Source organism: Lytechinus variegatus, chromosome 15 (assembly GCF_018143015.1).
Source record: "Lytechinus variegatus isolate NC3 chromosome 15, Lvar_3.0, whole genome shotgun sequence".
NCBI classification, from domain to species: domain Eukaryota; kingdom Metazoa; phylum Echinodermata; class Echinoidea; order Temnopleuroida; family Toxopneustidae; genus Lytechinus; species Lytechinus variegatus.
The window spans coordinates 18,086,322-18,158,410 of NC_054754.1; the positions used below are offsets into that span (position 1 = coordinate 18,086,322).

The following is a 72,089-nucleotide window of genomic DNA, read 5'->3' on the forward strand; positions in this document are numbered from 1 at the left end:
ATAACATTTCAAAAACTGAACCTTGGTTAACTTGAAGATTTCAACATTGACGACGTCGCCGCCGCCATCGGAAAAGCAGCGCCTATAGCCTCGCTCTGCTGTGCAGGCAAACAAAAAATTAAGATCATATTGGAAGCCAAACAAATATGAATTAATGGAAAGCTGTGAAGAATCATAAAACAGTTTTGTGCACTTTCACTGCTTACCAGCTAGGTATTTTGCTTTATAAACAATCAAATTCATTATTCCCCATAATCGGCTTTATTGGGCTTCTCAAAGACCTGAATTATATTAGGTCATCCTATGTGTCGGAGTTGAGTTTACCTGTATTTTGTGCAGACAGGATTGGTAATTTTACTGTTTTCCAAATTACAAATTGGAAATGTGAATATGCACAAAAAACAATATTTAGAGTAGTTCCTACATATATTGATGAAACTCAAGCTTTTTTGGCCAAGTTTTCCTTGCTGCTTTTTTTTCCAGCAGCTTTTCACCTGTATCTGCATTGAATTTGTATAAAACATTTAATTAGACATGGAGGCGCGATAGCTCAGTCGGTAGAGCGGGGTATTCGTATTCCGGTGACCCGGGTTTGATTCCCACTAGGTGCGCCTGTGCCCTTTGGTAAGGCATTAATCCTCAGTACCAGGTCCTTCGGAGAGGACCTTAAGCCGTCGGTCCTCTGGTGGCTTGCTTACAAGCATTCATGCTTTCTTAGCAATCAGGTAAAAAATCACCACCACTCAAAAACCAATCAATATTCTGAAAGATCAAAAAAAGAAAAGAAATGAAAATATGGTGTTAAGCTGTTGTTAACATTGGTTTAAGCACTACTTGATTCCAAAGACACTTTTCTTTGCCAATCTTCTCAAAATATTTGAATTTGTGAGGTGGAAAACAAGCAAATAATCCAACTTATCTACATGTAAATGCGTGTAATCCCAACTCTGTCCACATAACATGATGACATAGCATTCTTGCTGGTGAATAGCACAATGACACTCATTATCCAGTGTGCAAATCGGAATGTTTCTATAAGAATATTCATCTGGTAAGCTGTAAAAATGCATGAAACTGGCTTACTTGTATTGAAGCTTTAAAGCTTTCCATTAGTGTACGATTTATCAAATGAATTATTTACTTCCAATGAGGTTTCTAAGAGTGAAGAAAAGGATGAATTCTCGATTGCACACAGTCAAAATATATACCTCCATCATTGCTGGACCAGAAATATATTACACACCTAACTTCTATACGTCAAATAATGGCCTATGTGACCTTTGACCTCATAAGCAAAAAATGTAAAAATCTAATTATAATCATTCTTATATGCATACATGAGCAAAGTACAAAATTGTTCTTTGGTAGTTTTTAGTCATCAGAAGGACATGGAAAATTTACCAAATATGCATTACCAAATCTGAAATAAAACAAAACATTGATAAATAAATTGTTTAGTTATTGCAAAAAACTAGATATTGATAAAAAAAATCAGAACACAATTGGATTATAAAGTGTGTGGTGTGCTTTGCACGTTGCTTTCTCTCTCTCTCTTGAGCCTTTCCTGTATTAAATTTAGATTTTTTTTCATCGAACTTCATAATTCGTATGTCCCCTAGCTCTTCCCCTTGACCATGTCTATATCTATTTTATTTTTTTAAACCTAAAAATCCTTAATGCTTTATCAATGCTCAACTTTTAATCCTTTGGAGGAATGTGGCCCAGTGGATTAGTCTCCAGACTTTGAAACAGAGGGTCGTGGGTTCGAATCCCAGCCATGGCTTAATTTCCTTCGGCAAGGAATTTATCCATATTGTGCTGCACTCAACCCAGGTGAGGTGAATGGGTACCTGGCAGGAATGTAATCCTAGTAATCACTGCTGCCGAGCAACAGCTGGGGTAATAATATCTAAGTCCTTGGGAAGTGCATAGAGATATCATTTATAATTTTGATATGCGCTATACAAGAACTGTGTATTATCATTATAATCTAGGCACATGCAGCAGCTATAGGGAAGCAATTATGTCTAATGCAGAAGACTACAAACCATGGCTACAAATCAGCCACAGTCTATATCTACAACATGTATACACTAAAGTCTTGCTCTAGTAGTTCCCTTTTATCGACCAGTGCCCCGTTGCATAAAAGTTACCATTATGGTATGTAGCCAATGGTAATTTCCCTGAAATTACTGATTTTGATTGGCCATTGATCAGCGTTACCATGGTAGTTACCATTGGATGACAAAGTTACCACTATAGTAAATTTTATGCAACGGGGCTCAGGATTCTGAGCATGTTTTTTGTATGAAAACCTGACATCCCTCATAAAAAATACACTAAAAGATACCAGAGTGTATAGGCGATGGCTGCTTTGCAGTGAAGCCACTGTTAGTGGTGTCCTGTATCAGACGTGTCTCGTGTGCTTCGCCTTCACAGCATCAGACTCATAAAAGCAGAGACAATAACTAGATTATAGGCTAGATGCCATGAAATTTGAACAATAACTTTAGATCATTTAAATGTGAGGGGGGGGCAATGGTGCTACCAAAGATACTACAAGGGGAAGATCGGACACTTTGGTGATTTTTTCGAAACGCTCGATAAATGCTCCTGAGGCAGGGCGCCCAACAGCGTTGAGTAAGTAAACCATCCCACATCGGCACGCAGCTGGGAATAAAACATATGGAGAAAATGAGAGAGGGGATTTTGGAGAGGTTTCAAGGGCCGCGCATGGGAACAATTCCACCTTTAATTACCCACGAACCTCTAAAATATATTCATCTTTAATTTCATAGAAAAAAAATGAAAAAAAAATTATGTTAAAAACATCTATTCCTTCACCCCTTCACCATTTCTCTCATATGTTTTGTACACAACCATCTCGCGACACTCAAAGGTAAAAAAGGTCGTTACTTACTCAATGCTGTACGGCGCTCTTCCCGAGCATTTCATTACGCGGTCTATGTACTGTCCGATCTTCCCCTTGTAGTATCTTTAGTGCTACATACAACGAATGTGTTCTCATAATCGTGCAGTTACTTTGAAGGAAACCTCAGAGGGTACACCATACAAGGCTTATTGCAAAGACTGTACGGGAAACCTATATGGAAGCGCTGTGGTGAAGCGGTTCTGACTCTCGCCTTGTAATCAGAGGGTCGTGTGTTCGAATCCCACCACGGCCTAGTGTCCTTTGCCAAGGCGTTAATTCACACTCTGCCTCTCTCCACCCAGGTGTTAAATGGGTAACCAGTGGTATGTGAAAGCTAATATGCCTAGCCATTGAGTCTTGGAACTCTTGTTGGAATGCTCCCAAGGGAGTGGAGAAGGTGCATACATTGTATTCGGGCATGCAAGGATCCGATGACCGGGGTAATGATATGTCTGTAAATGCTTACAGAAGTCGTATTAAGTGCTATATAAATGCGGAATATTATTATCATTACAATATCTACAACATGCCATCATCTGGTACAAATCTGCTTGGCTGAAATAAACAAAATGGCAGAACGGCAGGAAGATTCGACATGTCAAATGTCTGTGATATGATCTGCGATTCTCCTGCAACAAATCAAATTGCACTTACAGCTTGTTGCTAGTTGGCACACACACTCTGCGATTTCGTTGGAATTGGATCTCAGTCCATTCAATTTGCTTTTATTCTTATAAGAATTGTAGTGTTCATAGATGTGAGTATTCATAAGATGATTTAGAATTTTAAACAGTAAGGTATTCCATGTCGCACTATTTGAATAAAATTTACTAAGTTTCATTCCAAAATCGGGTCGCAGACCAACCGTAAGGTGTGCAGTGATCTTAAGGTATTGCTATTCCCTCAGTCACATTTGACCTGCAAGGCCAACACAGAAACTGTGTGCAGTACCACTTAGTCTCAGTTAAATGTGACTGAGCCTACAATCCTAATAATGAAAAAGGAATTTGAATATCCAATCTTAATCGAGACATGGGACGCGTACCATTGGCTATGATCTGAAACCAATTAGCCTTTACTCCAAAATACAGGCTTGCCATCATAAAAAATTGTTAGAGTAATATTCTTACAATCGATTTGCAATTTCAAATAAACGGATACTTTTCATTCACATTTTGCATAAATAAGTGTATTGTTGCCTTGCATAGAGCCTGAATGAATGAAAGAAAGTTATGTGACATACTAACAGGTGCAAGCATAAATCTTGGGCATAGAGCCTGAAGTGAATGATAGAAAGTTACAGGTCAGACTGTATTGTATGCCTGCACCAGGCAAGGTGCTTAAAGAATAGAAATTTTTCTTGTTTTTAAGGTGTGTCCTGAACAGGACCATTGGTACATGTATGTATTGAGTAGAAAACATGTACCATGCTAAGCAACCTGGCAGTTGACTCTTCATGCTCTTCAATCTTGTAAGTGTAGTTGTATGTGAACTCGGTTTTTGTTAAGTCTGAAGACTATTGGATCTAAAAGCTGAATAAAGTGAATATCAAAATGATTTTCTGACATCTATATCTGCGTCGTTATCTTGTACCCCGTATATTTCAACAGCGAAATGCGAAAAGTTCTAAAATTGGATTTTGGGCCAGTTGTAAGGTGTGCATTGGCCTTTATGGTACATTAGCTAACCACCTTCATCATCCTCCTCCTCTTCCTCCTCAACTGTTCCTTCATCCATCTCCCTGTTCACCTCCTCTTCTTTACTCTGTGTCTCCTTTTTCTCGGCGACAGCCATTGCTGCAGCCCCGGATGCAAACAGCGCCCCCTCAGACGAGAACACGCAAGTCTGAAGCTGCTCCAGATCACTCTGTAAAGAGAAATAGGAATAATCTTTAGCTTTATCACTGGATACTTACAAAATTTGTTTCCTTCATGAGACAACAGAAAATGTGTAAAAATATCAAGCCATGTACGGTTTTGTCTCAAAATTATTTTTGGATGGAAGACACTTTGTTCGAAGATCACTGTCAAACTTTGTAAACTGATTATAAAATAAAAATAACCTATTATAATAATAATAATAATATAGGGTATTTATATTGCGTACATATCCACCTTGTTAGGTGCTCAAGGCGCTCCTATATTAACTGGCTAAGCTAGGCATTCATAGCACACACAGCTTTTTTTAAGGATTTACTTCCTACCGGTACCCATTTACCTAACCTGGGTTGAGTGCAGCACATTGTGGATCCGTATCTTGCTGAAGGAAATTACGCCATGGCTGGGATTTGAACCCACGACCCTTTGTTTCAAAGTCCGAAGACTAATCCACTGGGCCACAACGGTCCACATAATTGATCTTTAAATGTGTATTTGACAACAAAATCTTTGGATAAAAGGCCTTGAAGTCTTACCTCAAGCGTCTTGGCACATTCACCAGTTCTCACATCCCATACCTTGACCTGAAAACAGATATCAATAATAGAGAATTACAAGATTATTTCAGGAGTATATAGCCTTAATAAGGGTGTACAATCATCTCTGTTATCATCATCATCATCATCACCATGACTAGTCATCATCACCATCAATCATGACCATCATGACCAAGATTATTTCAGGAGTATATAGCCTTAATAAGGGTGTACAATCATCTCTGTTATCATCATCATCATCATCACCAAGACCATCATCATCACCATCATCATCGTCATCATCATCATCATGACCATCATCATCACCATCATCATCGCCATCATCATCACCACTACCATCATCACCATCATCATAATCATCATCACTACCATCATCACATCATCATCATCATCATCATGAATCATCATCACCATCAATCATGACCATCATCATCACCATCATCATCATGATCATCATCACCATCGTCATCATCATCACCGCTACCATCATCACCATTATCATAATCATCATCACCACTACCATCATCTCATCATCATCATCATCATGAATCATCATCACCATCAATCATGACCATCATCATCACCATCATCATCACCATCATCATCACCATCATCATCATGACCATCATCATCACCATCATCACATCATCATCATCATCATCATGAATCATCATCACCATCAATCATCACCATCATCATCACCATCATCACATCATCATCACCACTACCATCATCACATCATCATCACCACTACCATCATCACATCATCATCACCACTACCATCATCACATCATCATCACCACTACCATCATCACATCATCATCACCACTACCATCATCACATCATCATCACCACTACCATCATCACATCATCATCACCACTACCATCATCACATCATCATCACCACTACCATCATCACATCATCATCATCATCATGAATCATCATCACCATCAATCATCACCATCATCATCACCATCATCATCATAATAGTCAACATCCACATCATCATCATGACCATCATCATCACCATCATCATCGTCATCACCACTACCATCATCACATCATCATCACCACTACCATCATCATAATCATCATCATCACCACTACCATCATCACATAATCATGAATCATCGTCACCATCAATCATCGACATCATCATCACCATCATCATCATAATAGTCAACATCCACATTATCAATGACCATCACCATCACAACCAGTACCCATATCATCCTCTTTCATCTGAAGGAGACATCAATTTTCCCTACCGTCTCATCATCACTTGCACTGGCAACCATACTGCTATCATTAGTGAACGCCAGCGCCCTCACCCAACCGGTGTGTTCCGAGAGCACAAGAAGGCAGCGAGCATCTCGTGAACTCCACAGACGAACAGTCTTGTCCCATGAACCCGTTGCCTACGAAGAAATAAATCAGGAGACAGAATCATATACTCCGATGTTACAGTGTAATAGGGCAATTCCATTAAAAAAAACAACCTTTTTGTACATCTGACCCCCTTTTTTTCTCAATTCTTATTTCACTTCATGAACCGACCAAGTCATGATAATAATAATAATAATATGTCCATTTATATACTTAATATGTGCATATACTCAACTGGCTTTGATACTTAGAATCATATTAGTACCCCAGCTGTAGCTAAGCCGCCATATTAATAGGCGCTAAAGCGTTCAATAAATAAATCCTACCGGGTACCCATTCACCTCACCTGGGTTGAGTGCAGCACAATGTGGATAAATTTCTTGTTGAAGGAAATTACGCCACGGCTGGGATTCGAACCAACGAACATTAGTTTCATTTTATAAAGGGGTCATGTGAAGTGGTGCAGATGTGGGTGCACGTGCAGGTGAAGACGGACAGTCAACCTGTCCGAAACGTCGAGTCTCTCTACTACTCATCATTTCTACTCGCCGACTCAAGCCAGCATCTCCTCATCAGCTCTACTACTCAAGTTGTTCTCACTCAACATTCCTTCTGGTTTACAGTCCTTTTCAGGACTACTTTCAAGAAAGAATACTCTACTCTCAAATCTCCACTTTCTTGCCTATGCATTTCTTCTCTTCTTCTATCCACTGTTTTCTATAACACTCCACATGGTATACCGAAAACCACATCAGCAATTGGAAATGCATTTGTTAAAAAAAAGGGGAAAAATCCTTGTTAAAGTGTAAGTACTCACCAGCATGCCAAGTTTAGAGAAGGCCACTGCGTGGACGTTTCCTGTATGACCTTTAAGAACCCTAACCTGGTCAATACCCGCCTGACGACACAGCGCCCAGAGACGTACGGAATGGTCCCATGAACCTGTAGCCTGGATTTAAGGTTGGTGGACATATCACGGGGTGTATTCAGGTTTCAGAAGTGCTAAAACTTCTTGTCTCATATTTATTTTACTTTGTTACTTCATTAATTCAACTACAACAGACGCAGGACCAATATTACTAATCTTTTTTTTTTCAGCACTCCAAATGCATTTTATTCAGTCAAATAATATAAAAATATACACATAATTTTTTTTACACAATCAATAAATTAACTCAAACAAATAACAATACTTCACATTTCTCTCAAGTAAATGAAGAAAGAAGTGACATTCATCTAGTATCGGATTTGTTAAACAAACCCGATATAGAAAAAAATAAATCTCCTCTCCATTATACTGAACATTTATTTTCTTTGCATACACATACAGGAATTTTGCTGTTTAACGTTTGTAGAATAAATGTTGCTTAATTATACTTAACAAAATATTTAATGCATCATTTCTCCTCATTGAAACCAAAGATTTTTTTTAAACTAAACTTGACATGCACCTGAGCACCTTCATTTATGAAAATTTCTGTTTTCCAATTTAAAAAAAAAATTTACATTTCAAAATGTATATCTTCCAACTCCCTATTACAAAATAAAACTTTTTTTCATTTATACCACTCTTCATCTTTGACAATCTCCATCATTATTAATTTTTTTCTAAAAATCTTATAGGTACATACATTTAAGGGGGAAGTTGGTTGTAATCAAAGCAGAACATCACAGAAATATTGGCATCATAATCCACAGTTTTTTTAATTCTGAAATCTATGAATACCTTTATTATGGCATACTCAACACTAGAGCATGTATTTTAATATATGTTAGATATTATTATTTCTCTGAGAGCAGAAATGGGGGTGGGGTCATTGTAGATTAATAATTTGTGCCATCTAGATACTTACTAGCAAACGATCATTAGCGCTAAAGGCACAGCACTGCACCAAATTCTTGTGTCCAGTTAGTATGTTTCGGGGGGTTCCAGTCTAGTTCAGAAAAAAATGAATTGAATCATTTTTTTAAATAAGAAACATGCACATATAATGATGCGTGGGACTTGCTCCATGAATGTCCATGGTGCCATCCGATCGCCAAAGGAAGTGACTGAAGCAACTGATTCTTTTCAAAATTGACCTTTTCTCTTAATTTAGGAATACTGTCTGTATGCTCAGCATGATGCTAAAGGAATTAGAGTCAAATGGCCCCCAATATCTAAAATATAGAACTTTCAAATTAAAGTAACTCTATGAATTTCTATCTAGAACAAGACACATTTTTTTTTCTAATTTACTGAAAAACTCCTTCCACAGAGTTACTTGCTTTTTTATAAAGGGTGGGGGTGCAGCGTAGACAATGCGTGCACTAAATAAGTGAACATTACTCTTTTTAAGCATCGGGGGGGGGGGGGGCAGAATACATACTTTTTATAGGACAAGTCGATGCAAACAAAAAGTTGATTTGAATATAAAGAGAAAAATCCAACACGCATAACACTGAAAACATCATCAAAATCGGATGAAAAATAAGAAAGTTATGACATTTTAAAATTTCGCTTAATTTCACAAAACAGTTATATGAACATTCTGGCTGGTATGCAAATTGGCAGACTGATCACGTCACCCACTCACTATTTATTTTGTATTTTATTATATGAAATATTCAAATTTTCTCCTCAATGTTCTGTGAAGTAAAGTTTTATTCCTCTCTGAACATGCGGAATTACCATTGTTTTAACATTTTATGGTTCAGTCAAGTTGGTCCCTATTGTCAAATCTGTAAAAACTGAAATATTGTATATGGAAATAAAGAACAAAAGAAACAGTGAGTGAGGGACATCATTGACTCTCTGATTTGCATGTCACTATAAAGTTGTACATGCAACTGTTTTGTGAAAAATAAGCGAAACTTTGAAATGTCATAACTTTCTTATTTTACATCTGATTTTAATGAAATGTTCAGTGTTATGCTTGCTTGGTTTTTCTTTATTGATTCAAATCAACATTTTGATGGGGTGGACTTGACCTTTAAGTAACTTGGATTTCTATAACTACTATTAATGCAAAGGTCCAGTGGACAGATCTATCATATCTGGCAGGACATGAAGTGGGCATCACTAGTACTCTTTTTATAAAATAGTGTATGTTTTTATGGACAAGATGTAAAAAGAATGAATGTATGTAAAAGAGATATGTAAAATAATTCAATAATAAATAATAATCATATGGAGCTTTTATATAGCGCTTATTACAAAACAGTTTCTAAGCACTCTACAATTTAAACAGAATGCGAATAAAACAAATACAATACAATCAATTTAATAGAAACAAATTATGAATAAAATAGAAAGAAAATAACATACAACTGGATAAAATAAAATAGAAAGAAAATAACATACAACTGGTATTCAATAAGTGTAAAACATAAAGAGGTAATGAAATATCAATCATATAACAACAAATCAATAGAGAGATAACAGATAACGGGTCATTGCAACAGCTTACTTGTTTTGTTGATTAAAAAGATGGGTTTGAGTCAATTTTTTAATTCATCGACAATAGGAGAATTTAATTTGTTATTGTTTTGTTTACATTATGAAACAAAGGTTCTTTTTTGTTCTCTGGAATAAAAATGAAAGAAAGAAAAAATATATGACAGGACATACCTCTAAATTCCAAACAATAGCAGTGCAATCCCATGATCCTGAGCAGAGTAGCCGACCGTCACTTGAAAACCCTACCGTCTCAACGCATCTTGAGTGACCTGTAGAATCATAGATTAAAAGAAATATATATAATGCAGACAACGTAGGTACTAATGATGCATCTAAGGCTAAACAAGTCATTCCAAAGCACTACTTCAGCGCTATAAGCACCAGGCACTGAGAACCGATGGACTAAAGAATGAGCGAATTGGTGCAGTGCACTAAAAACTGGGCCTAAATTCATCGAGAATATCATCGCATGGTGAAAGACCACTTGTTGAGTGCATGCAAATGCTTAACAATCATGAATAGATAATTTGCATTCGGTTCAACTTACCCTGAAGTTTGTAAATGATATCCGAGTTTCTTGTCCTCCACACAATCACTGTTCGGTCGTAGGAAGCGCTGGCGATGTAGCGACTATCTGGAGATACAGCTACCCCTTTGACTGCACCTGTGCATTATTTTGACCAAACAAATATGACGATAATCATCTTATCAATACATTGATTGTTGATGGTCATGATGATGAGGAAGGTAGGTAGGTAGGTAGGGTAAGGTTAGGTAGGTAGGTAGGTAGGTAGGTAGGTTAGGTTAGGTTAGGTTAGGTTAGGTTAGGTTAGGTTAGGTTAGGTTAGGTTAGGTTAGGTTAGGTTAGGTTAGGTTAGGTAGGTAGGTAGGTAGGTAGAGAGAGAGAGAGAGAGAGAGATAGAGATAGATAGATAGATAGACCAAAAAAATATGACGATAATCATCTTATCAACACATTGATTGTTGATGGCCATGATGATGAGGATGACAGATAGACAGATAGATAGAGAGAGAGAGAGAGAGAGATAGATAGAGATAGATAGATAAAATGGATTTTATTAAAAAAACGTCACGTCTCGCAGTACAAAGTGAAATGAACATGAATTACAGATAAAAAGAATTACAAGACAATAAACAATATACAGTAAATAGGAAATTAAATTAAAGGATGAGGAGCAGGAGGAAGAGGAAAAGGAGGATAATGATGGTGGTTATCACAATCATCATAATTATCATCATCATCTTCATCATCATCATTACAGAAAGAAAAATAAAATCAAGAATGGCATATAAGAGGAATAGCATTCAATAATACACAACTGATTATTGAAATTCAATTGATATCAATCAGGAGAAAGAAATATAAAATACACAATATTACTGCAATAAATATAATACAAACACTAAAAGAAATTATTAATTATGTAGTATTTTGTAAGAAGTGATGTGAAGCTAGGCTTCTTCAACAAATTCACATAGTAAATAAATAGCGATAAAATGGTGATAAAATAGAGATACATTTATCTAAAACTTTAATTTGTGGAAATGGAAAGTAAACTATTCCTTATAATTTAATTATTGAATCTTCTGCACTCTAAATTCATTTTTGCAAGTTGAACCGTGCCTGCCCTCTGATTACTCATTATAGTTATAGAAATTCAGTTTCAAATGCTTTTCAAATGACATATCAGAAATTGTTATTTGAAAATGGAAATTGTAAAACAATATTCTTAAAGTACTACCACTTACACAAAAAATACTCAATGATACAAAGTTTTTTTTTGATAGCCTTATCCACTTCCAGAATTATTATTTTTCTGAAGCTACTACTTGTGGACAATCAAACAACTTTTTCTCTGTTTTCCCATTTTTCTTTTCACAGGGGAATATCGCAAATATTTATAATAGTACTTGCATATTTCTCTGTTTCAAACACGAGTTGTACTTCATTTCAACAGCAACATGAAAGACTTTATGATGTTGTTTGAAGGTTTGCATAGTGGCATGTACAATTGCTAATGTGGTTTACGGTACACCATGTGGAGTGTCATAGAAAACAGTGGATAGAAGAGAAGAAATGGATAGGCGAGAGAGACTCCTCTACTACTCATCATCTCTCCTCGCCGACTCAAGCCAGCTTCTCCTCATGAGCTCTACTACTCAAGCTGTTCTTACTCAACATTCCTTCTGGTTTACAGTCCTTTTCAGGACTACTTTCAAGAAAGAATACTCTACTCTCAAATCTCCTCTTTCTCGCCTATGCATTTCTTCTCTTCTTCTATCCACTGTTTTCTATTACACTCCACATGGTGTACCGTAAACCACATCAGACTTTATGATGTCAGAAATTAACTCTGGACTATTCCTCTTTATTTTTTTACCTGTGTGTCCAAAAAATCTGCACACCAGGATGTTTTTCGGTCTGTTCCAAACACGCACCCTGCCATCATCTGACCCAGTGACCATCATCTCCAGATCCCTGGAGAAAGCCACGCAATTGATCTAAAATAATGAAACATTTTAATGATGATAATCATAGCTCTGGATGTATTACACGCTTTTTGCCTGATTATACAAAGCGCTGCTATTATTACCCTGGCTTTAGCTGTGCTGCCATTCAGGCGATGAAGCATTCAAAATTTCTTCCTACAGGGTACCCATTCACCTCACAATGTGGGTACACTTCTTGCTCAAGGAAAACACGCTATGGCTGGGAATTGAACCCACATCCCTAAGATTGGAAGATGCGAGTCTATAACAACTAGATCATGATGCCCCCACAATATTGTACAAAAATAAATTTACAGAAACAAAATCGTGAAAGTCTGTTAAGACAATAACTTTGTTAGTTGAAAGTAACACCTGACAATGTTTACAATCTATCATATAGAAATTAACTAATATGTAAATTGACCTCTGTAGCCTTTGCTGCTGGTAAACATTTACATCATGTACCAATAAATGTATGCAAATGAAAATAAATGAAACATAGTCTGTACACTTGAACAATTGCTGTATGGCTTAAAATTTATAATTATTATTGCAACAACAGCTGTATGGAGATTTTTGTTTACATTATTATTAAGTCCTGAAATTACCCCCCCCCCCTTCAAAAAAAGAAGATTAATTACACTACAGCTACTACTTTTACATGGTAATAAAAACAACAATAATAATGATAATAATAATAAAAGTAAAAATATTAAAGAGTAGATTTCAAAATGATATTTCTACATTCAAAAAAATGAAAAAAATTCTGGATAACAGTTTCCTTGAAGAAAAAATTGCAGAAATATCTGTCTTCTTCCCATTTTGATGTCACCTTGTAAAATGAAACTGTGACAAATGGATGTATAATCTTTTCTCAAAATATCATTTCTCTTTGGGGAGGGGGGATATATTTAACTGCCATATTGAATAGCATAATTTGACCTGTAAGCCATGACAATCAAGGATATCAGAGGAATCAAATGCTCATTTAATGTAATAAATATTATAAGGTTTGATCCATTATTACTCAAAGTGTATGTAACATGTGAAATGGGTGTTATTTTTAATGTGATAGAAAATAATTTTCAAATGAAGAAAAATTAAAACAAAAACCCACCTCATCTTTGTGTTTTTCATATCTTGTCTTCTTCTTTGCACCAAAAGTACCATCAAGCTCTAACCGAGCTGCCAGCATGGTTTGATCTATGGCAAAGAATTAAAAAAAGAATCCAGCCTTGGTCAAAAAAATGTTGTGTTGGAAGAAAAAAAAATCAAACAGAATGGTGAAAATTTGAAAGAAATCAGACAAGAAATAAAGAAATTAAAAATAGAGCTCCCTGAAGACTATATTTTGAATTTGCAACTGAGTAAGTAAATTATGAAAAGGGGCAAAGACAACTTTTCATAGGCCATGTAAACAATTATCAGGGATTTGTGGTTTTCTCCTAAGTACCCATTCCCCTAGGGAAGTTAATCCAGGTAGTATATTGTTTTATGTCCTCATAAAAGAAAAATATAATTTGAAATAAAACTGTTGAAAGAAATTATATTTTAGCCACTTTATGTATTGGAGTATTAGGAAGAGTAGTTTTTGCCTTACATGACTATGACATCAAACATGCAGCCAATTTGAAGTCTCCATTGATATACATGTAGTGACCACCAAGTTTGCCAACTTTTGAAAATTTTTAACTTTTTTTCATTGTTTATCCCAATATTCTTTCAAATTTTACCTATCAACTTGTCTGATTTTCCTTTTTCCTCTAAAAACAAGCTTTTATTTGGGTTTGATTCCCCTTTAATAAACAAATGTATTCAGACTTTGGTAAATGGATTGGTTAGCCATGTATCCTAGCAATATAGGTACGGGAGGGGGGTGTTTCACAAAGATTTTAGAATGACTTAGAGTCGCACTTAAATGTCTAGTTGCGTGCAGTTTAAAAGGCATGACCCCATCAGTCAGATCAAGGAAAGAGGAAACGCACTACAGCGTATTGATCAATAAGATTGCATGTTGCATATCATGTCGGCATTTATGTGCGACTCAAAAGTCATACTTAAATCTCTGTGAACCCCCCCCCCCAGGTGTGGTGCCCCATGTTATGTCCTTGCAGTCACACCTGTGCAATTCTAATCAGAGAAGAAATGCAACCACAATGCACATCTGGGCTAGTCTTGAGGACGCAATGATGATTATTTTTGACAAACTGACATATACTTCTTCATCATTGACATCTTGACACTGTTGTAATAGACTCTTAAGCGAAGCACCATAATAAAGATGGATTCCCCTTGGAAATCCATCTTTTTTATTAACAAGTGGAATGCCTCTGGCCGTCTCACCTGCATCACGCGGTTTAATATAGCAGCAGTGCTGACTTTGAATACTACTCTAACTCGCACAAGATGTTCAGTGATACATGGTTACTCTTATGTCCACTTTTTATGAACTAGACCAATAAACTTACAGAGATATGATGGTTATTCAACAAAAAACCCCAACATGGCCAAAGTTCATTGACCTTACATGACCTTTGACCTTGATCATGTGACCTGAAACTCGCACAGGATGTTCAGTGATACTTGATTACTCTTATGTACAAGTTTCATGAATCAGATCCATAAACTTTCAAAGTTTTGATGGTAATTCAACTGATACACCCACTTCGGCCAAAGTTCATTGACCTTTGACCTTGGTCATGTGACCTGAAACGCGCACAGGATGTTCAGTGATATTTGATTACTCATATGTCCAAGTTTAATGAACTAGACTAATAAACTTTCAAAGTTATGATGGTAATTCAACAGATACCCCCGATTTGGCCAAAGTTCATTGACCCTAAATGACCTTTGACCTTAATCATGAGACCTGAAACTTGTACAAAATATTCAGTGATGCTTGATTACTATTATGTCCAAGTTTCATGAATCAGATCCATAAACTTTCAAAGTTATGATGGGAATTCAACAGATATCCCCAATTCGGCCAAAGTTCATTGACCCTAAATGACCTTTGACCTTGGTCATGTGACGTGAAACTCATGCAGGATGTTCAGTGATACTTGATTAACCTTATGTCCAAGTTTCATGAACTAGGTCCATATATTTTCTAAGTTATGATGACATTTCAAAAACTTAACCTCAGGTTAAGATTTCAATGTTGATTCCTCCAACATGGTCTAAGTTCATTGACTCTATGACCTTTGACCTTGGTCATGTGACATGAAACTTTAATAGGATGTTCAGTAATACTTGATTAACCTTATGGCCAAGTTTCATGAACTAGGTCCATATACTTTCTAAGTTATGATGTCATTTCAAAAACTTAACCTCAGGTTAAGATTTGATGTTGACGCCGCCGCCGCCGTCGGAAAAGCGGCGCCTATAGTCTCACTCTGCTTCGCAGGTGAGACAAAAATCACGTAATTGGTCGTGATTTTATTTAACTTTACATCTTCCTACACCTAATGCGTAGGAAGGTTTAAAAAACAGGGGGAAAAATAAAGGATTTTTACCAGACCGATATCGCGTAGTCCCCTCGATCCACATGTAATACCGATGTAAACAATGCAAATAGAATGGCTTGTGTGTGTTTTGAGTTTTTGACAGACGTGTATCAATCAGGTATGATTATTTACGTCTGGGACCGACCTTTAACGTCACCATCCGAAAGACGTGATCAGGGCTCAAACCTCGAACCTCTGCATCAATTTGTAACTTCCCCACAGCATGGATTACAGGCACACGCCACAACGCCCAACGCGTCGACCCTTGAACCGCTTATGTATTACTATTACATACTTCCGGTTAGCGATGCCATTCTAAAGATCAATTTATAGATAAAAATTATTATTTTACAAATAATAAAATATATTACGTGACTATAAATTATTAATAGTATCATATTAATTATTTATAATTATGTAAGAAATTTTAATATTTGTAAAATAATAATTTTTATCTATAAATTGTTCTTCAAAGAGTTACGCAAGTACGTAATACATAAGCGGTTCAAGGATCGACGCCATTGTATTTGCGTTGTTCACATCGTATATTAAGAGTCTATTACAACAGTGTCAAGACGTCAATGATGAAGAAGCTAGTATATGCCAGAAGAAGAAGTGAAAGACTAATAGAAATCTGACTGGCCATGATTTTTTGCAAATCAATTATTAGGCCTAGCCCTAGGCCCTAGACAAATTAGAATCATATGATAAAAAGACACAAACTTTGTTCAATTTTAATGAGAATTTTGGCACACATAAAATTTAAAAATAGGGCCTATAAGGAACAATATATACTGATCTTGTTTACTTGTTTAACCTCCTTAAGTTCATTTTTAAAATTAAGACAATTGCAAGACACTCCTTATACACTAACATGAAATTCATTATGTGGGAAAATCAAAACACAAGATTCGTATGATCCGAACACCCGCGAGTCGATGCCTCGAGGAATTACATTACACAAATCAAGTTCATGAATTTTTGAATCCATACCATTCCCCATTCACTCCAATGCCCTCTAAGCTAACATATAAGACAATAAAAACATTGATATCTGCATTAAAACAAATAGAAAATCATACCATGTTCGTCTTGTTGTGAATAACAACGGAACGCTGTCAGTTATTATTCTAAGTAAGGCACCTCTAAAGGGAAAGCAAAGTAGAAAATATATAGGCCGCGCCTATCGGCCATTTAAAAAAAAATAATATGTTTTTACTGTTCAAAGTAAAACATTTCCGGACTGTGTGCATATGAATTGCAGGTACCACACATGCATTTTATCATAAGATATTTCAAATCTATGATTTTCCTAGATTTGAGTAAGATCTCGATTTTCATTTGATTCCCCCGAAAATTTGATGGGGGCCAATTTATGTGTTACTTATGGGCAAAAAATAAAAATAAATAGATAAAAGAAATTTGAAAATTCTTCCTTCAGAAAATCCAATGTATTCTAATCAAGTTCACCGATTCGTGAAAATGTATAGTTCCTATCATTTCAATTGCAAACTTTGCAATAATTTTACATTTTATACCCCGTGTATAATTCTCTGCCGTTATATCTTGTTTGACTTTCCATACTTTCAAAAATAATTAGCTAATAAGCTAGAGCTAAAGGCCCCTCAAACATTGGGATGCTGAATCAAATAACAAATATAAAAAGACAACCTCGTTTGGGCAGGAGATCTCCTAGCTGCCCCCTTAATTCCCCCCCCCCCTCCGTTTGGGCAGGAGATCTCCTAGCTGCCCCCTTCCCCCCCCCCCTCCGACACGGTGATCGAAGAGAATGCGGCAGGGAGGAAAGGGGTAGTGTGTGTGTATTTGAGTTTTGTCAGACGTGTATCAATCAGATATGAGATACGTCTGGGACCAACCTTTAACGTCACCATCCGAAAGACGTGACCAGGGCTCGAACCTCGAACCTCTACATCAATTTGTAACTTCCCCACAGCTTGGATTACAGGCGCACGCCACAACGCCCAGTAGGAAAATGCGTCGCAGAATATGATACCTCTATTTTTTGTCCATTTAAAAGTGTACCCCAGAGAAATAACGAAGTGGCCATACATTGCCTTCTTCCCCTTGGGGTTGAATTGAATTGAATTTATTTTCATACTTCACAAGATAGCAAAATAATAACATAGTACAAGTACTACATTTGATTACATACAGTAATGGCAGTAAATACAGTGAAATATGAAGGAACCTGCATGCATAAAAAGCAGAGCTTGTAATGTCTGCAGGGTTGATACCCCCGCCATTAATACGCCTGTGGTGTACCCTGTGCCATATTAGTCTGCATGCACAGACCCTCATTGGAACTTTGATCAACAAGTGTGCCTCTACGCAAAGACTATAGCACATATTCCAATACAGGAGCGAGAGAGCCTTCAGTACACAAGGCATAAGTAGGCTGCACATTCAGACCCTTATTTCGAGTGAAGGGTTTGCCCAGCAGACTAGTGCCATATCACTATTAAAGTTTTTTTTAAATAATTCAAAGTTATCAATGATAACATGTCCAGTTTACGATTATCGAAAAAAATCAAAATTTCCTTCATTTCACTTCTTCATAATTATTATCACATATAACGCTGTAATTTATACTATAGATGATAGCGTCCGCCGACGAGTATGCCATGCACATGCCCCCGTGAAAAGTTTGCTTCACCAATTCATTTTCCTCTTCTTCTAAGTTTACAATATAAGAAATATTTTTCATTTTACTCGCACTCAAATGAATATTTTCACGTGTTATGATTGAAATCCTTTGCAATAAATTTTTACCGTGTTTAATTCCCAGGAAATCTATCTTTAATAAGCCAGTTCGTAATTCCTTCCATCTACGCATGATCAGAAGAAGGTCATTTGTACTAAAGTGACATGGTGGTTTGAAATCTAATGAGATAAGCACCAACTTTGATGTCTTGATTATTCATATATTCTTTTGAATTGTCCTTTTCATTTACATCCACAAAAAACAACGACGCTTCCACGAACGACTGGTATTTCACAGTTTGTCAAGTACATTGTGCAACATGCTAAGATATGCATTCAAAGTAGGAATGCAACAAATACCTTCATTAAGTGTTCATTGGTTTGCTATTCTAGTCACCTGGTCTATTCAATTTCTTCATCCTGCTATGTAAGGCAAGCTTACGTAATATCTTGCTTTGAAATCTGCTCATCGTGATGAAAGAAATGAACATTTGACCAAAATTGCCCATGAAGTAACTACGAACTGGTTTATTGCTTCAATCGCGACTTTCCATTTTTACAATGACCATACCTTGGGATATATAGGGATGAAGCCCAACCCATAAAAGATAAGAGGAGGAATAAAAGTGAATGTAATAATGTGAGGTGTTAATTGGAAAGAAGGAAAACTTTCAGGTGTCATCGTATCTTTCACTCGCAATTTTGCAAGTTGAGAGAGATGGGTCCTTATTTTGTTCAGGGGGGTAATAAAGGTATTAAAATAATGATACCTTTTTTAAAACAACATAGCTCGCACTTCACGCTCGCTTGGTGATATATGTATTTTCTTCATGAATCACTAAAAACAATTCTTTAAAAAATGAGTAAATTAAAATAAAATGAAAATCAGCTTGCGCTTCTTACTCGCGTCATTATTGTTTAGTTAAATACAGTACTCATCTTGTTCATGATTACAAACATGCAACTCTGCTCAGATTGTTTAATATTCAATTCGGGTGTAAATACATGAAAATTTAAATTTGTCCAAGAACTTGAGCTTGATTTTTTTTTCAGGCGTTATTATCCCACCCCCACCACCATCACCACCGTCATCATCATCATCATCATCGTCATCATCGTCATCATCATCATCATCACCATCATCCATCATCATCATCATCACCACCACCACCATCATTTCATTTCATTTCATTTATTTCATTTTCAACAAAATATAAATCAAATAAATACAATCATAACAAGTGAGCATCATAAAAATATATATCAATGTCATAAAATCAACTTGAGAAAGACATGCTATAAAACAGTTACATATAAAATAATCATGTGTAAAGAAATTGTGATCTATAATTTGTGAAAATGGAGGATCCCACTAAAAAGCTAGGCTTGTATGTTGTGGGCTCCTCAAAATCTGACAAACGAGAAATTAATTTTATATATTCAAATCAAATCAGAAACTATGAGAGCCAACAGGAGACATCATTAAAAGAAAATATCAAATAATCAAATGTGAAAATTACGCAAAAAACTCAGGAATGAGAAAATATAGAAAGAAAGCGAATGAATGAAAAAAAGAGAGAGGGAGAGAAGAATGGGGGGGGGGGGTGAGGAATGAATGTGAGAACTGCATATGAACTAGGCCTAAAGAGAGAGGAGTGAAGACAAGAAGCAAAGTAGCGCATGACTGAAAAGGAAATGTGAATAAAGATAAAATCTGTGATGATGTATTTTTCAGACTTGATTATAAGATTTCAGTAAGAAATCATTCAATACCTTCCTCCAGAGTCCTCTTCCTCATCCTCATCGTCGTCGTCGTCACCTAATATCTGCACTTATCATTGTTGCTTAGATGAATTAATGGGGGTACGGTACCGGTACTGTTTTAGTAATCAACTTTGCACGATATAATAAGTTTTAATTTATTTTCTCCGACCGTCAGCTCTTGTCTTGTTTCTTTCATAGCGCCCTCATACCGAGGACGATGTCGATCCGGCGCGCGTCGATCGTACGTACTGCGTACGCGTGCTGCGCTGATGTACTGTATTATATTTCTAGCTGTCGGATTTGTGACCGGACTCTGCTTCGTTGTGCTTCTGGAAAAGTGTGTTCTAATGTCCTTAGACTCGGCTATTCTCATTCTGTATTACCGGTAAGTAGTTCTTTTGGATCTTTCAAGCTGTATGGGTACCGATATGTTGACAATTTTGTGTTAAAATTCACAATTTGACATAAATAATGGAATGGGGAGACTGGCAACCAACCCAGCACACTGACGTGACAGGGTCGGCCAACGTTGCACAGCCCGGTGCTCAGGCGTGGCCGACTGGCGTAGGCCGTAGCGTAGCAGCACAGCTCAGTATATACGTATACCCAGCTCAGTTGTTGTGTATCCGGACGGGTTGTGTGTCCGGACGATCAATTTTAGAATGTCATTTGGAAAAAATTGCAAGCGAAGTTTTATTAATTATTAGTACCGGTATGATGGTGGGCCCCAAGTCTGCGCACCTAACAATTTGAGTTAAGATTTAACATGAATTTCTTCTTATTTCACAAAATCTTTCAGTTGATAATGTTCCTTACATCATAATGAGTTAGTGTACCAAATATCTCATAAAAATGTGAAAGAAATATATGATTTTCTTGGAAAAAACCTCGGGCAGTCATTTTCAAATTGAAAAAAAAATGGTACCCCATGTCTGCGCACTCATTCACTTTGCACACGATTCGGGGATTTTGATGAGAAAGGCTGCATTTTGAGGCTGTCACATGAAATGCCCTGAATTCATTACTTTTCCACCATTTTGAGTCGGATTTTTTAATGAATACCTGTCTATGTATTGCATGTGTAAAGTTCGTGTTCGTTGCGTATCTTCTTTTACTAGAATATCGCAGATACGCGGGTGCGCAGACTTGGGAGACCGCGCAGACATGGGGGAACTGACCATACAAAATGTTAGGAAATATTATAAAGAACAAAATAGAAAATTATTACAAGTAATGAATTCATATTTAGTGTAATCCACAGACCAAAAAGAAGGCTACAAAAAGATAAAGTGTCCGGACACCCGACCCCCCATCCTACGGTATGGTAGTGGATCGTATTACCGAACACTTTTCATGAATTTGATCATATCAAACACATTATTCCAATGAAATTCACCAAACTTTCACCATGAATACACAAATACCTACAAAATATAAATATGCAGAAATTTTGTCAAAATTGTTTTTCATTTTTACGACATGAGCTTCCAATCGGATCTCTCTTCGCAACTGAAATTTTTGGTCACTTGAAAAAGGTACCGTATTACTGAACGTGTGTTTTCTATGGAAAAGTTGGGAAAACGACAAAGTCACTGAAGAGCTATTTTGACCATATTTTATTGTTTTGAGGATATAAAGACTTTGAAATTGTGTTTTTGATCATTTTTCATCTTTTTTCTTTTCAAGTGCCCTTAGGAAGGATGTTGCAAAGGTTTGATCGTGTTTGATTATTTTCTGACGCATTTGATGCGCGCGTTCGGTAATACAAGGCCGGCAGGTAATACAATCACTCACTATACTACTACTAGGGCTAGGAGCCTAGGCTAGGATAGGATTAAATGTGCACAGCTCTGAACTGGGATGTCTGTCGTTCCACAAAGCTCATTCTCCAGATTATGCCTTAGGTCAAATCATTGTTACTGTTTTTTTATTAATTTTTTAAGATATGAACATTTTGATGTCAAATAGGGACTTGTAATTTTGCCATTTTCGGGGATTTGACATTTAGATTCTTCAATTTCCTGTGTCTTGTTTTTCATGACTGTTAGAGTTTGTTATGTCTGTTGTCATTGTTGAGGAAGTTGAGATTGAGTCTGAGAGCGTGAAAATTCAAGAGAGGACAAGACAATTGTTATAGTGCCTGATGAGTGATGATATTACCGAATGGCCTTGTAATTACCGAACACGCGCATCGTACGCATCAGAAAATAATTTTATACGCTCAAAACTTTGCAGCATCCTTCCAAAGGGAACTTGAATAGAAAGATGATGAAAATGGTCAAAGACACATTTTCAAAGTATCAATATTCTAAATATTATAAAACATGGTCAAAATAGCTTATCAGTGATTTTGTTGGTTTCTCAATTTCTCATAGAAAACACACGTCCGCTAATGCGATACCTTTTCCAATATTTCACATGCGAAGAGGGGTGTGATTGGAAGCTAATAATATAAAGAGGAAAAAGATTTTGGCAAAATTTTTATATATTTATACTTTGTAGGTAATTGTGTATTTATGGTGAAAGTTTGATGAATTTTATGAGAATAATGTGTTTGATATGATTGAATTCATGAAAAGTGTTCGGTAAGACAATCCACTACCATACTGTAGATCCTAATAGTACACAGCTGAAATTATGTTGTTTCAGTCTACAGTTTTTAAAAAATATTTTCAGATTTTTCTCAGTTCTATTACGGCAGATTGAAGTTTCCAATATCTCGTACTAGTGTTGGTTCACTGGGTTGGGGTCACTTCCATTGCTTGGGCAGTGGACAGCAACTGCAACAAAGAAAAGGCAGAAAAAGGCAGTCCTTCACGTTTATAATTTCGTGGAGCTCAATAAATCCCTCTCCTTATTTTTTTGAGGAGCTCAATTGAGCTGCTCAGAATCGCTCTCCGTGAGGAGCTCATATCAATTCATTACAATACATAGGGCTGGGACTAAAACCCGGGTACCCGGGTCCCGCCCGGAAGCGTCGGGTACCCGGGTAGAAAAATCAATACCCGATACCCGAAAATTGCACCAGTATAACGTACATTTGATTTGTATTGCGTAGTGTAAGACATGATTGTAAACTCATCAGAAAAGTACACAGGTCTCATTTTGAATCTACCCAATTACCCAAGTGATGATGATGTGACTGAGATCGTTCACGTCGTTCAATCGTCGCCATGTTTCTTTTGCAGCGCAGTGACGTCATCCAGCCACTGCGACGCAAGCCAATTTATGAATGAAAATATAGTAAGCATGCGCATTGCAAGCCTCAGCCCCACGCAGTATTCCGTCAAAACGAGTCTGCAATACTCTGTCACCTCGTACCAAAATCGACCTGAAATCCACTTTTCTATATTTTATTTGAATTATAAAAGGTATTCTCAGAGGATCAATTTTCCCACCGATACCGCACTGGTAAGCAAATTTGTATTACTTCTTGCTTTTCTGTCAAAATCTTACGAAGTAGCGTCGATATTACATCGTGTTCGTGAGTTTGTAGAATCTATCGCTACGTGAACAAAGTCAATTGATTTCCGGGTTTCGGAGCATACGAGGCGCCAGCCAATCACGTTCTTGATACCATTTTCAGTTCATCATAAACCGAAAATGGTAACACGATCGTGATTGGCTGGCGCATTTGACGCTCCGAAACCCGGAAATCAATTGACTTTGTTCACGTAGCGATAGATTCTACAAACTCACGAACACGATGTAATATCGACGCTACTTCGTAAGATTTTGACAGAAAAGCAAGAAGTAATACAAATTTGCTTACCAGTGCGGTATCGGTGGGAAAATTGATCCTCTGAGAATACCTTTTATAATTCAAATAAAATATAGAAAAGTGGATTTCAGGTCGATTTTGGTACGAGGTGACAGAGTATTGCAGACTCGTTTTGACGGAATACTGCGTGGGGCTGAGGCTTGCAATGCGCATGCTTACTATATTTTCATTCATAAATTGGCTTGCATCGCATTGGCTTGATGATGACGTCACCTATGGGGTTTTTCCACCAGTCATATTTCGAGCGAAATGATTTTCGGGTACCCGCCCGAAAATTACCACGGGTACCCGAAAAGAAAAAAACCCGAAAGTCCCAGGCCTAACAATACATGTAGGTATGATAAATAGCAGATTTTTCTTAACATTGTATATATGCAATAGTTGTGTTAGCTTTATATCAATCTGGTGAAACTAGGCCTGGGTCACGTCAATACATTAACAAGATGTCGTAAGCGCTCCTGCTGAAAAAAAAAAATTAAGAATGTTCACCTCTTTCTTGACTCTGATTTGAACTTACCTCGGTAAATATTGTAGTCCCACATGTGTCCCACTTCCATGGTGTTGCCATGAAAATCTACATATGGGACTACATGGGACTGCAATATTTACTGAGTTTCAATTAAAATCAGAGTCGGGAAAAAGATGAATATTCTTCATTTTTCTGATAGTTTTCAACTAAATCAAAGTAATTTCAAGGAATTATGGAAAAAAGAAGGCCATTTCATGGATTTAAAGATGTGAAATGTGAAATTTTAGCAATTTTTTTTTAGGAACTCGATTTTTTGGGACTACATGGGACTGCAATATTTACTGAGTTTCAATTAAAATCAGAGTCGGGAAAGAGATGAATATTCTTCATTTTTCTGATAGTTTTCAACTAAATCAAAGTAATTTCAAGGAATTATGGAAAAAAGAAGGCCATTTCATGGATTTAAAGATGTGAAATGTGAAATTTTAGCAATTTTTTTTTTTTTTTAGGAACTCGATTTTTTGCTCTCCTTATTTTTTTTAAGGAGCGCGGTAGGAGCGCTGGCGCTATCGCGCTCCTCAAAAATGAGGGTCTGAAAAGGGGCATATTTTGCAGTTAGGAGCGAGCGGAACGTGATGAGAGTGTCACAAGCGCCCAAAATGAGAAAAAAGCCGTGTAAATCGTGATGGCCCAAACATGAATAGAGTCGCTCATTCAATGAACAAGGGGATGATATAACCTTGTTGTCTGTTACTATTCCCTGTGTGGTGAAATAAGGTTGGCAATATTTGGCTTATTTTTTCTTGCTCTTGGGACAAATGCTTGATTTTTTGACACTGTCAGCTACCATTAGCATTTCAGCTATTGGTTATATAACTTTGCTCTTTAAATTTTCTTGCAATTTTACTTTCCACCAATTGAGGGCATACAATAAAATGTCCCCAAAATTCAAGGTTTTGAGCGCTTTGGTGAATACAAAAATGATTCATAAGTTACTATTGAAAATTAAATTGCAAATGTATGGAAATAAGTTTCTATGGTCACAAAAGTGATATTTTAATGAATTTTTTAGTGAGTGCTGTGTACTGCATTGGTATACCTACCTGTAGATTCCCCACAGGACATGGCACAGTGGTTGCAGTGAGCAATTGGAATAGAGTGTGTAATTTGCATCGACTGCAATGGGAATCTCATCCGGCTCAAATTCCCCAATATCAACTGCAAAACACTAGAAAATATTAAAACACATTAGTGCTTGCAGCAGTTTCCCCTCAGTTGTTACTCCTAGAAACATTTTATCTAACAAATATTTTGAATCCAGTTTATGTAGCACTGGATTGCATGTTGATTCCTGTATAGACTGTATTTTTGCTGTGTTTGTTTTTGGTAGACGTTGAACACGAATAATGTCAAAAGCACCCAAAATCATTAAAGAGTGCAAATTTGGGACATCTGACAAATTCTGCATTTACCGGTGGACTTAAGAGTGTCCTAGTGGGCTGTCCTTGAATCCTAGTTCAGAGTACTTTTGTCAGGAATATTTTCGCAAATGCTGCCCTCTCTTCGATGGCCATGCCCCCCTCCCCAGTGATGAACTGAAGACAGCTTTGGTTGTTCTGCTTTGAATAGTGGGGGCGTCTTGGTCTAGTGGTTTTATGACCCTCGTCTATCAATCTGAGGGACGTGGGTTCGATTCCCAGCCATGTTGTGTTTTCCTTCTGCAAGAAAAGAAGCACTCTGAAAATCCAGCTAAATGTGACTAGTGTGTGATAGTCGACTGGTCCAATATTTGAAACCAGTTTGGATGGATTCGAAATTTCCCTCAGATTCTTTCCCAAATTTTTCTTTTTATTCATTCCAGCTGAGTGGGCTTGAAATCTGCTGATTCCAAACAATTGTAATGGAAATCTGGGTACGCTGGTCACGCCCGGAAGCCTCAGGTCCCCGGATAAAGAAATTGTACCCGAGCCGATACCCAAAATTGCCTACCAGTATTACATACATGTATTTGATTTGTATTGTGTACATGTAGTGTGAGACACGTTACCCCTTCCATCTGGACATGGACGTTACTCTTTGATAGTGACATCGAAATTAGGCAATTGTTTCCAAAATGATAAATATCCCCATATTTGATCAAAATACCAGTTCATAAAAGACAGAAACATCAAATTTTGTGAAGCAATCCTTCGCAATGGTCGAAGACAATTAGCGTGTCCGCGGCTGAGAGTTTGAGACATTCTAGGCCAATCATGGGGTGTTCCACCAGTCATATGATCCACCAGTGACAAGATGCACTGAGGACTTTTTAGCTAATGAATTTAATCACCGCCTTGAAATCAATCTTTATAACTGATGCAAACGTAAAAGATGCCATTATGGTTTGCCATCCAATGGTATCTTGTGTTGAATCCTTGATTTTGATTGGTTGTTATCAACGTTATTATGGTAGAATACCATTGGATGGCAAAGTTACCATAATACATGTATACATACATGTACATGTAGGAACTTTTATGCAACAGGCCCAAATATGCAATCAAAAAGTTGCAGTATGTGTACTGCATTGTACATGTAAGTAGGGGCTGTGTTAATAGCATAAAGATGCCTCAGTTTACACATGTACAGTAGGTAGATGATTTTATATTTGTATAATTTTCTGAGAAAACTCCAACATACTGTATGTAATAATTAAGAGTACAAAAACCTTGAATGTACAATGTCATTGTACATTCACGGTTTTTGTGATACTTTAAATTCATTTTGTGATGTATTTTTCTCGAACTAATCTTGAGGTTCTTACTTTGTGGGTTCTTACTGACTCTGCCTCACGTGCATGTACCGTGATCAGTATAGGGTTTCCTAAACGTACGTCCATGTTGGATTTGAAGCTGATGGGCGCCAAAACCAATTGGTTAAACCGGTACGGCCGAAAAATAACCTGCTGGTTCCTGTCCCTAGGTATTAGCCCTTGGAGACCCTGCTGTTACCCCTTGCTGGCTGCCAATGCATCTCAAATTGTTTGAGTGCATGCTGCTGACCCACTCGATCTACATGTAGACCATCTTCTCGCTCTTTTCATTTCCCCCATCTCCGCATGTTATTCGGACGTTCCAATTTCAAGGCCGTGTTTGTTGCGGTTGTATGGGAAATTGAACCTGCTGTGAAAATTTTGGCAGGATAGGTCTTACCGATTATTGAAATGCAATGTTCCATAATATTGTTGTAATTTCTTAACAGCGATGTCGGTGTTGTGTTACAAACATTTCAAGTCAAGTTTGCTCTGATGTACATGTACAATGTATCCATTCTACATGTACATGTATGGGATCTTCAAAATCCTGTGTACTGTATTGATACTGAAGACAAAAAATAGTGTATTTTGTAACCAATTTAAAAGTCTCATACACAACTTAAGTCTACATTAATATCTTTTACATTTCACATTAATGATAGAGAGAATTCAAATTGGAACATATGAATTTCAATTTCTATTTTTAAATTTCTGTATCTCTAATTACTTTTTTCTATAAATTTGTGTAATTATTATTTTCTATTATTACTATTTTTCAGAGGAGGGGGTGGGAGAGAAAAGGATATGTGTAAATGTTCATTCTTTATCATCATAATACTACAGCTATAAATGTGACTAAAACTGTTGTAATACATGTAGGATCCTTTTTATGGAATTTCATGTTCTAGTAAAAGTAATGTGTAACTTAATTTTGTCTAGACTGCTTTATGAATCAGCCTCTTGGGCGATGTTTTTATGAACAACTGGCAACAATATATTTTTCACTCTAAAATTATTGATTTCCTTTCAGCTCAAATTGAAAGGCCGTATCTAGATGCTAAGTTTATAACTTGTCAAAATTCACTCCCAAATTTAATAGGGTATCTGGTTTTATAGTTCAGGAATATGTCACTGGCTTTATCAACACAAACCTGCAATATATCATTCTGAAAATCATTACATTTTCTGATTAATTCTCACTAAATGATTATAACTAACTAGTGAAATACTTTTTCATGTTTTCCATTCTTTTTTATGGCACTGCAGTTTCCAATTATGCTATTATATGAAAGAAATAATCTTTGAATGACAGCTCATTGATTTTCCCTGATCTTGTTTTATTTTCTCTCATCCAATACAGGCATTATTCTGATCTTCACAAATCTCATCGGAATTAAATCTTAGAAGGCGCTCGCTCATCAATTCAATTTACATGTAGAGTGACTTCAGTTCTCTCTCTCTCTCCTTTAAAGTGGTGCTATCACAGATTGTAATCAAGAATATTCTACAAGTGAATCTATCCTGTGTGGGATGGAAGTTTTCCAGTGAAAATGTTGCTGTATTGCCCATTTTGAAAATCAGCTTTTCATGAATATTACCAGTCTTTTACGATGGAGCCATGCTGATTTTATGGAGGAGAGTCGCCTTGCAGTAACATCTCAGGAAAATTAGTAAAGGATGTAGACCTCTTGGATGTACATGTACCAGTTTAGTAGGAATTTCATATTGTCAAAATACACTGGAAGCGGTGCGAATTCAGCCTCCGAAATAACCTACATGTGGATGTAGTTTATTTGTTGTTGCTCATGTTTTGCTGGAATTGCATATTGAAACTTGGATAATAACTCCAATGTGTTGTATAATTTGTTGTGACATTTAAACTGAAATAGAGGATGCTATAAAATGAAAATGGAGTGGACACCAGAGATTTGGGGACTTATAATCTACTGCTTGTCATATAGCCAAGGTAAGTTTGAAATTATTTATTAATAGTGTATTGATGTTGCTTTTTTATTCACCATTTTCCAATGATATTGTAAATTTTTACTTTTTTGTATAGGTCTGCATTAAAACATCTAAAAGCTTTTTTTCAATTTTTTTCAGACTTTCCTGACATACATGTAATACCAATACTTGAATGTTATGGTAGGTCTTAAGTGTATTGAAATAGAATCAACTGTATCAAGGGCCTACTTATATGCTGCGTGGATATACATGTACAGTACTGTCCTCATATTCGTTTATTATAGTAATGTTATATAAATTGCCGAATTGTTTTCAAATCCCTAATGTTTTCTTACATAGTGTGGAGCGTTGTGGCCCAGTGGATTAGTCTTCTGACTTTGAAACGGGTGGTGGGTTCGAATCCCAGCCATGGCGTTATTTCTTTCAGCAAGAAATTCATCCACATTGTGCTGCACTCAACCCAGATGAGGTGAATAGGTAGCCAGCAGAATTAATTCCTTGAGTGCATCCGACTGTGCATGAGCGCTGAAAGGCAGCTGGAGCTAAAGCTGGGGTAGGCCTACATGTAACAATAAAAATAATGTGCGTCGGAATAGAATATTTCAAGATAGTTTTAAAGGTCCCTGTATTCTGTAATTAGCATGTGAAAATGATGTGCAATATTTACAATTGATAGTAATTTCTATAAATGTACACTAGTTTCCTTAGGGGGTGTTGCAAAAAAATATTTGCAATTAATCACAAATACTCTAATGCAATTTTACAATTGATATCAATTCCAGGTGTAAATCAGATTTCACTCATAGTTGAATTTAAAGAAGCAAATTTAAACAGTCAGTTGCAAATTTACAAGACATACATGTGCGATTGTTTTGAGAGACTGAAAATGAGACTTGCAATTGATCGCTAGTTTCTTGCAAAACCCCCCAACAGACTGACAACCGGAATCATTCGTACATGTGTACATGTATGGTGTACCATCATTCATCATGTCAGTCACATGACCTGATAGAGGTGGAGAATATTTCATGTGTACATGTACTGTACATGTGTATGTTGTATGCTAGGTACTACCAGACTGCATCTTGCTCGCCTCTTGTAATTAGTGTTCATGTACTTGGAGTGGATTTCGAGTGTGGATGTGTACACCACCATTCTCTGGGTACATCCCGGTCTGCACGATGTGTTTGCGTGGGTGTAAAAATGTGTATTACTGAACATGAGTAGAAGCAAGCATGGATTGGCTGCTTCTGACAGATGTGCAGTGTAGCCCACATCCATCCTAGCAATGAGTGTCACCATATTCATAAACACAGTAAACATCAGAAAACAACAAAAACAACACATAACGAGCGGTTCTTAACCGTTGCTTATCCGTGCTTTTTCCATGGCCGCAACGCGCCGAGGTGTCGTACCAATTGGATTGTTCGTGTAAAGAGAAACAGGTGGAGAGAAAGCCTGAATGGCGATCAATAATGATCAGCACAAAATATTGTCATTTCTTGCATCTACAGTCTCTTTCCGATTATTACACTGTAGACATGTGTGCAATACAAATATAGGACTACATGTACATGTAATTTTATTGAAATAATTGTTGGTTGGTAACTGATTACTTTACCTACATTTTTGGCAAAATGTAAGCCCACATGAACACTACGTTTACATGTATTCTGAAAATCTAATTTGTGATTCTTTTGATTGACACGTTAGGCCTACAGGTATACAGTACTGTATGATAATAAAATTTAATTCACATGTACATGTATGTACTGTACGTGTACTGTACAGGAAAGACAATAGGCCTAATAGCTAAAATATAATCTATAAGAAATATGTATTATAATGTACCAAGTCCATATTTTTAGAGGGGTTCATACATGTACATGTACCGTTCATTACATCATTTACATGTATGACAAAAATTGGTTTACATTGATAAAAACTACATGTAGGAGATAATTTTCCTACTCCAATTTTTTTTTATAAACCCCAGAAATGGTCAACAATACCCTCAAAACTTTGAAAGGAAAAAATATGAGAAACTATCGATTGTGATGACTATATTTTTCTTCAGATTTTTACATTTTCAAGTACAATATGTAATTGTCTCTAAATTAAAAATCAACTGATTTGACATCATGGACTTGACCTTCATTTTCCAAGTGATGTATCTGCATATTTATGAAACTATTCTTCAAGCAAGTATTGTGTAATGGCATTAAGAAATTATATTGTTCTTGTGATATCAAACCCTGGTATTTTGTGATGTGTTTGGTGAAAGTCTATTCCACTTTAATACATTGTAATTCAATTTCCTCTGTATATTTCCCCAAGCAGTACTTATCATCTGGTAGATCTGTCTAGCCTGGGATTTAGGTGCAAACATGCTGATTTTCCTTCGGGGAATGTTTTGAAAATGATTTTTTTGCCAAAAATATCAGAATCAAAATGTAAATATTTTCACTGTTAATACAGGTAGCTTTATTTACATGTATATTGGGTTTTTGTCTCACCTTCACTAGCAGAGTGGGACTATAACAGGCCCTGCTTTTCCGACGGCAGCAGCGTCGTCACCAAATCTTAACCAAAGATTAAGTTTTTGAAACGACAGCATAAGTTAGAAAGTAAGTACATGGACCTAGTTCGTGAAACTTGGCCATAACGGTTTTCGGGTATTACTGAACATCCTGCCTGAGTTTCAGGTCACATGTCCAAGGTCAAAGTTCATTTGGGGTCAATGAACTTAGACCATGTTGGGGGAATCAACATCAAAATCTTAACCTAAGGTTAAGTTTTTAAAATATCATAACTTAGAAAATATATATATATCTAATATATAACTTAGACATAACTTAAGGTTAATCAAGTATTACTGAACATCCTGCCTGATCAAATCACATGACCAAGGTCAAAGGTCATTTAGGGTCAATGCACTTTTGCCAAGTTGGGGTATCTGTTGAATTACCATCATAACTTCGAAAATTTATAGATCTGATTCATGAAATTTGAACATAAGAACAATCAAGTACATGTACAGGTATCACTGAACATCCTTTGCAATTTTCAGGTCACATGACCTCTGTATGACCAAGGTCATTTAAGGTCAATGAACTTTGGCCAAGTTGGGGGTATTTGTTGAATTACCATCATAACTTTGAAAGTTTATTGGTTTACTTCATAAAACTCTGACATAAGAGTAATCAAGTATCTCTGCACATCTCATGCGAGTTTCAGGTCACATGACCGAAGTCAAAGGTCATTGAACTTTGACCATTTTGGAGGTAATTATTAAATTGCTGTCATAACTTTCAAAGTTTTAAATAGTATCTATAGGCTACATGTAAACTGTGGATATAGGGGTAATCGAGTATCACTGACAAAATAGGTTGCATGATCAAGGTCAAATGTCATTTATTGTCAATAAATATAGTATTGTATCATTACATGTACATGTATATGAATGGTGCTTTTGTGAATAATTATTTTATGATAGTTTTCAAAGTCAGCACTGCTGCTATATTGAAATTGCGTAATACAGGTGAGACTGCCAGAGGTGCTGCACTTGTTTGTTGGTTATAAGTGATTAATTTTTTAGTGGTAAATGTTGACATGAGGCATCATGTCAAAGAAATTGTTGACCTCTGTTTAATTTTGTTTTTAATAAACATCTACCATCTTCGATTTCTTTTGCCCTCTTCCTTCTCCTCCCCTCTTTTCTTCCCTCTTATTCCTCCTTCACTGTCGCTGAACTATGGTCACCATCGTTTTCCTCTTCTCTTCTTCCTCCTTTCCTTCATCTTAAAATTCTTAAATTACATGTATAATCCTTTCTTCATCCTCCTCCCTCCACCTGACCTCTGCCCTCCTACTTTTCCTCCTGACCTCCTTTTCCATCTTTATCTCCTTCACATTCGTCTTTGTCACCTTCTTTTTCTTCTTCATCTCCTCTTCTGCAACCTTCCTCCATCCTCCATAGCCTCTCAAGTATTCAAACATACATGTATCACAACCTTTTTGTATGTGTCACGGTTGGAAGCTAACCATCGGCATAACATACAGACACTGTCGTCGGCACCTGCTGCAAGGCGGATGTCGTGCGAGGAAAGAAAATGATTAATCATGTCTCAAAATCAGACATATATTATTTCAACGTCATGTTCACTGGCGTGCTGATAAAAGGTAGATCCCGGTGTTAGTCATAGTCACAGTCTCAGGCATCAGAAAATTCATTTTTAAAGGGATGCGTCGATGAAATATTCATGACACGTGTGGTTTTCAGTGCATTCATGATTTTTGGTTTATATACTGGCATTTTATCTGATATTAATTGAAAATTGATAACTACATGTACTTCTTCATGGTACATGTATGCCCAAGATGAATAGCATTTGTACCTCCATGATTTTAAAATGTTGGCAACATACATTAATATTAATTACCCAATTATTTTTCCATTTGCAAGGGGGCTCCACATTGCTTGGAGTGGACCCCTACATGTACAGTACATGTAGATACATGTACATGTATACTTTAATTTATACTGCTGTTCTTTAAAATGTCAGTCAGTCATGTGTCTGATTAATTTACTTTGTATTATGGTTCAATGGAAATGAAATTAAGAATTGAATTGTATTTGATTATACATGTACATGTAGCAAAGATACTACAAGGGAAGATCGGACACTTCGGCAATTTTTTGAAACGCTCATAAATGCTCATGGGGAAGGGCGCCCAACAGCGTTGAGTAAGTAAACCTTCGCATATCGGCACGCGACTGTGTATAAAACATATGGGGGAAATGAGAGAGTAGAGTTTGGAGAGGGCTCAAGGGTGGCTAGTGAAAATATTTCCACATTTTATTACCAAGAAACATCTGAAATATATTCATCTCAAATGTAAGGGGGAAAAATTGAAGAAAAAAAAATTTGAAATGTAAAAAAAGTTTATCCCTTCAACCCTTCACCATTTCTCTCATATGTTTTGTACACAACCATCTCGTGATACGCAAAGGTCAAAAAAGGTTGTTACTTACTCAACGCTGTGGGGCGCTCTTCCCAAGCGTTTCATTACGCGGTGTATGTACTGTCGGATCTTCCCCTTGTAGTATCTTTGATTATAGTGAATGTCACATTAGGTCTACATTTTCATCTGAATAATAGGCCAATGTGTTGTCACCCTGTGTGTCATGCTGTTACATGCAGAATTCATTTTTAATAGACATCACTTGAAAGGCTTTCAAGAATAAAACATTTAGCTACAAAATGTGCATGCATGAAGTAGACTCCAATGGGTGGTCCTTTTCAGGTCCAACACTTGCCCAAGAAAGATTCATGGTGTACCGTGAAACCTACTACATTGTACACTATTCTTTTTCGCCATGGAAACCTTCAGAAGTTTAGACTTCAATGGTAATTGATATTAAGGCTATTGATTTATTTGGATAATTTCAAATGTTTTTTCTTACAGTTCTCGCGACCATCCCACGGTCTTGCAACACCCAGTTAGCGTACACCTCCCCCTTCGTCCAGGCCTTCACGTCGGACGAGGCAGCGATATTCGGCTGCTCCGCCCAGGTGGACGAAACCTCGCGGGAGGTTCACGTCATCAACCTGAAGTCCAGCGAAGAGGATCTTTTGCACACGAACCATGTGATGACCCTGAACATCGGACCAAGAACGTTGCACATGAGGACTACCATAGTGGTTCTGAATTCGGTGCATCCCGTGACGTGGAAGTTAGTGACGCAGCATGACGTTGGCCCTCTACTGTTTCAATTTGTGGTGAGTTTGATAGCAAAAGACAATGACGATCAATGAATAAAAAAATCTCTACTTATCACATTTTATCTTATCTGTAAATGCTTTTCTACACATTAATTTCTCTGAAGGAATTCTAGCCCATCTTTTAATAACAAAGTTATTTTTAAGTGAAGGCTCATCATTATTATACACATTCTGTATGGATTAGAATTTTACACATAAGAGGCTTGCATTGTTTAGGCCTTTTACATTGAGAAGCAAATTTGAAACCAGAGTAGCAATATTAAGTTGCAAGTTACAAAGAACCTTGGCGCAAGTAGGATGCAGGTAGGCATGTGTGTGTTGTTTATGTGTAATAATACTTGCATGTATTTTTACATAGACAGTTACATAAAGACAAAGTTAAGATATTGATTGATAAAAAGTAAGACTACATATACTTGATTATTTGGGGTGGAGGCCATCAGCACAGGGAGGATGATATGCTTCTAATTCATGGCACCTACATTGTATGTGTACATGTACACCCTTTAATAGGCTATAGGCCTAAATGTACAGAATTTTCCCATTAAACTATGCACATTTATCACACATTCAAATATAACAACAATTCAGCCAAGTGCTTTTACATTCTATCATCATAACCTTGCCGAGCCCACGGCACCATGTATACATGTATATTGGGAGGTTTGGGGGCTGCATTTGTTATTCTTCCACACATTTCCAACAAAGCCAGGCCGGCAATACTAACCATTCATTCACTCCTTTCTCATCCCCTCCATTGCCTATTTCTGCACATGAATGAGTTCTATACAGGGGGGCCATTTCAATACCCCCTTTGTGACTCGATTAAATTAATGGCTTCGATATGGGCTGCTCCGCTCAATAGGCAATCAGTGGCAGACAACAGCCTTCTGATACCTCTGTGTTAAAGGGTCGTGTTCAGGCTATTCCTTCGAATCATATTTTTCAGAGGTGTTCAGTTTCATTCAAAATAAGGTTGTGATCAAGCAATTTAACGGCCGTCTGTAAAAATGCAAGCATGCTATGCTGAAAATGCATTACTCTGTACTCTGATAAGGGAGTATTTTATGAATGATCTTGTTTGATTTTTATCAGTCAAGTCCCATTTCATGAGCCAACATTTACCACAGTAATATTGCCTCTCAGCCAATTGAAGTTGAGGAAAGTTGTCAGATCTGATGACTTGTTGGACGAAAATTTTGATGAAATATTCCCCTGGGGAGCGTTTCATGAAAGGACTTGTCGGACGTTTTATCCGACAAGTCCCATTTTATCCGACAGTTTAAATAGTAACAGTACCTCTCAGCCAATCAACATCAGAGAAAGATGTCAGATCTGACAACTTGTCGGACAAGAATGTTGATGAAACACTTCCCTGAACTGCCAGTCTTTAGTCCTTTACATGATTTCAGGCCCTGATAATTTCAAGCTTTTTCGGGTGTTTGTAGTATACAGCTCACATGGAGCTCGAATACATGTCTTAATCTATGCCAGTTTGTCAGTTTTGCTACAGTAAAACGAAGCGGTATCCATGCCATTAAAGATCCACTGAGGCTAAAAAAATTCCCCTCCGTAGATCGAGATCGCATTCATTACCCATCATTCTTTGGTGTCGTACATGGACATCTAGTGGATACTGTAGTAAACGGTTCGGATATATGCATCATGTCGGTCTTCTTCTACATATGTATCTTAAAGTTGACTATATAGTTAAACACAAAGCTGTACATGTACATGTAGCAATTGATTATAGGATTGATTTTTTGTGATTAATTACATGTACATTGATCATGATGAGCAATCTAATCTACCTCGCAAATCAAAATATGTGACATAATTTCACAGACCCCTGTATTGGCATGTAACTGCACTGTATAGCTTTCAAATTCGTGTGAACACGTTCTGTATGATATATTATAGGATCTTGACAACTGGACTGACCTTGCAAGACAACTATTTCCTCAGCTCTTTTTGGAGGCTGAATAGAAGCCTAAATTGGCTGTTGGAAGAGGTATAATGAAAAAAAGGGAGTGCAGAGCACAGTCCAAAGCATTTTTCCTCTTCTTTGTCAGCGTGGTTTGTGTTGCTTCTGCTCGATTTCATTGTGATGAATAGGGCAAGAAGCCGATGACGACCTTAGCCTACCTTACAGTGATACACGCTGTGCTTTCCTGGGCCCTGTTGCACAAAAGTACCCCTATAATGGTAACTTCATGCCATCCAATGCTAAACTACCATGGTAATGCTGATCAACAGCCAATCAAAATCAAGGATTCCATACTACAGTAGTTACCATTTTTGGATAGCGAAGTTTACCATAAAATATGCAACTGGGCCCAGGTCATTCTTATTGTTGCTGGGAATGCTGGGTTTGGTTTAATAAGAACTTGTTATAATAGTAACAAAATCAAAAGCTAATGGGGCCTGTTTCTTAAACAACTATCGTAACATTGCCATACAGTACCATTTATTTTAATACCGTGTTTACTTGCTGCATCGGCTTACAGTTCAGAACCGCGAGGCCGATGCAGAATCTGCTTTTTTGTTGCATGTAAATGCGATTAACTTGCATCAGCTCTCGGTGCAAGATAAACCAAAAGCTGATGCACGTGTAAACACGGTAATTGTAACTACCATTAGGTCATGAAAACCTTGATTGCAATTGGTTGCTGGGCTTTGTTACCATGGTAGTTGACATAATAGTACAGTTACCAAATTAACTTGTAATTCTTCATGACACAGGCCCGGGCCCTTGACGTTGTGGTAAATTTGATTGGGTTACAGACTGATTCTGAGCTGATCACAGATTTGTTTCAGAAATTGGTAACAATTTCTTAGGACAAAGGGGTGAAACAGACATACCTAATGTAATGAATATTCATGAAGACATGCCTAAATTGTGTCACCAGAATAACGCAAATCTTTAAAATTCAATAACTTCGTTATTGGTTATCCAATTTTGATCAAATTTTCAGAATTTTGCTTTGTGAATTTTACTCTTATATATTAAGATAAAATTAAACGAAGCATCCGTTTAACAATATTACATATATGTATGTATCTACCTGCTTTGATATTGATGTGTACATGTGTAGGCGTGCATGTACATTTTACATCCTGGCATAAAGTGCAATCATGTACATGTACTTAACCTTTTTATGATTCTTTGAACACATCACAAAAAAAATTACACATCTAAAAGATTGCACAACCACTCACTCTATGCAGTGCATACTGGTATTAAAGCCTGTACACACACTGTACACACTCTTTGAGATGAGTGGAGGAGTTATCTCAGGTAGAATTAGAAGCCATGCTTTGTTGATAATGTGCATGATCAATCCCTTCAATCTCCTTTCAAGGAAGAACAGTAACCCTTCTTGGCATTTCCATTGTGCAGCCACGGAAGAAAAGCTCATCACTCTCTACTGGCCATGTAGGCACACCTATTGTATTATTCAGGAATCTTGAAAAATCTGAAGGAGTAATAGGGAAGAAGAAAAGAAAAGAGACACTTCATCCAATGTCATCTCATGCATGAATAGATTTTGTAGTAGAGTAGTGGATGAAGGGAAGTGTAAAAAGGCTGTATTATGATAGTACTTACTTTAAGAGGTTGTGTATATTACATGTAGGCCTATATGTTATATAAAAAAATGAAGCCCATAAAGAATCACACATGAAAATCATATTTACATGTAGTGATGAAAAAAAGGGAAATGTGGCAAGAAACACCATCTTCATTTCATCCCTTGTGCACACAACATGATTTTTCAGCCCTTTCCTGCCCTTTAAAATGCTCTTTTATATATCTAGCAATGAATTCAAACTTTTAAGAAATGAATGATCTTTTCCTGGATGAACGGGCATTGCTTCTTCGTTTCATCCCATGCACTATGAAGCAACATGTTTATCAGTGATATTTCAGTCAGATATCTTGAAAGCATCTGCACGAATTTGATTTTTTTTTCAGTCTTCCTGGGAGTTTTCTTATCCATATGAACACACATTAAACTTCTGGATTTTTAAAAATTGAAACTTTTTGTTATTATTCATAGGCATCTTTAAAAGGGGAATTCAACCTAGTGAACTGAACCTTGTGGGAAAGCAGACAAATAAGAAAAAGTGGGATGCTGAAATGTTGAAAGAAATAATTTTTGTGTTACATTTTATACAAAGGAATAAGAAATTCATTGCTCTATGAAAATTAGATCACTAATTCCCTGGTTCACATGTACATTGTATTCTCGATTGTCGAAGGGTCTATAAAAAACAGTCAAAAACATTTGAAAGATCATAACATATTTTGTTTAGGAATACACCGTGTATGATGAACCTGGCAGCGAATCTGGACTTTCCAGGGCTTCTTTTTGTAGTTTCCAGTGCTCTTTTGAGCATTGGGGGAAGGGGGGAGAAGGCGAAATCACCCCGAGCCCCCATGTAATTCTTTCCTGCCCTGTACTGTGCTATTTCATTTTATCTAGCAATGAATATAAACTTTCTTATCTTTCATGGATGAACACTCGACAGGCATTATTATCTTTTTAAGGAAAACCCAAACTTCTCATGTTGGTTGAACCATCATGGGCTATTAGAAGCAATATTAATAAAAGCTGTGATTGATAGGCCTTTTTTTTTAATACTAAACCATTACAGACCATATACAGGTGTACCTCAATTGTTCTTGAATAGCTCTATTCACCTTGAACGAGACTACAGGTCAAGTTATAGGTTGAGTAGTTTCACACAAGATGTCCTCAATAATAACTGTACATATTCTGTTGGCCTAGGGGGGGGGTGATACAATATTTCCAGCCACATGTACATCATCATAGGCTGTTGCAGATGGGTTTCAGCATGGGATTCTTTGGTCACTAAAGTGAATGTCCAAGAGTATGCAACACAGTAAAATTACTGTCTTGTTTTTATATGTTCTATAGGATGTAACTATCATGAAAAGAAATCAACAGAAAATATGCCCCATAAAAATTGAATATCATTTTTTGATACATACATGTACATGTAGTCATGTACGTGTACATGTTGGTTCCAAGAACAGAGATTTTGGGCCATGTTGTTGCAATGGAGTCATACATGTAGACACAGGTCTGCGAAACTCTGTTACATGTACATGTAGGCCCATAATGGAATATTGTTTTGATCAAGAGGCTCAAAGATGAACATTTTTGGACCCGCTTCCCTACCTACCATACATGTAGGCCTAGCTCAGTAGATATAAAAGAGTGAACAAAGAATTAAGGACTGCTTTGGACCTTTGGTGACCTTTCATCATGAAACAACTCCAGTTTATAGTAGATTTCATACAGTTTATAACGTTGAATATTTTAACAGATATTATAAAATGACAGAGCCGTGTGAACATAACTGTGACTAAGGAGTCCATGGCACATCTGCATAGCATTGTACAGTGTCAAACTCTAAGGGGGGTCGCAAGTCAAAGTACAACTACTGTTATTATAACCACTTCCTTTTTGTACCTGTTATATCCAGGTAAAGAGGGGCAATTTAGGATTTTGTCAATAGGTGGTTTCAGACCGCCTCGAAGTTCGCCAGTTCCAGGTATTCTCTGATCGGGAAATTTACCCCGATCAGAAAATACCAGGTATTTTGGTAATGTGAAAGCAAACTACGCGTAATTTCCCCGAAAGAAAATACCCGCTAAATAGTAGGTACTTGGCGAAATTACGAGAACTTTCGTGGGGATTTTTCCAAGGTCGCAGGTATTTTGGCGATGTGAAAGCAAATTACGGGAACTTTTATCCCAGCGTGTCGTTGGGCGCGGCGGCGTGGGTGGCTGCTGGGCTAGTGATTTTGAATCTCCCGCCTTGCCTGCTTATCAGACCACACTGCGCATGCTCGTAACTTCGGGAACTTATCCCGAAGGATGTGTTTCGGGGCGGTGTGAATGCAGGAATAATTAATGGGTATTTTTTAGCCTTAAAAAGTTCTCGTAATTTAACGGGGATTCTTGTGATCGAGGCGGTTTGAAACCACCTAATGAAAGGGGTTGAAATTGGTTTTTGTCATTTTTGTATGTGACCGTGATTGCCTCTGAGCCGAAGAGTGGTTGGTTCACACCAATGCATAGGCTAGCATTGCAGACTAATGTTATTCTAGAAGACAACATTTAATTACGTTGTCTTGTGCGTATGATACGCATTGGCGGCGGAAGCCAAAAAAAATTAGGAGGGGTCCACCTGAGATTTTGGGATGGACACACGGAAAAAAAAAGGTTATCAACCAAAATTTTAGGAGAGGATCGCCAAAATTTTTGAACAAGCTGAAGCAAAAAAAAAAAGTTCATCAACCGAAAATTTAGGGTGGACCATCCCCCCACCTCAAATTCAAGGGGGGACAGGTCTCCCCGCTTCCGCCGCCTATGATGACTCAATATTCTTATTTCTCATTAAAAAAATGCTTGGACATTACATTAGATTCTACTACATTTACTGTAGGCCCTCGCAATTAGTTTTACAAGTGCAACCGGTTACGATGTAGCTTGTTTTGTGTAAGTTGCAACAGATGCAAATAGCCACACCGCAAGGAGGTTGTGTTCAATTTCGATTCTAAAATTTTAACATAAATATGAGTGAAACATACAAAACGCAAATTTTACAGAACACAAACCTGATCAGCGTTGCACTGTTCATAGTCCAAAATTTATTAGGTCATACAGTAATCAGACAATGGGCTACGATTGGAATCCAATGTGGCCTTTTATACAAAATAAAGCCTTGCAATTCAAAATTGTTTATATTAGCATATAATTTTAATATGAACCTCAAATAAAAATATGGAAAATAAGATTTGTTCCAAAATCGATCATAGACCAGTCATTCGGTGAGGAGGCCTTAATATCTCTGTCCCTCCTTTTCTCCTCCCATCTATCTCATTACATTTCATATTTCATTATGTTATCTCTTTTTATTGAGGTTTGCTTCTCTTTTGAACCGCTTTCTTTTTTCTCCAGAAGAGCAGGGTATTGTGGGTCCCATTTAGAGCAGAAATGATTCATAAGTGTCAAGATTATTATTGATCACTTGAGCGGAATTCTTTTGGTTAGTGACCCTAACCGTGATTGAAAGAAACTCCATAAATCCACAAGATCCACGGTCCGATGGAGCCATTTTGATTTTTTCAATTTATTATGATTTGCCTCCAATCTAATATCTTTTCTTCAATTATACATGTATTCTCTCTCTTTCTCTCTCTACTTTTAATATAGGCTGCACTCCTAGGCAGTTTTAGCTTTGCAATACAACTTTGTTTTTTCCCCTTGGTTACACAGTATAAGATTTGCATCATTAAATAATCTTGAAACTTGAAATGCTTTTTCAGTAATTTAGAAGCTATGTACATGTACATATATATATTTAAAAAATTTGATTTCTGAAATTGTCTTTCTGTAATGGTGAAACATAAAATATCCGACAATGCAGGAATCCCACTATAATACTAATTGAAAACTGAGTGCATGTACTTTGTATTGATTTGGAATTTTAGGGTTGTAATTATTGCTTAATGAGTGATGTGATGTAATTCCCTCGTTTAACAGAAATATTGACTTTCTTAATGACTTCAAACACACATGATAATCCAGCATTGGAGGGGATTAACGATTCAATATCAGCAATTTATACATGTAGAATGTGTAAGCCTACAATGTATGTGCTGGTCATACGCACTCTTCATTGTCTTACTTTGGGAATTTATTAAACTGCATATAATTTATTTTCATTTACATGTATCTATCTATATCTAGACATATACATGTACATGTATACATTTTCATTCAATTGTTTTATATATTTTTTGTTTGTTCATGGATGTATATATTTATTTGTTTTTAAAAAATATTTTCATGCCAATTCAGTCATTTATTTATCTACTATTTATCTCTATATTATATCCATTTATTCACTCATTCATCCATCCTTTCGTCCATCTCTTCATCCATTTATTATTTCATTCATTTGTTCATTCATTCACTCCATATTGTACATGTACATTCAATTCATTCATGCATCCATCCATCCATCCATTTATCCTTCTTTCCTTCCATCCATCCATCAATCCAATGTAAACTGCATTTACATCTTGAATACGTACATGTAAAGAAAAGGTAGAGGACTGCTCTTGGTGATTTTGATGATCTAAAGCATTTACATTGTGCCATATTTCTGTTAAAAACATTCATAGGTGCAGGCTCATCCAATAAAGTTAATTACTACTCATCTGCTGAAATAAGTGATTTTTGAGAGACAATTTTGAAGAGTTCAAAGTTGTCAATTTCACAGAGTGAAAAAGGGAGGGAGTTCTTCATAGGCCTATTTAAAAAAAAATTTGATTGATATGAAGGACTAGAAGAAGAAAAGCCATCAAAATATTTGTCTTTCTGACTTAAATTTCCTGCTACTGTGAAGACCATAGGATGTGTTTATTTGGACAGTGGTACTGATAGCCCCATTCTTGTAATGCATTTGTGTAGTCAGTATATACCTTTGTTTCCAGTCACTTATCAAGAACAGGGGCCCCATTTCATATATAAAGTTACACCTAAGACCAGGGGGCGTTTCATCATTATTTTTGTCCGACAAGTTGTCAGATCTGACAACTTTCCTGGATTCTGATTGGTTGAGAAGCACTGTTACTCTAGTAACTGTCGGATAAAACAGGACTTGTCGGATAAAACGTCTGACAAGTCCTTTCATGAAACGCTCCCCTGTTCTCATTACTGTCCTAAAACTAGACTGGAAAACTAGTTTAGTGGAAACAAGTTTAACGTGTAATGAGAACGGTCGAGGTGGTCTTGGATAGGCTAATCTTGGAAGTGATCCTCTGAACCGGTTCGGAAAACCACTTCGTAATGTAGCTTTCAAGATCGCTTTACCTCATTTAACTGGGTTTTAAGTGAGGACACAACCATTCCTTTGGAAGTGATCTTCATAGAATGTCTATGGTGTGGTTTTGTATTTCACGCGAAACACGTGACCCCACTGAGAGTGTTCCCGTAGCAACAAGACCGCTTTACGTAAAGTGGTTTTGAAAACCACTTTTGGGTGATCAAATGAGAACTACAGGCAAGCGATCACCCACAGAGCATGATCGGTTAAGGGTTCGCATTGAGGTGAAAAAATTTTTTTTAGGTACTTCTATCAAATTTGCTTTTAAAATAATCTTTGATATCTCAGGATTCAGAAAACTTAGTTTCATGAAGATTGATGATTCCGAAAGTACCGGAATAGTCCATTTTATTCATGGGGGTGCTGCTACCTCTCATCACGGACGGACATTTCTACTCAAATTAAATTCACTCTAGTTTTATTGTTTTTAAAGTTACTCTAATTTGGTTTGGATGTGCTCACACTCTGAACATTACTCTATTATCAGACATAATATAATAGAAAAAAAATATTGGGAAGTAATTTTTTTTGGTAGGTGTTAACATTTCCATTTTGAAATTTCCGTCCGTGATGGAAAAAAAGATGAAAAGTTTTTTTATTCTTTATCAGAATAGAAATAAAAAATAAAAAGGTGTAGAGGTATCTCTCTAAACTCTGTACATCATTTTATTTGAACATAGCTGAAATCCATACATTTTATCCATATCATAAACTCAATCAAAAATGATCACGGACGGACATTAATTTCATCACGGACGGACAAAATTAATTCACTCAAATTCAATTCACTCTAGTTTTATTGTTTTCAAAGTTACTCCAATTTTTTTCAATGGTCTTGCACTCTGAACATTAATCTATCATCAAACATAAATTAATAGGAAGAAAAAATGGGAAGTAAACTTTCCTTGTAGATGTTAACATTTCTGTCCGTCCGTGATGAAATTAATGTCCGTCCGTGACCATTTTTATTAGGATAATGTCTATGGATTCAGCTTTTTATTCTTTATCAGAATAGAAACAGAAACAAAATTGTGTAGAAGTATTTCACTGGACACTGTATATCATTTTATTTGAACATAGCTAAAATCCATACATTTTATGCATACAATAAATCAATAAAAAATGATCACGGATGGACATTAATTTCATCACAGACAGACAAGTGAAATACTTGTGGAAAGATTCATATATGCAAATGAGAAACTTTGCTGAGCAGATTATGAATTTAATTTTAGCTTCTTATTGCAGTGAGAAGTGGCTCTGAGAATTATTCAGAACTCAAATGGAGTAACTACCTACAACTCGTCACATTTTTTTGTGATATCTTTGTTTGGCCGTTATTGGGGCTATATTTTTGTCAGGAAAAATTGTTACACATTATTGGAATCAGATAGGGTTGGAAAGCTGCATGTACATGTATACGCCAAAAAAGCAGGTAATAAAATATGGCAAGAACAAGTCCAAAGCTGTAGATTTCATCAATTCAAGCTTCCAGAAAGTGATGGAGAAGAAAGTAGAATGCAATGCATAATCTGATATTAGCAGAAAAATCAATTTTTCCATGTACAAACCTATGGATTCACAATGCTTCTAACAGAACATGACATCACAGTCTTGAGGCTTGTGAAAATTACATGAATACCTTTTTTTTGCAGTCCATTATGGAGCTAATTTTAAGCAAATCGCTTAATATCTGGTAAACTGTGAAAATGCATAAAGCTTGCACTGCAGTGTTAAAAAGTTTTAATAAGCTTTGGATTGGTATATAAATTCAATTTTGGATTCGGTCAGTGCCTAAATACATGAGGGCTGTTGATATTATGGGGTGTCTCCACTTTGATATGTGCAAAAGATGGATTTAAAGAGAGCCCCGGCAAGTGTTGATCCAACAAACAAGCATAAGGATCAGCGACCTGTTGAACTTTTCAATTTAGATTTTTGACCTTAAAAAAACCCCTCTTTGCTCTTGGAAAATTAATGCCTAAAAATCATCAAGATCATAAAAATACTTGTATCAACATGATCATTGATCAACTAGCTGTTGATTTGGAACCTAGTATTCTACAATTTAAAAAGACAATATTCTTAATTTGACAAGAACTGTGTTTAGAGCAATCATATGTCTAGATTATACTGTGCGTCTAGCATAGAAAACAAGTTGCTATACATCTTACATGTAAATCAAGTTGCAGCAACTTGATTGAAGTTGTAGCAACTTGATTGTGCAACTAATAATGTTTGGTAATATTAAGATATGTACAAATCATCAATACAATAGTATTTGTTCCCCCAAGAAAGTATTAAGAACTTCTTACAGGGTACTTCCAATGTATTTTGATTGTGTCCGTCCGTGATGTCCGTCCGAGATGTCCGTCCGTGATGGAAAATATTTGCAATTCTCTCAGAACTTTGATATTGGTTAAGAATTCAATATGCTGAACATAGAAGCTAACATACCCGAGTGTTAGTTGCATTAACAATTATTGGTCCATGTTAAGCTGTTTAGATAGAAACAATAAAAATGTACAAAAATTCTAAAAACCACATTTCTATCATGTCCGTCCGTGATATGGCACATTTAGTGGATACCTATCTTTGTAGGTAACCATGGCAACAAAATTTTTTCATCATTCAGCATACTTTGTCCTACCCTTCACTACAAAAAACAAAGGAACCTTGTTCATCTTATTCCTAATTTTTTACAAGCCTTCAAAACTTTCAAAATCTATCAAATGTCCGTCCGTGATGAACCGATCACGCTCCACACTGGTTTATACTATAGCTGAGCCGGTTTCCAGCTATAGTGATAACTGGGTCTCTGTGCTACAAGCACCTTCAATAAAATGAAATGAAATTGAACCTCCATGAAAATAAATCAAGGAATAAAAATAAATAAGGCATAAATGTATTGATATAGGTATTTAAATAAATAAAATTGATATAGGAATTTAATAGATAATGTACATGTTCAATAACAAAACTAAAGGATGAGATTTTTAGCACTACTGTCAAAAGAAGATTCAGATGCACAGTTGAAACAAATCATGGACCTACTATCCATGAACAAATTGAATCCCATCGTTTTGACAGTGGTTCACACAAACCCCCTCTATGTAGTGTGAACGTGATTCATGGCATTTATGATGGAAAATGACCATGTCATAACACACCATGATCAACAGTTTATGTGTCTGGCTTTTTGTTTAGGGTTTAATATAAACACGTAGACCAAGCATGGCTTTTTGTCAGATACCTGGAGCAGGGAATTGTTAAACCATTACCTAGAAAAATTGAAATCTTAAAGGGAAAGTTCTCCCTGATGTGCAGCTGGTGTTAAGAAAATCTTTAAAAATTCAAAAGAAACATAGTGCTGGTTAAGATTTGGCAAAAATCCAAATATTTAGGCCTACAGCATAAAACAGATTTTGAAACTTTTGATTTTGTCTATAGTATGTCACATGTGAATTCCATGAAATCAATCGTTCTCAGAAAATTCAAAAGGATGTTACTTCTGAAGTTGTTTTATAATGAGAGCCATCTTTTCGTATCAATAGTAAGAAATATTAAAGAAGAATTATTTTTGCAGTCCTTATGAACCATGGGAATTTGTAGGCCTACACGTTGTTGCCATATACATGTAGTCTATACAGTACATGTGTAGCAGCTGTGTCACAAATTGAAATTATATATAAATCATAATTCTTTATATTCTTTGATCGATTTACTTCAAATCCTCTCGTACATTTTGTCTAAAACATGTTCTGCTTTTATCAAAACTCTGTCCATGGATGAAGTTAATAATTTCTGATGAACCAATTTTTTATGAAGTGCCATCAGTGGATGTTTTTTGCAGATATTTGATTGTTATTCCCCCCCCCCCCATCCTCTCTCTCAGCAATCTGTAGTGAAGCAGATTTTCAATGACAAACATGTATGGGCCCAGATGGATGATGGACAATTATGACAAAATATACTTCACTATGGATGCACATCAAGGTTTCTTCCATCATGACTAATAATTATGGCAATTATATCTGAAGAAGACAGAAAAATGTATATACACTGTATTGTATGATTTAGGCCTACAAAAACCTATAAACAGTATTTTATGAAAGACTCTCAGGCAGGAGGTGAATTGTAAAATTTTGGAATCCTGTGTGTTTGGTGTTAATAATGGATCTGGGGAGCGTTTCATCAATATTTTCATCCGACAAGTTGTCAGATCTGACATCTTTCCCTGATTTTGATTGGCTTAGAGTTACTGTTCCTATGGTAACTGTCAGATAAACTGGGACTTGTCGGATAAAACGTCCCGACAAGTCCTTTCATGAAATGCCCCCCTGCACAGCAGTAATGACATCGTAAAAAAAGGATATTTTCTGTTGGACAAGACATATTGTTGGCCTACATGTACTTTGACTTTGACCCTCTGATAAAATACAAGGATGAGGTTTCAGTCATCAAACTGCTTGAAACTCATTTAAATGCCAAAAGCCCCCCCCCCCCTCCCATCTCTTGCCCTTCCTCCCGCATCACTCTTACCTGGGGCCCGTTGCAGAAAGAGTTGCGATAAAACGCAAGTAAAAAAATCAATCGCAAGTCAAAAGATGCGCGCTGTTACTTGGTTGAAAATGAAGTTGCGCATGATTTTTTAGAGATGCGTTTGATTGCAACTCTTTCTGCAAAGGACCCCTGGCCTCCTAGCCTTTTATCAAGAACTCTCGATGTATGGTGTAGGCCTATTGGGTCTGATCACTCTGATGCATAAAGGCTATGCTTACAAGGTGCATAGCAGCTGCATTGTCATGGTCTTTTGCTTTTTGGTTGTATTATAATCGTCTCCCAATTATTCTAGTAGTCAATCAGGAGCCATCTTTCAGTGAGTCCTCCTGCAAGACTAGCACATATAAAACGTGGTGTTTTGAGAGGGCCTTCCATATACAAGCCATTGTAGGCTACGTATTCAGACCACTGAAGGGATTTGCACAGCAGACTATCTAACACATCACCTTAAAGGGGAAGTTCACCCTGACAAAAAGTTTATTGTAAAAATAGCAGAAAAAATAATAAAAAATATTGCCGAAGGTTTGAGAAAAATTCATCCAATAATTAAAAAGTTATTAGAATTTCAATTATTTGATTTGTGACGTCATATGCGAGCAGCATTCCTACATAGCGAATGGTAAAAAAATCAATGAAATGTCATTTTCTCAGAAAATTGAAAATGGTTTTCACTGTAACTTTTGTATATCAATAGACAAATTATTTCATGCCCGATCATGAAAAGAAAAAAAAATTAAGGCATCAGGAACCATACAAAATTTGAAATTCATACATTTTATATTACATAACACATGGGGCAGCTGCTCGTTTGTGACGTCACAAATCCAATATTTTGAACTCTAATAACTTTCTTACTCTTTACTGATTTTCCTCAAACCTTCACCAATATTTCTTACTATTTTTTCTGCTATTTTCACGACAAAGTTTTCTTCAGGGTGAACTTCCCCTTTAATCTGCAGGCTGAGACCCTGATTGAAACTTTGATCAACAAGTGGGTCTCCACGCAAAGACTAGCGCATGCAAAACTTGCTGCTTCAATGAATAGGCTGCCCATTCAGACCCTTATCACTCGATTAAAGTCCTCTACCTCACCTTGCTTGCCCCACCCTCACCTATAGCCTTAGGTATCGGACCTTGCTCAGACAGGGTAGCCTCTGTTTGGCTGTCTCCTGCGACCCATCGCCCATCTGGTTTTCATCTCATCAAGTGTCGACTGTTGACATTGAACGTGAGCCCAAGTTGCTTCATCATAATCCCTTTCAATGTTTTTTTGTTTTGTTAATAGTAGAGCTACCTTTCTGTAGCTCCCCAGGAGTATTTCTTGGCCATGTCCTTCCTTGTCTGACTCTCGTGCTCTCTCTCTCTCTCTTTTCTTCCCTCCATTGTTTGTTCTTTAATGAAATAATCAAATAAATCACAAAACTTTCAAATGTTTAGGAATCCTGATTATGCTCATAAATTTATTAAGCAAAAATGTGACAAGGACTCCATAATCCATATAGTTATTTCCATTTTTTTCTTATCTCAATTTGCTCTCTAGGTCTATTCCTTTTGTTTCCTTCCGAAGTATCATGTATTTCACCTCCCCCCTTCTGTTGTATTTTTTTAAATTGTAAAATGCTTCACTTTGATTGGCCACTGAGTAGGCATACAGAATACCATCCAAGTAACCATTGGATGAGTAAGTTACTGTTGGCCTACGCCATTAACAACTAAAACTCCCTCTCACATTCTTTCCTCTCTGATTCTCTTTGAATCTTTCACATCATTCCTCCCCCCTCCTCTTGTCTCTGAGAGGCCGTTCTCATTACACTTTCTAAAACTAGTTTACCGGAAACCAATTCAGGAAACCAGTTCGGAAGATCGCGTTGCTAGCGTTCCCATTTGAACACACGAAAGTGGTTTTCAAAATCATTTCATGTAAAGCGATCTTGTTGCTATGGAAACGCTCTCACTATTCGCACGAAAGTTGAAACCGCAGCGTATGCATTCTACATGTACACATGTCGTGTGAAGTAGCGTGCTCAAAATGTAAGAAGATGGCTTCCCGAAGAACGGTTGTGTCCTCACGCTAGCTAAAACCAGTTTAACGAGGCAAAGCAATCTTCCAAACTACATCACGAGATGGTTTTCTGAACCGGTTTGGAATATCACTTCAAAGATCGCTTCAACCATTCTTACTGCATGTTAAACTAGTTTTAGGAAGATAGTGAGAACGGTGTCTGAGTCTCTCTTTCTAAACTTTCCTCAAGTCCAAGGTGGGTACCCACTACCCAAACAGGATAAGGTTGTCTAGCCTTGGTAGGATGTATGGATGTTTCCCAAAGGTGTGCTACATTATCTCACTGTCTACATGGGATCATGAGCCTACTTAAAATGATTTAAATATTATTAAGTCAAACCATACATGTATCACAAACCAACCATGATGATGGTGATAATATTTTCTGAACTTTTATCAAACCTGCCAAACAGGCATTTTTTTGTGCCACCCAAACCTTCTTTTCAATGTTTTTGCCTACCTGGGTACTTCTTTTTTCTTTTAACTGTTGAAATCGTGGTAGAACATCTTTGATTAAAATGAGATCCTTGGCTCTCTTCAAATCAAAAGTATCTCTTCAGTTAAGAAAATATTATATGTAGACATAAGTAAAAAGAGCTCTGGACAAGCGCAGCTGAATATATCCATATAAAAACTGCACTATATAAATTAATGTTTATTGTTATTATTATTAGGGGAAAAATAATGAACTCACCTTCTTTACCTCTATTTCCGTAAAACAAACATTATTTTAATAGTAAAATTGATTAAAGCACTTTGCCACCCTTTCCATAGAGTAATTCAGTTTAATCCTGAATTGTCTTTAATAGGACGTCACACATACGTGTAGATAATTGCAGGTAGAGTGTACTATTGTACGATGGAGGATAGTTATTCTGTAGAGTACAGCTATGTCGTGACTGGATGTAGACAGAACATTACAGGGTGCATTGCAGAGGCATTCTAAACTTTGCTCCTCCGATCTGACAACACCAATCAATTGTTCAGGCCATCCACCCCTATCAGTTTTGCCTTCCATATGGAACCAATAACCTGTAATAGAGCTGTAACAGCAGCAGTCCATGTTTGTTATGGAGGATGAACAATGTTGAACACTGACTCCTGTATTAATGCTATATGTGGGTCTGTATTAAATAATGAACATGAATTTGTTATTGGTATGTCTTATTTCAGCCCTATGGTTGATACTAGGGCTGCGTTCATGCGACCTCAAGCCAGAATCATGATTTGGATCATGATTCAACACACAAACGTGAATCACAATACCACAGAATCAGGGTTAAGACGACCTTTTATTCATGAGTCCACCCTTCAAACAGCGGACTCAAAAATAAAATAGCATACTTAACCATGGCAACAGATGTCAATTTAGTGCACTGTGACAAAAGCGTGCATCAGTATTGGACATTATTTAATATATGCAGTAAATGGGCATAATTCATGCAAAAAAAATCTGCATAAACCATGGGTTCAACTGATGATTGAAAAAAAAACACCTTTGTGAATTCAGGCCATTCAGTTTTAAGGCCTATTTGTTAGGAACATGAGATTTATATTTGTTTTCACATTTCCAGCATCTTTTTTTTTCAACTGAATAGTAAAAAGCATTACTTGACACAGTCAGATGTCAAGCTATAGGCTTACCTACTATATAGGCCCTATTAAAGAAAAATGTTGAGATTTCTTTCAAAAACCGATCATACCTGTGCAGAAGCCAAAATGTAAAGTCCCTTCCCAGATCTTCATTCCATCAAATATTTACCAACGAAAGATGATCAACAGAACTCCTCATTGAGATGATGTATGACCTGACAGCCGACCCGCTTACTTCAGAACTAAGCACACACCATGACACCAAGCCCCTATGTTGTCAGCTACTTCTTTTGTTTGCATTGGGCGACATGATTACCCTCCTTCCTATAATTATCTCCTGCTTTTTTCATTTGAGGGGACTGAAAACAGTCTGGTAATAAGAGTTGTTCGGCGACTATCCGTATGGACATAGGCTACAGTACCAGTGCTAAAAAGTTAGCGAACCCCAACAGAAAATGCACTCCTTCATGCTGAGTGTTGAATGTAGACAGTCTACAGTGTCCCAGGAGCCTTGAGACACAAACTTTATTTTTGATGTTTTATCATGACTTACCTGACTTCACAATTCAATATCTGAAGGCGGTGCTGCACCATCCCGAGTTTGCTCAATCTCAAGATTTTAGCCCGATCGGCCCTATTCGCGATTTATCTTGAGATTCAAGAAACCAGTCTCCACCATCGTAAGAAGAGCGATTCCTGTGCGAGCAAGGCATCTATGCATTTTGGTCTGATGCCATGAATAAATAATCCTGAGTGCATCTGCACCTGCGAATTAGTGGGATAATTCGTAAAATAGCGTGCTATTTTGCAAATAATCCCAAGTTGACTCTGGATTGCAATCTCGAGATTAATGCTACAAACTAGTGCGATAATTGCGTTTCCATTACAAATAATCTCAAGATTGTTCAGATCGGGATAATTTGCCAGATCAGAAATAGCGCGCTAATTTTAAAACTGGTGATGGTGCAGATGGCCCAAGTGAGGTGTCAGTACCTGAAAACTTTTTAATTTGAACATTTTCTGGTGGGGTTCACTAGCTTTTTAGCACCAATGTTTGTCTTTATCATCATCTCTCTGTAAAACTGTGGACCTCCAGAGGTGGTAGGCCTGCATGTTGTTCCTTCTTGAGACCAACTGGAGACAGCGGTTTTCTCTTATTTTTAAACCTGCAATCTGTTTCAAACTTGATCTAAAATAAAAATTCTGTTTTGCAGTCATTAATTAAATGATTTTTAATACGGAAATGCAAAGAATCAAATTGCACTTTCCGTTTTAATTTACTGGTATTTGAAAAATCAGTATCCATACGCATGGCATAATGAAATGCGCTGTACCTTGGCCAAAAGCGAAGACTATGGTCTAATATTAAATGCAGGCAATGAAAACAGCCCTTCTTTGTGTTACACTTATCATTCCTTTGGAATTTTGATATAGCATAATTGGTCATAAAAAGTTTCCTAGCAATAATTCATTTTTTTTCCAGGACCAGCTCTAGTTTTGATAGTATCTTTATGGCCATGATAGCATGTGACCTTGTGACCTTTTATACAAATTGGCAGCTGAAGACTGATCAGGTTCAAAGGTCAACATTCTTGTAGCTTATTTGGCAATCCAGTTCAGATTTGTTGACAAGGCCCCCCTTCCCCAAGGCATCATTAAAGTGGTTCCAACAACATATTTTTCCTCAATCAAAATAATTTGTTTAAATCTTAGAAGTTAATAGATTAGAAGTCAAAGAAATTCATAGAAAATAAAAGAAATTAAGAGTAAATTATTATATTATGTCTAACACTAAAGACCTATGTGAGACATTGGCTTATATCTCAGAACTTTTCCTGTATATTTTGAGAGAAAGTCTTATTTCTAATGAGGATTGCAGATATAACAAAGTGTAATTGTCAGAGTATCTTTTTATCGAAAGCTGTAAAGTCTAGGGTATTTGAATTTTTGAACACTTAAGATGAATCATAAGTTCAAACATTCATGTTGTATCGATGTCTACTATTAATACTGATGCAAATCAAACATTACTCGGGTAGAATACTAGCAGAGCTACCAAGTCTCACGCATTGTGCGTGAGACTCACGCATTCAGGGTCCGTCTCACGATCTCACGCATGGCACCCATTTTTCTCACGCATATCGGTACCCAACAGAAAAAAAGAGGAAAAGTAGCATTATTCGCCAGATTATACGACTGGCTGACCGCCTTCGCGTCTAGCCCGGCACACGAGACGAATCAAAAGTGCAGTCAGCGCACAGCTAGTACGTGATACGATGACTAGCGTGCGTGCATCGCATAGTTTTGAAGCCCATATCTCATGAGCGCGCGCGTTGCGCGCGCACCTTTTCGCAACGTACGAGTGTAAGTACTGGCCGCGCGCGCTCAGAGACGTCGAGTCATGAAAATCTCACGCATTACATTTTTTTGAACTTGGCATCTCTGTACTAGCAACTTCCTCTGAGGATAGAGACAGACAATCCAACATTAGACAAAATTATCTTAATGTGTTACTTTGTCTACACAGGTTTTTTGCAGCAAGATAGCTTTAATAAGTCACAATTTTACTTAATTTTATCGAGGGAGGAGTGGGGTAGTAAATGGAGAATTTTAAACAAATAGACCCCTTTTTTTCTTTTTTACCTTGAACTTGTTTTATGGTATGATATTAACATCTAGGCCATTAAAAACAAATCATTTTATTACATGTAGGCTTACATGTTTTCAGAAGATTATGTAACCTGTATTTGATTTTTTTTTAAATTCCATGCGATTACAAAGATTTGGCTGTATTGTTCCCATACATGTACATGTAGGCCTAAGATCCCGTTCTCACCTACTTTCTGAACAGTTTAGGAAACCAGTTTAGTTTGGTCTTGTTGCTATGGGAATGCTCTCATTGGGGTTACATGATTCTTACAAAATGTTGTACGAAGATTGTTTCGCGAAGGACGGTTATATCCTCATCTCTGCTTAAACCAGTTTAACGATGCAAAGGAGTCTTTAAAACCACATTGTAAAATGGCTTACCACTTTTATCCTTCTATTGTCACATTCTTTTCTTATTACATTGAAATGTGAGTAAGCAGCATGCGGCAATTGGTTGTGTGGTGATTTTAAGAAAAAAAACACTATCTCAAATTTATTGAGATGAAGAGTTGTGTTTAAATGCCAGAGTAAAGTAACTATATATCGTTGTGGTTTTAGTGGTTCTCTGAATGATATATATTTCATTTGCTGTCTCCATGGAGAATTAAAAGGAAAGGACTGAAAAGGCTGGATAAGATTGAATTCTTAAATTTCGAATTGGCATTAAAGGTAAAAGACAGTAGTTGCAGCAAACAATTATTTCATGAGAAAGTCTTTTAAATCAAGGATTATTGTCATAATATTATCATACATCTAGATCTGGTACATTAATGTCAACTATCTTTGTAAAATCATGAAATCTTAGCTCAAAATCAATAATTCTGATGATCACTAAACACAGAAAAGCATATGTGGGACAGTGAGTGTATTGATATTGTGTCAAAATATACTGGACATTTGATGGAATTCTGTGCTTATTTTGCTCATTTTTCAGCAATTACGCATTTTCTTCCAGAGCACTTGGGTCTTGGCACATACTTTTTATTAATAGGCCTACATACAAACACTTTTGTGGTTATTTCATCAGATTCTGTTCTGTTTTTAATCAGAGTTCATTTTTGTACTATTCGTATTCCAGTAAGCTAAAAGATTTTGCCAGCAATTGTACCTGAGCAAGTTACAGGCGCCCCCCCACAAAAAAATAATTGGTGACAATTTTTGCCTGCCAGAAAACCAAACACAATCACCGACATGTGCATGACCGTAAGCCATAGCCCAACCAAAACTTTTACCATTATCCACTAGAGTTAGGTTGGTCTTGACCGAACCCGAATCATCTCTTTACCCAGCCAAAATGCTTTCTCGTTACTTACGGTTAGAATTCGGTCTGCATCTGCACTGTAGATATGGAAAGGGGAAAACAGTTCTATGTGAAGGCATAGTATATACAGTCCGACCTCTCTTATCCGGCCTCCCCTTATCCGGATCTCTCTATTATCCGGACGCACACTTGCCGAGATTTTTTTTTTTTTTTTTTAATTTAGTACAGGTACGTGAGGAAATGAGAATTCAATCTAAACTCAATCCTATACATAAACCCACTCTGATTACATATATTTCCCAACATAGTCACCCTACACCAAACATATTTTTCATGAAAATATCTCACCCAAATCACCAAAAGAACTTTAGGAATGATAATTTCCAGTAAATCAGGGTGCAACGCAAGCATTTCATCACGTTTCTCTTTTTGATTCGCGGGAAAAACAACACATGTCTTGCTAGCTAACTTTAGGCCTCAATACGGACAGCGCCATCTATCACGTTTGAGCCTACATCAGTGGAACAATGGCTGACATTGCGAAGCTGCGATACCCGCCGCGATGATCTAATTTTAAAACTTGGTTTCATCGAGTCATTCACTTTCTTTCGAAGTATGCTCGATTTATACCTCAGTCATTTTAGCAGGTAAATTATCCAAGTGTTTTGGCCATCGATCGTTTTCATTTCAATAAAAAACACTGCCTATAATTTGCACTGACTCTGCAGTGAATATTGTCTTTACCGTACGCTCACTGCAATAGTGCAGTGTAGCTACCGCCGGTGGCCTGGGGAGGCAGCCGGCAGCGCAGCTACGTGTATTTAATATTGGGTCTCCCAGATCCGGATAAATCCCTTATCCGGATTGGTGCTGGTCCCAACGTGTCCGGATAAGAGAGGTCGGACTGTATACATGGCAGTGGCAGGCAGTGTAGTGTACTGACATTATATTCTAGCTCGCCCTACATGTATCTCGATCTTTCTAATGTGTATACTCCCCAACCCCCCCCCCCCCCAGTACTTTATTACATGAAAAAAATCAATACTCCAACCTCGACAGCAAAATATTAGTGTATCACTTTGCAGAAGACTGGTACTCTAATCTGGGAGTGACCTTGGTGGGTTAATTGAATGATTTATAGAGCAGTACTGTGTTTTGACACCAATCAAGGCAGGAATCCAGTTGTGATAGTCTTGTGTCAATGATTTGTCATTTTTAATGAAATAGACTTCCATCTAGGTTTCCATATGGCCATAGGGATGGCTTATTGACAACTACACATTTTAATACTAGGCCTACAAAGCTGTTCTTAAGATACGAATGACTTTACGAATGACTGGTGATCCTTTCTTGTGCAATGTGATATCCCTATATAATTGAGTTATGACCTAAGAAATTGTTCCAGTCGTGCGTAAAGTCGTTCGAAACTTTACGAACAGCTTTATGAAACACCCACCAGGTCACACCGCCAGAGCGTTGTTGGAGCGGAGAGAAAAAATCATCACCGCTCGCTACAGTTCACCATTTTCGATTTCGATTGTATTTTTTTTTTTTTTTTCTCGATTTTTTCCCCGATTTTGTGAATGAAATTCGACCCTCTCTCCTTACTGCTCCACGACCGCTCCAACAATGCTCGGGTGGTGTGACCAGGCCTTTATCCAAGGCTCCACATTAACTTTTTTTGGTGGTGGCCCGTTCGGGCCACCAAAACCTTCAAATAATTTTTTTTGGTGGCCCATTAGTAAAGTTTGGTGGCCCGAAAAATATAAAGAAAAACATTAATTAAAAATGAATAAAACAAACTGAAATATTCTGCAGTCACTACCACGTACCACTATTCTTTGTACACCTTGTATGTAAATCGTGCTTGCTGTTATTTTACTTTGCTTATTTTGTGGTAATATATAAATTGTTCTATCATTGTGAATATGAAATGATTGAAAGAGAATAAAAGAATTGTATTGTTCCCAGGTTGTGTGGACTTTTAATCTCCATATAGACACACACTCATAATGGTAAAGTAAATATAAATAAATAGTGCATATAGCAAACTCAGATTGATTTACAAAACAATGATTTTTCCTTTCTTCCTTTTTGATCGTAAAACCTATATTATGCAGGCCCCAAATCCAGTTTATTTTCCAGCATATTATACATGTAGCAGGAGAAAATCACAGAAAATATGCTGCAGAATTGAACAATGTATAAAAGGGGGAAATAAACAAAAATAATTTTCAGAATAGTATATTGAAAAAAGAAACAAAAATTGTAAAAATGAATAAGTAAAATAAGACAAATAAAAAATGAAGTATGAAAAAACAAAGTTAAAATTGAGAAAAAAACAAAAGAAAATGTAAGAAAAATGAATAAGACAAAATTATCAGAAAAAATGGGGAAAATTATTATTATTATTCAGTAGAAACATGTTCTTTAATCAGGCATATTCAATGGGAAGGGGTATAAATGGTTTAATCACTGTAAAAAAAAAATGACAGAAAAAAATAAGAAAACAGCAAAAGTTATCTGGAAAAAAACAGTGAGAAAATTCCTTCCCTATATTTGACAAAATGGTGGAAAAAATTCACATTTCACATCAATAAAATGTCTTCCCAAAGTATTTACTTCCTTAAGAGTGGTTTAAGAAGTCATTTATAAACAAGAAAGAAAGAAGCTGTCTATTCAAGACAGCTTCGAAAATAAACCAAATATCAACATACATACAAATGCACATGTGGGACTGTGATGTACTCACCTATGTGTTTTAATGCATTTGGAAATCGGTCTTTTTGAGTCAAAATAGAGGTCATAATTCCTCCTTTTAATGCTTGCGAATTATCAGGTTTCAGTAATATGGACTGTAGAAGGGCATTTCATTGGTGTAAAATGTGACTTTGACGTAGATTTTCAAAGTTCTGGGGAAGATTTCTGAGCAGTAACATTTCGCATCGCAGCTCCCTGAGTCTGAATAGTCTGCTAGCGCACAGCCAGCTGCAGTGGTTTCACGCATGCAAAGCTCAGCCAGACAGCCGGCACGGCCGGCAGAATAATAGTTACTGTATGCTAGCGGTAGGCCTACATACTGTCATGACTATGCAATCTTTGTGTGTGTGTATTTGTGTGTAGATTAACAAAAAAGGCGCATGACGAATTGACTTGCAATTTGAACTGTAGAAAGTTGATAAATGCATGCAAAATCGGGAGAAAAATTGCGCTACTTTGAAAATTATTGGTTGCCCGATTCGGGCCACCAAAACTTAACATTTTTTCAATAATGGTTGCCCGAGATGAATTTTTGGTGGCCCCGGGCCACCGGGCCACCGCTAATGTCGAGCCTTGCTTTATCATGCAATAGTTTGCTACTTGTCAAGTACAGCTAAGTTTAGCCTGTCCTAAATCTTGTGATCAAACTACTCGGTAGGCTACCTCCCCATTTTTCACCAAATTCTCTTAATGTTCGACACAGACAGAGAGTTTGGCATCTAGTCTCCACTCCAGACATGGTATAATTGGTTAAAGTGTCAAATATGTGTCTGTGCATGCAGACTACCTGTTATTGTTGATCTAGAGAATAACCAAATTCTGGTAAAGAATTTCAGAGTGAACTACTTCCTCAGTTTTCTCCCAATGCACATGAAACAGGGCACAGTCATTGGTCCTGAATTTGAGAAGTGCAAGATACATGTACCTATTCTGGCAGTGGCAGGTCCTGCATAGCCATGGTAACAACATATTGTAGCAATAAATCAGGAGGAATGTTATTAAATTTTGTTGTGATTTTAAAATACTTTGGTCATTTGATTTTACTTGAATTGGACTTTACGGCACAGTAGAGTGCCCCTTTAAATGCATTTGAAATAAACTTGTGATTATTGCTGATCAATAGTTTTCCTCTCTTTGACAAATCTTCCAGCTTCCAAGGCCAAAGAGAACAATAACTCATCAGGGAGTCAGCTGGAGAAATATTTCTTTCTTCTCCTTTCAAATGCTGTTATTATTTGAGAAACAGTTCAGGGACCTTGCCCAAGATTGTCCCTGATTTTGATTGTCATTGCCTGTGAAAGCTTTACCAAGGGGTTACCCATTTTATTTGGTGGAGTCAATGTGTGAAGTGCCTGAACTAAATCTTCATGTATACGCCAATGGTGTATCTTATCTTCATATTTTTTTGTTAGGGGGAGGGGTGTTTGTTACATTGTTTTCTTTTCTTTCCTTTTTTTTCTTTCAGGTAAAAATATAAGTCATTCTTGATTGCTCCCACCTTAATTGTTTTCTCTTTCTCACAATCCATTCTCTCCATTGCTTTCTTTCAATCTGCCACTCGTTCTCGTCTCTTGTTCTCTCTCCCTCCTCATGCATTTGTTTGCCTCCATTTTTGTTGGTTCTCACAATGTTAGCCACCCATAATCCTGGCTATGCAAATGTTTGATTATCCCCTGTGTTGAGTTGGCAAAGTAAACTGGAGTCATTGTGGAGTAGCATTAGAGTTAGGAACACAGATGCGGTCCTTTATGAGTCTGGTTTTGGGAATGTTCACACGATGAAATAAACCTGTACGTTTTTTTCACAATCCTTTATGATCAACAAAACAATAATGTGGTCTAAAAAATAGCAAGGAACACAGATATGGTCCTGTATTGAAGTCAAGCTATGGTAGTGTTCACATGATGAAATAAAACTGTAGGCTTTTTTTCACTGTCCTTATTGATCAACAAAACAATAATGTAATCTAAAAAATAGCAAGGAACACAGATATGGTCCTGTATTAAAGTCAAGCTATGGTAGTGTTCACACAATGAATAATCCAGAGGCTTGATTTTACTATCACTTCAGCTCAACTACAAGACTATGCAATCTTGAGAATAGCAAGGAGTACAGATGAGGTCCTTTACAAGTTGGGTTTAGGGAGCATTCACATAGTAAGATAAACCCTCATGCTCCTTTTCACTATCATTAAATACTCAACTAAAGATGAGGTAATTTTGGGAATAGCATGGAAGATGGATGAACAAATTTTGAATTTTAGTTTGAGAAAAATAGAATTCCAATTATAGTTGAAATCAAGTGAAGTCATATTCTCTTGATTGATAATGAATTGTGAAAGTGTTGAGGCAATGGATGCATGACTTCTGTGCTATTACGGAATATGCCTACGACGTAGGCCTATGTTATGAGAACATAGATTTTAGATTTGTGTGGAAGTGGGTCACACTCTGCCTTTAATATGCTTACACCATGTTTTCTTCAAATTAATGCATCTTGTTCAAATATCAATGACATTTTAATTTGTTCTGTGAAGTGAGCTTCTAATCTCTCCTGATAGCATATTTCAGAAGAAGAATGCAGCTTTTAGAATTTAAAGATTTTACATTCATTGTGTGAACAAGGCCCTATAATCACTTGTGTTGAGAGGGCTGAGTGTAACCCCTTTGTTCCTACTTTGCTTCAAACAGAGATAATGGAACTTTAATCTCCTTAAGTATTTTGTTTAAGGTAGAGCTACTTAAGTGTTAACTATGCTAATAAGGTGTGTAGTCTGGTATCTCCAGACCCCTTTTATCAAGTTCAATCTCCAGTCTGGAAATGGTTACCAGAGGGCCTGAGGCATAAAAAAAGTCTTGCACATGTTTTCTTGCAGGAATCCCATGAAGCATGGATATTTTACCATTAAGAACTCTGGTAAAAATTTTAAAAAATAATAAAAACCTGGAGAGCATTTCGTTTACATTTTTCATCAGACAACTCTTCTTAATTTTGATTGAATGAGAAGCACTGTTTGGTATAATTTGTAGCTGTCAAAACTGTAAAACAGATCCACAGAAAACGTGCTATTTTCAGCTCTGTGGGCCAACTTTGGCTATGTACGAGCGATTGGTGGGGGTACCCAAAAGAAGTCACACCTCTTCTTATCGGTGAGAAACGCAAAACTGCAGAATTCGCGAAGCCACCTCAGGTGGGTGAACGGAAGATCATTCTAGCATCGTTACAATTCAGCATTCACACAACGCAAATTCCAAGCATGTGAACTCCTCTTAAACACTCGGGGGGGGGGGGGGGGGGGTACGCTTTCAACCTGTCTGGTACATGTACATGAAGGTCAACTGGAATGAGTTGGTAAATAATTTGATGTATTAAGTCATGTCCATGTTCTACTCCATTTGCATTAATTAGAAACTGGGTCAGATCTGTGTGGATATGTAATAATGAAAGTAATGTTGATTGAATTGCCATTGCAGGTTGCTCACAACAATCTATGTTGTCGAATGTTATTGACATTTGAATTAAACTTTAAAAAAAACATTGCAAAATGATTTAACTGACCCTTGCCAGATTTTATCTTGTTGCCTTTCAAATGTTTTTCAAATCCCAATCCTGGTTTCGAAATTCATTATGTATTATCATACATCAATTGCCACACTTGGTACCAGCAACTCTATACTTTTTTCTTAACATTTGATACAATTATTATTTTTTAAACAATTGTGTGAGTCTTGTTAACGGTCGTCTTCATGTAGATTGTGTTGAATAGCAAAAAGACTGGGAACATGTATCCAATGTTTCTTTTGATAAAATATAACAAAAAGTATGTATAAAGTCAGATGATTTTCTTATTACTTTTACGTAATAGTGGTACATATATACATTGTATATCACATTTATAATATTGCTCTCCAAAGTGATTTTGAGTAGAATCAACAGTAAAGTTAGCAATTAAAGAGGAATTCTAGTAGTTGCAGTAAACACTGATTTCATGAGAAAGTCTGTAAAACCAGGCTTAATTGTCAGTATATCATCAAGGATCTAGATCTGGTACCGTTACATAAACTGAACTTTGTGAAATCTTGAAATCTACGCTGAAAAATGTTCACACTGAAGACCACCAACACAGATAGGCACCTGTGGGACAGTGTATTATTATTGCTGGAATAAAGACCATACGGAAGTGACCGAATCCGCGCTCATTTTGCTTATTTCTCAGCAATTACATAATTTCTTCCAGAATCCTTTGGCACATATTTTTTATTCATACAAACAGACACTTGAGTGGTCATTATATTAGATTCTGTAAAAATTCATTTTGAGATCATTCCCAATACTGGAATTTATCTTAACTTAAATTTCACACCCCATCCCTTTTAAAGTATGTTTCGATAAACTTAGGTCATAAACTTAAATATCAAATAAGGAATAGGAGAAAGCAGTATTTATGTTGGTTGCTTGGTTATACTCATTTATTGGGGCGTTTGATAAAGAAAAGCACAAATATCCTGTTTTGCTTCTGTCATGAATAAGAAGATTAAGTGGATTTTCTCGACTTAATAGGCGGTTTCAGACCGCCTCGAAGTTCGCCAGTTCCAGGTATTTTGGTAATGTGAAAGCAAACTACGCGTAATTTCCCCGAAAGAAAATACCCGCTAAATAGTAGGTACTTGGCGAAATTACGAGAACTTTCGTGGGGATTTTTCCAAGGTCGCAGGTATTTCGGCGATGTGAAAGCAAATTACGGGAACTTTTAGCCCAGCGTGTCGTTGGGCGCGGCGGCGTGGGTGGCTGCTGGGCTAGTGATTTTGAATCTCCCGCCTTGCCTGCTTATCAGACCACACTGCGCATGCTCGTAACTTCGGGAACTTATCCCGAAGGATGTGTTTCGGGGCGGTGTGAATGCAGGAATAATTAACGGGTATTTTTTAGCTTTAAAAAGTTCTCGTAATTTAACGGGGATTCTTGTGATCGAGGCGGTTTGAAACCACCTAATGACTGAGAATCTGGCATGCATGCCACTGACTTCAGTTCCTGTTTGTTTACAGTCTTTTTTGTTGTTGTTTTCGAAAGATTCTTCAAGTGATTCTTATGTGCAAGGTTTTTGTTGCTCTTCATAGAAAGTACAGTTTTAACAAGAAATTCATGTCATTGACTCGATTTCTTTAAGAACGTTTGTGATTACATTAAGTTTTATACCCATTTTCAGTATATAATGTTTTTTTTTTGATAAAATTATTTTGCAAGAATGTCAACAGTAGTCCCACATTGTTTGATGCTCATCATTTGGGGACTGCTTTTCACATACAACTCCTTGCCTTAATCTGCACATTGGAAAAGCTTTAATGACATCGTTCTCACTACCTTACTAAAACTAGTTTAGTGGAAACTAGTTTTAGCGGTTCTTCGGGAAGTGATCTTCGCACATTTTGAGCGTGCTACACACTGTGTGTAGAATGCCTACGATGCGGTTTCGAATTTCGCGCGAATTGTGTCACCCCACTGAGACTGTTCCCATAGCAACAAGATCGCTTTACATGAAGTGATTTTGAAAACCACTTTCGGGTGACCAAATGGGAATGCTAGCAAAGCGATCTTCCAAACTGGTTTCCTGAACCGGTTTCCACTAAACTAGTTTTAGAAAGGGTAATGAGAACGGGTTTTTTTTTTTTACAATGAATGGGGATTTTCCAGAGCTCCTACTTTAGTTTCCAGGACTTTTTAGTTTCCAGAACATTTCAGGGGGCGAAATCGCCCCTAGCTCTCGTGTATTGTTACCCCTGATGCTCATGTAACAAGAAGTTCCTGGGACTCCTCCCGGTCCCCACCACCCCCCCCCCCCTTAAATTATTGTTGGAATCAATACAAGTTGAAATAGCATTGGACCAGGGAGGTAAAAATCTCTCATTTACGTCCAAGTTTGAACAGGATTAAGAAAATGGCCCATGTACAAAAATACAATTTTTCCCACTGTGGCAATATAGGACCTTTCATTAAAAAATTTGCTGAATATGCAAGTGCAAGACATGATGCTTTTATACCGGTATATAAAATTCAATATTCATGTATTGAGAGGAGGAGAGGGGAAAAAATGCTTGTTTGCGTTTTTATTTCTATGCGCTGAGCATCATAATCTGATTTATTTTTAAGGAACAAAGGGGTCCTTGAGATTATCTTGTTCTGGTCAGCAATTTTATTCAAGGTTGAATTTTCAATGATTTTGATAACCGAACTTTGCAGACGATAGATAGCAATAGATCGTTGGGGTAGTCAAAATCTAGTTATAGTTTTCAAAGAAATTAAGATTATTAAGATATAACTTCTTATACATTTTCAAACAATGTATATGTACATATCTTTCTATCTTAGAGTTTCACATTTTGATTTCATACAGTGATAACAATCCAAATCAGAAATGTGATGCTTTTTTGCCAATCAAATGTTTTTTTGTAAGTTTGAATTAACATTTGATTAACAACAAAAAGCATTAATGCAATAATTTGTTTTATATGATCTACTGTATATGAATATATACAAAACAGAATAAGCGCCGTAAGGGATACTTTTAATCTTAAATAATTTCCTAGAAAAATTGATCAGTAAATTGATAAATTGTTGATTCAATATATATTTGGACAGATCACAGTTAACATATCATAAAAATGTAAACAAAGACTTGTTAAAAAGCAGACATTGTATTTGTAAGCCCCTCGGGACACAATAGTAATCTTAATCATAGGTAATAAAAGAGATGATCAGGGTTTAGACGAATATTTCATTTTTGCCACATAATATAAAGTCATTCCCAATGAGATAAACTGAAAATAACTCAAGTGAATATCTGTGATATTAGAGACTTTCACATCTGCTTAAATAATTCAATCTGCATTTTGTACAAACTCCCGTGTACCAAGTATGACGTTAGATTTTCCAATTAAGTCGCGAAGGGCAATCAAATTATGCCAGCATCATCTTTCTCAAAGAAGGTGAATATGAATGCTTTATCCAGATCCAGATCATGCGTTGTACAACAACAAAAAATGGTTATGGCATGCGGTCAAATTATGTAATTAAAAAGTCATTTTGGGTATGACTCAAACCTACAATGTAAATGGTAAATTGCCGGTTCGTCTACTGCCAACTCGTCCGCTCACCAAATGGTGAAATGGAAAATGGTATTTTCATTTACTCTAATACCATTCCGTCTATCAACATTTTGTCGAAAAGCATTTGGTCCAATCATCACTTCGTCTAATCACCATTTCATCTATGACCATTTCGTCTCATAACCAGTTGGTGCAATATATTCATTTCATTTTCATTCATTTTGCACAATTAGCACTTAGTCCAGTTAGACCAATGGTGTATGGACTAAATGGCTATTGGACCAACTGGTTATTAGAGGAAATGGCATTTAGACCATGTGGTTAGTGGACGAATTGATGGTAGACCAAAAGATTGAAGATGAGTTGGCAATTGGACAAATGGGAAATAACCACCTAAAAATGGTAGGACTATCGCTGTTTGAGCATGTGATTGTTTTGTAACGTGGTTTGGAAACGTCCTTTCTCATGTCTGCACAAACGTCAAATGAAAATCAGTCTGTGAGTTGCATGCAACTCACAGAAGCGTGCGTCTGAGATTTGATTTTCATGACATATTGCAGTGCCAATCTGCGATTTTTGGTAGTTCAAGAGGTAAATGGAAAGCTTTCACGTACTAATTATGAATCATCCACATGAATTGCAAAGTAGGGAGGATTTCGTCCATTGTTGCAGACAAAATCAAAATGGGAGCACACCCCCCCCCAAAAAAAAATGACGAAACCAGAGGTCCTCTGGAGGCGGGTAAGTGATCGTTGGGCGGGCAGGTTTGTTCCCCATCCCCTGCAATGATCATATGGCAAGATGATGAACCACCAACCAATATCTCAGCCTTCATTAAACATCCGATGCATTGGCTCCGTTGATATTATCCTAGCGTTTACATAGTCCAATTTCTCATCTCAATTTTTTTGCGTCTGCCCCTCTGCATTATGCACAGACTCTGCTAAACCCTCTGTTGTCGGGAGACACTTGTACAGGATGCCCCAGTATATAAAAAAAATAATTTATAAGATGGGACCTAGCTCTTGTTACATGTAGATCTGCTATGTTATTCTATGCATAGCTGTTTTCCCTGTAGTGGGTGCTTGAATATTATTTAAGAAATATTAAATGTAATCTAGCTCTTGTTAGATCTGCCTTGTTACTCTATGCAAAGCAGCTGTGCTTTTTGTTGTCATCATTAGAGCAGGGAGGTGCAGTAAAAGTGATAAACCTTTTAGCTTTACTCAATGTGTTGATAATAATAACAATTGATTTAATTTTCATTCAGCGTATTCATGCAATATTCTAAATAGGGCCAATACTGTGGCAGGATCCCATATACATGTATGGACTACTGCAATACCACTATTTCTCAGATGGATATTGGTAACCAGTATACAAAACAGACATTATTTATAAATTAATCAGATAAAATTAAAGTACAGTATGAGAAATCTTGGTTCTATTCTTGATGAGATACTGCCTGGCTTTTCAACTTTATGTTTGTTTGTTTTTAAATGGCGCAGGGGGGGGGGTGGAGAAAGAAGGGGTAAATAGCAAACTGCTTTGAAAATGTGCAAGATAGCCCTTTTAACAGTTGCGAAAGAGGCAATTTAATTTGCTACTTGGTTTGGTTTTAAGTTTTCATTCTTAGGGTTCAGAAAAAAATTCATTTGGCACAAACAAAAATAGCACAGTATATTAAATAGTAATCTACCTTTTTTCCCTGGGTGTTGTCTAGACATTGCTATAAATTCTACCTTACCCTTGATCAAATCTGGGGTCATTTCCCGGAATGACCGAGACAGTGCCTCTTTATTGCAAAGTACCCTGCTTAGTTTGGAGATGATGTATCGTATGTTTTCATTCTATTGTGTCCAAGTCTTCAGTTTGCTGAGACTCCCTTTCTTTGCACCCTGTGTACATAAATTGGGTGTCCTTATAAAAGCAATTGATAACCATATCTGCCCTTCATCCATATCTACCCCGCTGCATTATGCATTGTGCCTCTTGAGCTCTCGAGGTTTGGCGGACATTTGTACACGGTGCCTCAGTAAAAGTACTTCACACTCCCATCTGCCCTAGTTGCTTGGCAAGCCTGTTACATAATACATGGTGCTTCCATGACATGCTTTTCAAACTAAAGTATCGCAACTCTGTACTATCCTTTACCGCATATTATCCTTTTCCCCGGACTATCCTTTACCCCAAATTATCCTTACCCCGGACTATCCTTTACCCCGGACTATCCTTTACCCTGGACTATCCTTTACCCTGGACTATCCTTTACCCCGGGTTATACTTTACCCCGGGCTATCCTTTACCCTGGGTTATCCTTTACCCGGGTTATACTTTACCCCGGGTTATCCTTTACCCTGGACTATCCTTTACCCCAGGGTATCCTTAACCCTGGACTATCCTTAACCCCATATCAACCCTGGACTATCCTCAACCCATACTATCTTTTTGTGGTTTCAGGCTGTCTTTCTAAACCTCTTACTATCCTTAACCGAGGAATATCCTTAACTCCATACTATCTTTTTGTGGTTTCAGACCGTCTTCCTTAACCATACACTTTGTGCTTGAGCTGGGTTAACTCTCAACTTCTGCACTGCTTGTGTATATTGATGATTTTGCCACACAGTGTACGTTTGTCAAATTTGGACTTCTGTGATTGGCTAATGCTTAGCCACGCTGTTTGGCCGGTTTTGTTTTAGACTCCAGCTCTTAGCACTGCAATTGTCCGGCTAAGGTGGCTTGCACCACAATAAGCCAGCAACTCTGCTTTTTAGCATGGCAGATAGTATCCTAACATTAAATGTAATAGCCCACTTTGGTAAATTGTAGTCTAAAAAACATGCTGCTTTTAAAGCTTTACCCCAAAATTTGGTGGGGGCTAAGACCCCCCCCCCCCCTTTAGCTCCACCTATTTCCAGGGGTTAAAGAAAATTGTTGTTATCTGAAAAGCATGTTATAGTTGTGTTGGACTTGAGCAATGTGCACGTGTCTTCATGTAGATTGTGTTTGCCCTCTTTTTAACCATTATCTGTGTCAAGCGTGCAGTGGTAGCAAGCAAAGATGCAAGTCTGGAATATATGTGCCCCTAATGAAAACACATGCATGTCTTGTTTACACTCAGTTTTGTGTCAAGCATGTTGTATTATTCATTTTAGTCTCTATACCTACTTTCCACCTCTCTCTTCTACAGCGTGTCTCAATAAAACAAAAACATCCAAGAGGCACTCCACAAAATTGTGGGGTTTTTTATCGTAAAATATTGCTCCCATTTAATTCATCCTTTGCTACATATTTCAGGGGGGGGGGGGTTGAAAAGAAATATTTCATACATATAGTTCTATTATCTGGGTCCAAGGAATTTTCGTAGACATAACTTTATCAAGTAAACAAGTATTGAGCAATCTGAAGTTAACAAGAACCAAATTGTTCTTCCATCAATGTGATTTCACATGGTAGTCACCTTGAGGAATATATTTTGCTGTATCATTGTATTATATTTGCAATTATTGAATTTGAATTATTATTATTTTTTTTGGGGGGGGGGCTGTGCATTTTAGATAAATAAAAGAGTATTTGTTGTATGCTCCAATCGGAACGCTAATATTGGTGATGCCCCAACACTTCTCCACACATTTTGTAGAGGTGTCACTTTATTATGATCGGCCGTCAAATAAGAAATGAGTAAAGATGCACGTTTATCACTTGGAAGCCTGATTTAGGCCTGCAATAATAGCAAAGCATAATTGGCCTCAAAGTCGGGTCGCAAGACCCAATTGAGCATACATACAAAATAGTTGGCATTTTGTGGGGTTTCAGGGTATGGCATGTACTTTATAAGGCAACATTTTAGTGCCTATTGTCAACTTGCCCATCCGGCAACACATACATATTTTGTTTTAAAGCTCCCATTTGAATGTCATGATTGTGCAGGTTTAGCATTGATTTTCTAGATAGTAATTCTATTTCTTTTCTTTTCTCTTTTTGCATTCATCCAGATTCCTACCAATTCCTCCGTTGTAAAACCAACCAACATTATAGTTCCCACGATATCAATAACTGAAATGCCTTCAGACGATGAGGCCTTACTTGAATGGGTCACTGCGACGTATTCCAAGGTCTGGACGTTCTCAAGTATAGGATCTGCCAACGTCATCAACCTTCAAGTTGGGCAAGGTATAACGGTCGTGCACCCTTCTTAAAAGCTTTTCCCCTGCTGAAATTTAATAGCCCTGAACTAAACTGAGCTTTGGTCCGGACTAAGCTTAACCATTGACTATCTCTTAGCATTTCACACCTCAAATTTCTCATTTTAGTCCTGTACCAGGGGCCAATCCCAGCTGTAGGTTAGCACATGCACAGCATAGACTGAAGAACGCCAAGCCGATAATGAATACATTGCTTGCTGCTGTTTTACTGGCTGAAGCTCAGTTGTCTCTGTTAACAAGACTCAGGAACTCTCCTAAACAGTTTTCCCCTGCTCAGCAGTGATATACGAAGATCATAAAGGGCTAAAGAAAGGCACTGCATTTTTTAAGTTAAATTTATCTGAATTGAATTTATTGGTGTATTTCATTTCTTTATTAGCTTTCAACATTCAAATCAGAAATACAGAAATACAAGTAATTGAAAAACAAAACAAAAAAACATGAACTATCTCAAAAATGGCTAATATTGATACAAACAAAGTAGAATAAACTCATCAGTTCTCCAAATAAACTCTATCTTCTCTACTCTTATTCATCCGCTTCATATCCAACCTTCCTAGATCCCAATGCACCCGAGGAGTGTAGGCTGACCCGCAACTACCAGCAGTCGCACATCACCGCCAGTCAGGTGGAACCTGTACGCATCGGCTACTGCAGCCCAGACATCAGTAGGGCCACTCAGGAGGTACACATCATCTGGCTCCTATCCCCAAGCTCCAGCGTCGTCGTCGAACTGAACGAAGTGTCGAGGAATGCAGCGTCCAAAAGGAGGATAGTGCTTGTTCTCCAGGCAGACACTCCGTTGGTGTGGAACGTCGTCAGCGACGCCAATATCAGGCATCTGACCATTGTGGTGAGGATTAGAACAAGGAGGAGGATGGTGGTGATGATGATGACAGTGACGATGAAGATAAGGATGAGGGTGATGATAACTGATGATGATGATGATTACAGTGATTGAGAAGGTTATGATGATGGTGATGGTGATGATGCTGCTGATGATGATGGTGATGGTGATGATGCTGCTGATGATGATGATCAATATGATGACGATGATGATGATGGTGATAGTGATGAAGATGATGATGATGGTGATGATGATGATGATGATGATGGTGATAATGATGATGGTGATAATGATGATGATGCTGCGGCTGCTGATGCTGCTGCTGCTGCTGATGATGATGATGATGATGCTGCTGCTGCTGATGATGATGATGGCTATGGAGAGGGGGATGATGTATTTTTGAAGAAGAGATGGTACTGTTCAAAGTGACAATGGTAAATTATCTCTAACAGAGTAGTTTCAGATAACAATTGGAAACCTGTGCATTTGACCATAAAACAGTGATTGACGCCTAGATTTTTTCCTCCAATATGTCTGCTTGTATTAGAAAATGTGATATTCTTTTCCGAAGTATTTAAATTTTCAAGCACTATCCCCCATTGTTTGAATCCACACAGAGCGACCACCAGGTCA

The 72,089-nt window shown here is 37.0% G+C and overlaps 3 protein-coding genes across 3 annotated transcripts in view; 2 read left to right on the top strand and 1 right to left on the bottom strand.

The window, feature by feature from the left end:
* Window positions 1-3,628: 3,628 nt before the first annotated feature.
* LOC121429113 (WD repeat-containing protein 38-like) lies at window positions 3,629-17,363 on the bottom strand. The gene is made up of 10 exons (XM_041626021.1): window positions 17,292-17,363; window positions 13,821-13,906; window positions 12,595-12,715; window positions 10,740-10,856; window positions 10,364-10,461; window positions 8,607-8,687; window positions 7,571-7,702; window positions 6,636-6,785; window positions 5,346-5,393; window positions 3,629-4,798 (listed from the first exon to the last, which is right to left on the bottom strand). The coding sequence occupies exons 2-10, from the start codon at window positions 13,896-13,898 to the stop codon at window positions 4,616-4,618; spliced, it is 1,008 nt and encodes a 335-aa protein (XP_041481955.1). The 5' UTR covers window positions 13,899-13,906; window positions 17,292-17,363; the 3' UTR covers window positions 3,629-4,615.
* A 3,623-nt stretch (window positions 17,364-20,986) lies between these two features.
* Window positions 20,987-36,405, top strand: LOC121429211 (transforming growth factor beta receptor type 3-like). Its single transcript, XM_041626169.1, has 3 exons — window positions 20,987-21,079; window positions 29,099-29,704; window positions 35,173-36,405. The coding sequence occupies exons 2-3, from the start codon at window positions 29,641-29,643 to the stop codon at window positions 35,520-35,522; spliced, it is 414 nt and encodes a 137-aa protein (XP_041482103.1). The 5' UTR covers window positions 20,987-21,079; window positions 29,099-29,640; the 3' UTR covers window positions 35,523-36,405.
* Window positions 36,406-70,380: 33,975 nt separating this feature from the next.
* Window positions 70,381-72,089, top strand: part of LOC121428397 (transforming growth factor beta receptor type 3-like) — a 14,947-nt gene continuing 13,238 nt past the window's right edge. The window contains exons 1-3 of the mRNA XM_041624997.1: window positions 70,381-70,577; window positions 71,170-71,462; window positions 72,074-72,089. The exon at window positions 72,074-72,089 is cut by the window's right edge and continues 162 nt beyond it. Of these exons, the coding sequence (XP_041480931.1) occupies window positions 70,466-70,577; window positions 71,170-71,462; window positions 72,074-72,089 (421 nt within the window). The 5' untranslated portion in view covers window positions 70,381-70,465. The remainder of the gene's footprint in view (window positions 70,578-71,169; window positions 71,463-72,073) is intronic.

What these genes read in the sequence shown, in the direction of transcription:
- LOC121429211 (XM_041626169.1), top strand. Translation starts at nt 29,641, where the DNA reads ATGAAAATGGAGTGGACACCAGAGATTTGGGGACTTATAATCTACTGC. An exon ending in CTGCTTGTCATATAGCCAAG is followed by an intron (nt 29,705 to 35,172) that starts GTAAGTTTGAAA and finishes TTTTTCTTACAG; the next exon opens with TTCTCGCGACCATCCCACGG.
- LOC121429113 (XM_041626021.1), bottom strand. Translation starts at nt 13,898, where the DNA reads ATGCTGGCAGCTCGGTTAGAGCTTGATGGTACTTTTGGTGCAAAGAAG. An exon ending in ATGAAAAACACAAAGATGAG is followed by an intron (nt 12,716 to 13,820) that starts GTGGGTTTTTGT and finishes TCATTATTTTAG; the next exon opens with ATCAATTGCGTGGCTTTCTC. An exon ending in TCTCTAAACTTGGCATGCTG is followed by an intron (nt 6,786 to 7,570) that starts GTGAGTACTTAC and finishes ATTTCTTCGTAG; the next exon opens with GCAACGGGTTCATGGGACAA.